General features: G+C 42.4%; 2 protein-coding genes and 1 long non-coding RNA gene across 3 annotated transcripts; 1 reads left to right on the top strand and 2 right to left on the bottom strand.

Annotated features, from left to right (window-relative positions):
* Positions 1 to 29615: 29615 nt before the first annotated feature.
* On the bottom strand, positions 29616 to 46315 carry LOC135096013 (uncharacterized). The gene is made up of 4 exons (XR_010264558.1): positions 46249 to 46315; positions 36709 to 36943; positions 36043 to 36212; positions 29616 to 31727 (listed from the first exon to the last, which is right to left on the bottom strand). It is a non-coding gene; the product is annotated as an uncharacterized LOC135096013 (long non-coding RNA).
* An 18923-nt stretch (positions 46316 to 65238) lies between these two features.
* LOC135095942 (protein O-linked-mannose beta-1,4-N-acetylglucosaminyltransferase 2-like) lies at positions 65239 to 67101 on the bottom strand. The gene is made up of 2 exons (XM_063997089.1): positions 66504 to 67101; positions 65239 to 65261 (listed from the first exon to the last, which is right to left on the bottom strand). The coding sequence occupies exons 1-2, from the start codon at positions 67099 to 67101 to the stop codon at positions 65239 to 65241; spliced, it is 621 nt and encodes a 206-aa protein (XP_063853159.1).
* A 1550-nt stretch (positions 67102 to 68651) lies between these two features.
* On the top strand, positions 68652 to 69865 carry LOC135095943 (zinc finger protein 33B-like). Its single transcript, XM_063997090.1, has one exon. The coding sequence runs from the start codon at positions 68652 to 68654 to the stop codon at positions 69711 to 69713; it is 1062 nt and encodes a 353-aa protein (XP_063853160.1). The 3' UTR covers positions 69714 to 69865.
* The last annotated feature ends 2224 nt before the right edge of the window (positions 69866 to 72089 follow it).

Genomic DNA, 72089 nt, shown 5'->3' on the forward strand with positions numbered 1-72089 from the left:
AATAATAAAAAAATGAAGGACAAAGAAGCAAATATGTTAAACATAACACATTTATAATTCAAACGAAGGAAGGAAGGAAGGAAGGATGGAGGGAAAAAAAGGAAGGAACCCTGTAAATAAGGAAACAAAGACAATACAATACGTACTTAAATAATAATAATAATAATAATAATAATAATAATAATAATAATAATAATAATAACAACAACAACAACAACATTAACAACAACCACATAACGGAATTAAACAAAAGAAGTAAAAAGAAAGGAAGGAGAGAAGGTGTGCAGTGAACTAACTAGAAAAGAAGAGGAAGAGGAGAAGAAAAAGAAAAGTAGGAGGAGGAGAAAAGGAAGAAAAAGGAAGCAAAACAATTGAGAAAGAAGTAAGACAGCTTTCTACACGTCATTAATTTTCTTTTCTCTTTTTTTTCTCTCTCTTTTCTTATTAATGTCAGAAGCAAAGGAAGAAGAAGAAGAAGAAAAAGAAGAAAAAGAAGAAGAATAAGAATAATAAGAATAAGAAGAAGAAGAAGGAAAGGAGGAGAATGACAAGAGGAGGAGGAGGAGGAGCAGGGGGAGAAAGAGGAGGAAGAGGAGAAAAAAAGAGGAAGAGGAGGAAGAAGAGGAAGAAGGGGTGGAGGGAAGCTGAAATGAGATCAAGTTTGAAGCATAAATTGTGAGTTTTGGATCTATGACATTAGCGTGGAATGACATCATCAACAATAATAATAATAATAATAATAATAATAATAATAATAACAATAATAATAATAACAATAATAATAATAACAATAATAATAATAACAATAATAATAATAATATAGAGAAACTAGTTTTAATATTTTACATGGGCACTGTTTCAAAGTTCTTTCCTTCATCTTCTTTTCCTTCACCTTTTCGTTTTCCTCTTCCCGCACAGATGCAAATAAAAAAAAAAGTTGATTAGTCGTTTTCTATTCAAGACATAAAAAAAGAATGTATGTGTGTTTTTTTCTTTATATATATATATATATATATATATATATATATATATATATATATATATATATATATATATATATATATATATATATATATATATATATATATATATATATATATATATATATATATATATATATATATATATATATATATATATTGTTTGCCTTCCTTTTCGTCCTCCCCTCAGATACAATAAATAAATAAATAAATAAATAAATAGATGAAAAGGAAGAAAGTGCTTGATTTTATTTTCGAGTTAAAAAATTGTACGCATTTCTTTTTCTTTTTTTTTTAGTGTTCGTATCTATTTATTTATTTCTTTATCCGATTGTTCACAAGAAAAGAATGAATCACGAATGCCTTTATCTCTCTCTCTCTCTCTCTCTCTCTCTCTCTCTCTCTCTCTCTCTCTCTCTCTCTCTCTCTCTCTCTCTCTCTCTGGTTCCTCCCAAAAAGTGTGGCTTAGTTTTATTTCAACCAAAAAGCAAAGGAAAAAAAGAAAGAAAAGTGCATAAAAGAAAAACCTAAAAGTTGTGTTTGGATGTAGTCTATACTGACTCTTCCTTTTTCTCTTCTGACTATTCCACATTTATCTGGGGAAAAAATATATGAAAAAGATTAAAAACAAGAAATAAAGAGAAATACATTTGTCTCTTTTGCGAGCACACTCACTCTTACGAAGACACCCCAAGCAAGATAAAGTTAACACACACACACACACACACACACACACACACACACACACACACACGTACACATTAGTTTTGACATGCTAATGAAAAATAGCCATGATTATTTGAAAAGGTTACTGTGGCATTTCTAGTTCATCGTAACTTTAAAGTAAATAAATAAATATAAGAATTAAGTATATATGTATTGGTATTAGTATTAATATACAAGGATAGGAAATGAAGGTGAAAGCTGTTATAAAAAAAAAAGTTTATTTTGTATTCATAAGCTAATGTGCATGCTTGAAAAATAATAGAGAAATGGAGCAATACGAGATATTAATAATAAGAAGAACAAGAACAAAACAAGAAGAACAAGAAGAACAAGAACAAGAAAAGAAGAAGAAGAAGAACAACAACAACAACAACATTAATCACAATACCACCACCATCACCACCACTACATCCACACCAAAACACGAAATGAAGAATGAATACAGTGATCTTTTTAAAACCACCAAACACATCATTGCAATAACAAGTACAGTGCGTAGCCACATACCTTATCTTTAAACCCAATGCACCAAAACCACTGGGAACACATTAAAACAAAACAAAAGAAGAAAAAAAAATTAAATAAATAAAACGAAACGGACAATAATTAATTTCACCTCCTTTCTTTCTCTTCGTCTTTCTCATCATCATCACCTTCCCCCTCTTCCCTTCCTCCATCTTCCTCACACTTCTACGAAACTGAGAGCAAAATGAAGCAGAGACGAAAAAAAAGAAGTAAAGGAAGGGAGAAGTGAAATGGAATAATAGAGAAGAAAGTGGAGGGAGGAGGAAGAGGCGAGAGGGAAAAGTAAGCGGGGAAATGAAGTAGAGGGAATAAAGTAAGAAAGATGGAAGAGGGAGTGTTGGAGAAGAGAGGTAAGAGAGAGGAGGAAGAGGGAAGAGAAGACTTGTGAGATGAAAGAGGAGGGAAAATTAGGGATAGGAGGCCAGAGAGAGAGAGAGAGAGAGAGAGAGAGAGAGAGAGAGAGAGAGAGAGAGAGAGAGAGAGAGAGAGATCAACAAGAGGTCATAAGGCGTCGTAAGAAGGACGAGAAAGAGAAAAAAGAGAAGAGAAGAGACTTTAAAAGAAGGAAGAGGAGTGTAAAAGACAAAGAATGAGAACTAGAAGAAGTGAGAAAAGAAATGACAAATAAAGGAGGAAGGGGAGAAGAACAGAGAAGGAGCAGGGAAATACAGACAGACAGACAGACAAACAAATAAAAATAACCAGTTCAAACAAAAGAAGGGAAGTAAGTAAAGGAAGAGAAAAAGCAAATAAGAAATAAGAAGGAAGTAAAAAAGAAGACAAAAAGAAACAAAAGAAAGGAAGTAAGCAAAGGAAGAGAAGAAGCAAATAAGAAATAAGAAGAAGGAAGTAAAAAAAGAAGACAAAGAAAGAAATAGACACACATAAAAACATAATGAAAATAGATAAATAAATAAATAAACAAATAAATAAATAAATAAATAAACAAAATGAAATAAAATACAGTAAAAATAAAATATAACAAATAAATAGATAAAATAACCAAACCAAACAAGGCCAAACTATCGAATTACCACACTCGTTAACTAACCCAACTTAAGTCACTACCAATCTCACTGAAATGAACATAAATCAACTGAAAAGGGAGGGAGGGAGGGAGGGAGGGAGGCAAGGTTACGCTAGGACAGAGAAAGACCGACCCAATTTTAAACAAGGCGAGGTGGGGCGCGGTCAGGGTAGGTCACGACGTGCTTAGCGAGGCTGGGGTGCGTGCGGTCAGAATCGGGTATTGAGGAGTTGGTAAATGAAGACAAGGCACGGAGAGGCGAAGGTGAAGGTGACGCCAGTTGTGTTATAGCAGGCTGCAGCACGCCACGGGGAAAGGTCAGGCCGTCACAGGTCACTGCACAAGAGGTTACAGGTCAAGTAGGGTCAGATGAGTCACGGGGGTGTTATATGTGTGCTATATACGTGTTATCTGGTGTTATGGTGGGTTATGTAAGGTTAGGTGGGGATCAGGTGAGGTTAGGTGGAGTTAGGTGGGGTTAGATAAGGTTGTGTGAGCTCAGGTGAGGTTCCTCGGGGTTAGGTAGGGTTAGCTAAAAGAAGAAGAAGAAGAAGAAGAAGAAGAAGAAGACAAATACAAAAGAAGCAGAAAAAATATAATTCACAGCGCAAGAGGTCAAAAGTTCAAAAAAGGTCACATGACTCAAAACACGATATAAGAGAAGAGGTAAGGTCAGGTAAGGATAATTCTTCTTACACCTACAGACGTCCTTTGTTGACATTCACTGTAAATAAAAAAAAAAAAATTGCATTAACAGAGGAAAATGAAAAAAAAAGATAAAAATATAAGAGTAATATTATCTTTCCTAAGCTGCCAGACGATTTCAAAGACCGCAGAACAAAAAAATAAATAAATACAAATAATATAAAAATAAATACTGAAAAAACTTGCGGGATTATCAGAAAAAAAAAATGTATTGACACAGAAGAGAGTAAGAGGAAAATGGAAGTTCATTTTGTGTTTTCTAAGCTACAAGATAATTTAAAAGACTGCAAAACAAAACAAAAAATGTCTGAAAAAAGAAAAGCTTTATCTGGTTATGAGAAAAAAAATATTGACAACGAGGAGAATAAGAAGGAAAAGGAAATTAAATTTGTTTTGTCTAAGCTACAACACAGCTCAAGAGACTTTTATTTTTTTTTATGTAGGAAGGACACTGACCAAGGGCAACAAAAATCTAATAAAAAAAAATCCCCCACTGAAATGCCAGTCCCATAAAAGGGTCAAAGCAGTGGTCAAAAATTTGTGGATAAGTGTCTTGAAACGTCCCTCTTGAAGGAATTCAAGTCATAGGAAGGTGGAAATACAGAAGCAGGCAGAGAGTTCCAAAGTTTACCAGAGAAAGGGATGAATGATTGAGAATACTGCTTAACTCTTGCGTTAGAGAGGTGGACTGAATAGGGGTGAGAGAAAGAAGTAAGTCTTGTGCAGCGAGGCCACGGAAGGAGGGGAGGCATGCAGTTAGCAAGATCAGAAGAGCAGTTAGCATGAAAATAGCGGTAGAGGACAGCTAGATATGCAACATTGCGGCGGTGAGAGAGAGGCTGAAGACAGTCAGTTAGAGGAGAGGTGTTGATGAGATGAAAAGCTTTTGATTCCACCCTGTCTAGAAGAGCAGTATGAGTGGAACCCCCCCAGACATGTGAAACATACTCCATACATGGACGGATAAGGCCCTTGCACAGAGTTAGCAGCTGGGGGGGAGAGAAAAACTGGCGGAGACGTCTCAGAACACCTAACTTCATAGAAGCTGTTTTAGCTAGAGATGAGATGTGAAGTTTCCAGTTCAGATTATAAGTAAAGGACAGACCGAGGATGTTCAGTGTAGAAGAGGGGGACAGTTGAGTGTCATTGAAGAAGAGGGGATAGTTGTCTGGAAGGTTGTGTCGAGTTGATAGATGGAGGAATTGAGTTTTTGAGGCATTGAACAATACCAAGTTTGCTCTGCCCCAATCAGAAATTTTAGAATGATCAGAAGTCAGGCGTTCTGTGGCTTCCCTGCGTGAAATGTTTACCTCCTGAAGGGTTGGACTTCTATGAAAAGACGTGGAAAAGTGCAGGTATCATCAGCGTAGGAGTGGATAGGACAAGAAGTTTGGTTTAGAAGATCATTAATGAATAATAAGAAGAGAATGGGTGACAGGACAGAACCCTGAGGAACACCACTGTTAATAGATTTAGGAGAAGAACAGTGACCGTCTACCACAGCAGCAATAGAACGGTCAGAAAGGAAACTTGAGATGAAGTTACAGAGAGAAGGATAGAAACCGTAGGAGGGTAGTTTGGAAATCAAAGCTTTGTGCCAGACTCTATCAAAAGCTTTTGATATGTCCAAGGCAACAGCAAAAGTTTCACCAAAATCTCTAAAAGAGGATGACCAAGACTCAGTAAGGAAACCCAGATCACCAGTAGAGCGGCCTTGACGGAACCCATACTGGCGATCAGATAGAAGGTTGTGAAGTGATAGATGTTTAAGAATCTTCCTGTTGAGGATAGATTCAAAAACTTTAGATAGGCAGGAAATTAAAACAATAGGACGGTAGTTTGAGGGATTAGAACGGTCACCCTTTTTAGGAACAGGTTGAATGTAGGCAAACTTCCAGCAAGAAGGAAAGGTAGATGTTGACAGACAGAGCTGAAAGAGTTTGACTGGGCGAGGTGCAAGCACGGAGGCACAGTTTCGGAGAACAATAGGAGGGACCCCATCAGGTCCATAAGCCTTCCGAGGGTTTAGGCCAGCGAGGGCATGGAAAACATCATTGCGAAGAATTTTAATACGTGGCATGAAGTAGTCAGAGGGTGGAGGAGAGGGAGGAACAAGCCCAGAATCGTCCAAGGTAGTGTTTTTAGCAAAGGTTTGAGCAAAGAGTTCAGCTTTAGAAATAAATGTGATAGCAGTGGTGCCATCTGGTTGAAGTAGAGGAGGGAAAGAAGAAGAAGCAAAGTTATTGGAGATATTTTTGGCTAGATGCCAGAAATCACGAGGGGAGTTAGATCTTGAAAGGTTTTGACATTTTCTGTTAATGAAGGAGTTTTTGGCTAGTTGGAGAACAGACTTGGCATGGTTCCGGGCAGAAATATAAAGTGCATGAGATTCTGGTGATGGAAGGCTTAAGTACCTTTTGTGGGCCACCTCTCTATCATGTATAGCACGAGAACAAGCTGTGTTAAACCAAGGTTTAGAAGGTTTAGGACGAGAAAAAGAGTGAGGAATGTACGCCTCCATGCCAGACACTATCACCTCTGTTATGCGCTCAGCACACAAAGACGGGTCTCTGACACGGAAGCAGTAGTCATTCCAAGGAAAATCAGCAAAATACCTCCTCAGGTCCCCCAAACTAGCAGAGGCAAAACGCCAGAGGCACCTTCGCTTAGGGGGATCCTGAGGAGGGATTGGAGTGACAGGACAAGATAAAGATATGAGATTGTGATCGGAGGAGCCCAACGGAGAAGAAAGGGTGACAGCATAAGCAGAAGGATTAGAGGTCAGGAAAAGGTCAAGAATGTTGGGCGTATCTCCAAGACGGTCAGGAATACGAGTAGGGTGTTGCACCAATTGCTCTAGGTCATGGAGGATAGCAAAGTTGTAGGCTAGTTCACCAGGATGGTCAGTGAAGGGAGAGGAAAGCCAAAGCTGGTGGTGAACATTGAAATCTCCAAGAATGGAGATCTCTGCAAAAGGGAAGAGGGTCAGAATGTGCTCCACTTTGGAAGTTAAGTAGTCAAAGAATTTCTTATAGTCAGAGGAGTTAGATGAGAGGTATACAGCACAGATAAATTTAGTATGAGAGTGACTCTGTAGTCGTAGCCAGATGGTGGAAAACTCGGAAGATTCAAGAGCGTGGGCACGAGAGCAGGTTAAGTCATTGCGCACATAAACGCAGCATCCAGCTTTGGATCGAAAATGAGGATAAAGAAAGTAGGGGGGAACAAAAAAGGGGCTACTGTCAGTTGCCTCAGACACCTGAGTTTCAGTGAGGAAAAGAAGATGAGGTTTAGAAGAGGAGAGGTGGTGTTCTACTCGTACAGATTGAAAATTAGATCTTAGACCGCGAATATTGCAGAAGTTAATGAAGAAAAAGTTGAGGGGGGTGTCAAGACACTTAGGGTCGTCGAGAGAAAGGCAGTCCGACCTGGGGACATTTATGGTCCCCTCCCCAGATGGGGACTCCAAGGCTGGTGTAGGAGTCACCATGATGATTAAAAACATTTTGAGTGAAGGGTGTGTGTGTTATTAGGTGCTTGTAGTTTTGTGTGGAGGAAGAGAGTTGTCTTTAGAGGGCAGGCAGTGACTGCCCCCTTGTGTTGTGAGACACAAAGGGAAACGTTCAGTGAGATCACAGCTGGGTTTAATGATAAGTTCACAGCACCCCCTGAACAGTGCTTTAGACCTCACTGGGAGTAATTATCGTTTCGGCAGGTGTCTACTGCCTCCTCCTCCTAGGTGTATACTGCCTCCTCCTCCTAAAAGTGTCTAAAAAAAGCTCTATATTGTTATGAAAGAAGAAATGTAATGACAGAACAGAAAACAAGAAAGTAATGAAGGTAAACGCTACAACTCCGTGCCTGCTTCTGTTTGTCCTCCTTCCTATGACTTGAACTCTTTGAAGATGGAGGTTTCAAGACACCTATCATTTAATTTTTGACGATCGTTTCTGACTCTTTGGGGACTGGCACCTCAGTAGGCCTTTATCTATTTTTTTTCTTTTAATTTTGTTGGCCTTTGCCGGTCCCCCTCTTGCATAAAAAAAGTCTTTTCTAAGCTATTCAATAATTCATTACAGCGCGGTACAAAACTGTCTAAGAAAAAGAAAAAACCTCTAGGTAATTATGAGAACAGGAAAAAAGTATACTGAGAGAAAAAAAATAAGAAAAGAAAAGAAAGTCAATATTGTCTTTCCTATGCTACAAAAAAAAAATTAAGAAAGTGTAGTACAAAAATAATAATAAAAAAAAATCCCTAGATAAGTGAGAAAAAATGCAATAATCTCCCCCTCCAAAAAAAAAAGGAAAAGAAAAAAAGAAACAAAAGAAAGCTGATCTCGACTTTTCTAACTTACGAAACAATGAAAAGACTAGCACCAAAATTGTCTAAAGAAAACCCATAGGTAATTACGGGAAGAAAAGAGAGAGAGAAAAAAAAAACAATCTAGGAGTAAAAACTGCAGTGCATCAAGAAAAAAAAAAAAAACAGATAAGTTTAATCAGTACAGGTAGAATTGGTCTTCCTAGGGATCATGAACAGAGCAAGCCAGGTAAGAGGGGGACGGGAGGTCAAGGTCAGGTCAAAAAAGCCGTCCCCTCCTCCCACACAGGTACTAATTACAGGTAGCGAGGGGGGCTGAGGTGGGGGATGAGGGGGAATGAGAGGAGGTGAGGGGAGGTGAGGGGAGGTGAGAGGGGGAGGGAGTGAGTTGCAAGTAAACATGTGTGCCTTTGCTGATTGCTGCTCTCTTTGTCCTCTCTCTCTCTCTCTCTCTCTCTCTCTCTCTCTCTCTCTCTCTCTCTCTCTCTCTTACTTATTTTTCCATTCTATTTTTTTCGGTTTTTCTTTTATTCGTCTAGATTATTTTGAGTTCTTGTTTTTTTTTATCTCCTTCATTTTTCTGTTTGTCACATTTTTTTCCGTACTGCTATTTATGTATATTTTCTTTATCATTACAACACCAAACATTCCTTGTCTCCCGCTGAAGTTATAGCGTCAAAAGTATTCCTAGTGACACCGCCTGAACCTTCACATTAGCACACTTAACTATTAGACGTAAAGGAGAGAGCAGCGGTATAGTCAGGCAGGCATTACTTCACCAAACACTCCCCGTCCGTCGCTCAATTCCTGGGGAGACGATAAACTAACACCTTGGAGCCAGACCCCGGCAAATCTGCACACTTCACTGTACGTGGAGGAAAACACACGGCAAAGTTGGACCCAATCATTACAACATCCAACACTCCCCGCCTCTCACAAGTTCAGGAGTGAGGATAAACTGTGACCTTGCAAGCCAGAACCGTCACATTTCTCCCAGTGACGCCTGAACGACTGAGGCAATGGGGCGCGCGCTGAATGCCAAGACACCCATCCCCCCTTCCCTTCCCCATCCCCAGCCCCTGCCGCCCACCTCCCCCCCTCCCGCCACCTGCCCGCCCCTCTGCTCCCCGCTGCCTCCGCGGTCCTCAGGTGTGACGCGGCTAGGAACGACCTGCGGCTCTATGACCACGTGACGGTAACTGGTTATGTCGCTGGTGTGTGTGTGTGTGTGTGTGTGTGTGTGTGTGTTGGGGAAGAGGGAGACTGAGGGTGAGGTTGGAGGAAAGTAGTACTAGGGGTAGTGTATAGACCACCGACCAGTACAGAGGAAATGAACACCTCACTGTGGCAGGAATTAAATAGAGCAGGCAGGTACAGTCAGGTATGTGTGGAAGGAGATTTTAATTTTAGGAATATCGACTGGAGTCTGATTGTGGGTAACAAGGAAGCAAAGGAATTTCTTAAGGTAATTCAGGATAATTTTCTTAAAACAGGTAGTCGTAGAACCCACAAGGGGGAATAACATTCTAGATTTAATTCTTACTAAGAGGGAGGAAGCAGTCACGCAGGTAGAGGTTGGAGGACAGCTAGGTAACAGTGACCATAGGGAAATTAGGTACAATTTAGAATGTGAAGAAACTGTTAGAAACAAAAACACTAGTAAAATACCTGACTTTAGGAGAGCAGATTTTGAAGAATTAAAAAGGTACCTCCAAGGAGTGGACTGGCAAAGGATGCAGGGGGAGGTCAGGTCAGGGACGGAGTTCAGAGAGATAAGGCAGGATGAGAGAGGTGAGGTGAGGCGTGAGGGTGAAGGACAAGAGGAGGGAAGATGTGTCCGGAAGGGAGGAGGAAACAGGAAGGGGGGAGACAGGTGTGAGTATGTTGGAATGTCAGGTCATGCTGGAATGAGAGAGGTGAGGTCGAGGCGAGTAGATGAGGGAGTGGAGAGGATGGTAGGGGACGAGATGAGGGGACTAGGTGAAGTAAATGTGGATGAATTGTATAAATATTTCGTAGATAAAGTTCATACAGGTCAGTTAGCAAATATCCCGTATGGAGCAATAAGATCACAAAAAAAAAAAAAAAGACTCTAAATGGATGACTGCTAGGTTAAAGCATTATATAGGGCGTAAGAGAAGTATATATAAGAGATTAAGGGCAGGTGAAGAAGTTTTAAGGACACAATATAATGAATTAGTTAGAACAGTCAGGAAGTTAACGAGGAAAGCTAAGGACAATTATGAATTAAAGGCGAAGACGGACCCCAAGGGATTTTATCAGGTATACAGGACGAAGAATAAGGATACTGTAGGTCCATTAGAGACAGCAGATGGGGAGCTGGTTAGTTCTGGGGAGGAGATAAGTAAACTTCTGAATGATTATTTTTTAACTGTCTTCACCCAGGAAAACATGCAGGATATGCCAGATAGTGAACAGGTGTTTAGAGCAGATGAGAATGAGAAGCTGACAGATATTTCCATAACTAGGGAGATAGTGGAACAGGAGATAGATAGGCAAAAAAAGTTCAAGACACCAGGACCTGATGAAATATATCTCAAAGTACTTAAGGAATGTCAAGAGGTTATTAGTGAGCCGTTAGTTTCTGTCTTTAGGAAATCACTGGAGTCGGGTGAGGTACCAGTAATGTGGAGGCAGGCTAATGTAGTACCCATCTTTAAGAAAGGAGATAAAACTTTAGCGTCTAATTATAGACCTGTCAGCTTAACTTCAGTTGTAGGTAAAATGTTAGAGTCAATAATAGCGAGGAACATTAGGGAACATTTAGACAAACATAACTTGATAAATCAGTCACAGCATGGCTTCACGAAGGGGAAGTCTTGCCTGACAAACTTGTTAAGTTTTTACAGTAAGGTGTACGAGGCAGTAGATAATGGTGATAGTTATGATATCTTATATCTGGACTTTAGTAAAGCATTTGACAAGGTACCCCATCAAAGGCTCCTGAGAAAGGTTAGGGCACACGGGATAGATGGGAAGGTGTTAGGCTGGATAGGGTCATGGCTTGGTAACAGGCGACAGAGAGTGGTAATAAACGGCTCGAAATCCGAGTGGGGTCATGTAATTAGTGGGGTGCCACAGGGATCAGTATTAGGGCCATTGTTATTTCTAATGTATATCAATGACTTGGATAGTGTAATTAGTAGTGATGTTAGTAAATTTGCGGATGACACAAAGATAGGTAGATTAATTAGGTCAGAATCGGATGCCATCGCCTTGCAGGCAGACTTAGATAGAATGAATGAATGGACGGATAGATGGCAAATGCAGTTTAATATCAATAAATGCAAAGTGCTTAGCGTAGGTAGAGGAAACCCACACAATAGGTACACATTAGACAACAAAACTCTGATAGGTACAGGGTACGAGAAAGATTTAGGAGTTATAGTTAGCTTTGAACTCCGTCTGGGGAAACAATGCATAGAAGCCAGAAACAAGGCAAATAGGGTACTAGGATTAATTTTTGCGAGTGTTAAAAGTAGAAGGCCGGGAGTAATATTATATACTTGGCGCTGGTCAAACCTCATCTAGACTACGCGGTGCAGTTCTGGTCCCCACATTACAGGAAAGATATAGGTCTATTAGAATCAGTACAGAGGAGAATGACTAAAAGGATACAGGGGATGAGGAGTATTCCTTACGAGGCGAGGTTGAAGCTGTTAAATTTACATTCTTTAGAGAGACGTAGGTTAAGAGGGGACCTGATAGAAGTCTTTAAGTGGTATAAGGGTTGTAACAAGGGAGATGTAGGCGAGATTCTTAGGATCAGCAACCAGGGTAGAACAAGAAATAACGGGTTCAAGCTTGAAAAATTTAGGTTTAGGAAGGAGATAGGAAAAAATTGGTTCTCAAATAGAGAAGTAGATGAGTGGGACGGACTCAGTAATCATGTAGTTAGTGCTAGGACACTAGAGAGCTTTAAGAGAAGATTAGACAAAGTTATGGATGGGGATAACAGATGGAAATAGGTAGGTGTGTTTCATACAGGGACTGCCACGTGTAAGCCTGGTCGCTTCTTGCAGCTTCCCTTATTTCTTATGTTCTTATGTTCTTATGTTCTCTCTCTCTCTCTCTCTCTCTCTCTCTCTCTCTCTCTCTCTCTCTCTCTCTCTCTCTCTCTCTTTAGCTGCAGTACTCTCTGAACTTATGCTTATATTGATGACTTATTTTTTATATTCCTTTCTCGTACTACCAAGCTCCATAAGTCTCTCTCTCTCTCTCTCTCTCTCTCTCTCTCTCTGGGAAAAGCACAACTGGAATTTGCTTAAGACAAAATAAAACAGCGTCTCCTTCACACGTGTGCAAAAATATTCGCTTATTGAAAACGCTTCGAGAAGAAGAATAATAGAAAAAAAAGAAAACACGGTACAGTTTTGGTTCACGATCCTGCTTACGTTCTTCTTTCTGCCCAGAGAGAGAGAGAGAGAGAGAGAGAGAGCGAGCTGCACCTGCTTATCCTTTCCTTTCACATTCATGATATCCCCTCCCTATCTCTGCGTGCGTCTGAGTATCTGTGTGTCTGATGCGGGGCTGAGTATCGTGAACCCTGAGTTATGAGTGTAATTTCCTCTGCAATTTCCGTCACTTTACGCTTTTTCCCTTCTTTATTGTCCCATCATTGAGCGAGTGAGAGGCGAGGTGGCGATAGCGCTCAGCTTGGCGATAGCGTCACGTGTTGTTTGTACCTTCTTTATGTAAACGGAGAGGGAAGGTATGGATGGATTAGTGAATGAGTGAGTGAGTGTATGAGTGAGTGAGGGAAGGGATGGATGGACTGGCGAGTGAGTGAGTGACTAAGTAAGGGAAGGGATGGATGGACGGGCGAGTGAGTGAGTGAGTGAGGGAACGAGTGAGGGAAGAGATGGATGGACTGGCGAGTGAATGAGTGAGTCAATCAGTGAGTTAGGGAAAGAATGGATGGATTAATGAATGAATGAATGAGTGAGGGACGGGATGGATGGGTTGGTGTATGAGTGAGTGAGTGAGTGAGTGAGTTTTCCTCCTTCAGCACATGTTTGAATGGAGATGTGCTTGAATTGTGCATTGGTTTGTAAGCTTCCTTCCTCTTCGTTAGTTAATATTGAATCAGGATTGAAAGGTGATGTGTTTCTTTTCTTTATTCACGTCAGTCTCTCGTAAAAAAAAAAAAAGTAGGAATACACAAAGGAACGTTAAGGAAGAATAAACTTCAACATGTAGATTTGCTGGCTCTAACGAGAGTATTTGTGACAAGCTGCACAGATCTAAAGGCAAAAGATGTAGTACAGGATAATAAAGGTGAAGGGTTGTGTACGAGTGTGAAAATGCACTCTGCCTCTCTTTCTGTATGTCTAATTCTGTCTGTCTGCTTGTCTGTATTTATGTGTGTGTCTTTCTGGTCTGTGTGTCTTTCTGTCTGTACTTTTTGGTCTGTTTGTGTCTGTGTCTGTGTGTCTCCGTGTTTGCCTGTTTCTCTCTCTCTCTCTCTCTCTCTCTCTCTCTCTCTCTCTCTCTCTCTCTCTCTCTCTCTCTCTCTCTCTCCTCTATCACACACACACACACAACGAAAAAAAAATGTCTTATACATAAACGCAAACCTGATTTATTTTTCCGTTGTATCTCATGTTGTTATCTTGTTAACATATCTTTACTTTGTCCAGCTTGGCTCACTTCTCATCCCTTCCCTCCTGGAGGCAGCGGTGTAGGGCAGGGCAGGCGGACACCAGGCAAGGGCGGGGTAACAAGGCAACTTGTTGTATTGTCCCTCATTGTGTGTCCCTTGCAGTGCCATATATATATATATATATATATATATATATATATATATATATATATATATATATATATATATATATATATATATATATATATATATATATATATATATATATATATATATATATATATATATATATATAATCTGCTTTATGTCAACGGGTATTCATTTACATCATCATTGAGTGTCGCTCTTGTATGGTGTTCAACATTAACATACAAATGAGTTTAAGTGTTGGAGGCACCGCATTGTTGGTGTGTTTCCTGATGACTCGCTCAGACTAGGCCAAGTTTGTTGTCGTTGCTGCACCGAAGAGGACCATCTCTTGAGAACATCACTGATATTTGATCGTCTCTCATTTCTATTACAGCGCATTTGATGGCAAATTATGGACAGACTACACCAAGCTGTTTTTCGTTGCTGCTGCAGAGACCACCATCTCTTTGGATATTACAATAATGTTTAGTTTCCTCTCATATTTCTCTCTGTCACAGCGTGTTAGATGGCAAGTTTTGAACAACGCAGTAATATTCAGCGTACTCGTATTTATTCCCACCGCATTGTGTCCGGCAGCAAATTTCGTCATGTAGGGAAGTCTGGCTATCATGATAATACATCTCTAATGTCTTTCTTCATCACAGCATGTCAGAGAGAAAACTTTTGGATATTACAATAATAATTCACGTTCCTATTTCAGTACGTTAGGCAGCAAATGTTCCCAGTGACAATATCTCCCTTTTCAAGTGTTTATCACTGCACGTCAGATAACAAGTTTTGGACGAAAGATCTGGTAGGAGACAGGAAAATTTGGACGAAAAATCAGATAATAGGGAGATTTAGCACAACCCTTGTATTGGTGATGAAACTGAGGCACCGAACAGATGTATCTCATTTGTCTTTCAGATTTGACTTACCTGTGCCTTGGAAACTGCGAAGACTGCATGGTATTCGTGGGGTTTGTAATTTATTGATATTCTTGATCCACACTCGTGAAAACAGATATGGTTTGCTTTACCCTTGAGCCACGTGTATAATTATGTTAACGTAATAACATACAGGATTGAACTGAACAGCGTTGAGTCCAGTTTAAGAAGCTCGTACACTCCTTTTTTTCCCCTAACTGAATGTGGCGAGTGAAATTCATGAACCACTTCTCAGATGGCAGATATAGTTTACCCTTGCACCACATGGGTAAAAAATTCCTAATTCGATAATGTACAGTCCAGTATAAGATCATACTTTCTCCTTTCCTATTTAAGTGTGCTTATTGACATTCATGAACCGGAGCTCAGGAAGGCAAGCCAATATCGTGTGCTTTACCTTTGTACCGCTCGAAACATACCAGGATAAGATGCAACATTTACTGTGATGACGTGTGTAAACAACACTAAACTTTCTTTTTGCTGAGTTAAGGAGTGTGTATAACGACATTCGTGAGCCACACCTCAGAAGGCCAAGCCAGTGCAGTGTGCTTTACCCTTGAAAACGTAATAAAAGATGCAGCATTTGGTTAGATAGCTCCCGGTGTGAGAGCATTCCACTTCCTTCTTTTCCTACTTAAGGATCTTGACATTCATGAAGTTCACCTCACAAATTCAAGCAAATATTGTATATTGTACCCTCACAACACTTGAAAATATAGAATAATTCGTAGCTTTCAGTGTGATAGCGTCCAATGTAAGAATATCCGATTTTTTGCCCATGTTTATTGGTGGATATATTGACAATCATGAACGCACCTCAGAAATCTTAATTAATATAGAATTCTTTACTCTTGTATCATAAAAAGAAAAAAAAACATAGCAGAATAATATATATCAAACTCCATATTAGTCGCTGCAAGAATACCCGACTTTGGCTTTCTACGTCAGGGTTGAAGTTATGCTGATTGGCATTTATGAACGCCCCTTAGAAAAACAACACAGTATGCTTCACCTTAGCGCCACATTAAAAAAAAAAAAAACCTGAATGATGTGCAAATCTTGGGTGTAGCGTCCACTGTAAGAACTTCACTTTTTTTTTTTTTCGTTAGAGTTGAGTTGATTTTTATCACTCGATTTTTTTTTTTTCTAGGAGGGACACTGGCCAAGGGAAACAAAAAAAAAAAAAAAAATGCCCACTGAGATGCCAGCCCCATAAGAGGGTCCAAAGCGATAGTCAAAAATTCAAGGATAAGTGTCTTGAAACCTCCCTCTTGAAGGAATTCAAGTTATAGAAAGGCGGAAATACAGAAGCAGGCAGGGAGTTCCAGAGTTTACCAGAGAAAGGGGTGAATGACTGAGAATACTGGTTAACTCTTGCATTAGAGAGGTGGACAGAATAGGGATGAAAGAAAAAAGAAAGTCTTGTGCAGCGAGGCCGCGGGAGGAGGGGAGGCATGCAATTAGCAAGATCAGAAGAGCAGTTAGCATGAAAATAACGGTAGAAGACAGCTAGAGATGCAGCATTGCGGCGGTGAGAGAGAGGCTGAAGACAGTCAGTTAGAGGAGAGGAGTTGATGAGACGAAAAGTTTTTGATTCCACCCCTTCTAGAAGAGCAGTATGAATGGAACCCCCCAGACATGCAAAGCATACTCCATACTCTAGAGGAGGAGGCAGTAGACACCTGCCGAAACGATAATTACTCCCAGTGAGGTCTAAAGCACTGTTCAGGGGGTGCTGTGAACTTATCATTAAACCCAGCTGTGACCTCACTGAACTTTGTGTCTCACAACACAAAGGGGTAGTCACAGCCTGCCCTCTAAAGACAACTCTCTTCCTCCACACAAAACTACAAGCACCTAATAACACACACACCCTTCACTCAAAAATTTTAAAATCATGGCGACTCCTACACCAGCCTCGGAGTCCCCATCTGGGGAGGGGACCATAAATGTCCCCAGGTCGGACTGCCTTTCCGTCGACGACCCTAAGTGTCTTGACACCCCCCTCAACTTTTTCTTCATTAACTTCTGCAACATTCGCGGTCTAAGATCTAATTTTCAATCTGTAGAACACCACCTCTCCTCTTCTAAACCTCATCTTCTTTTCCTCACTGAAACTCAGGTGTCTGAGGCAACTGACAGTAGCCCCTTTTCTGTTCCCTCCTACTTTCTCTATCCTCATTTTCGATCCAAAGCTGGATGCTGCGTTTATGTGCGCAATGACTTAACCTGCTCTCGTGCCCACGCTCTTGAATCTTCCGAGTTTTCCACCATCTGGCTACGACTACAGAGTCATTCTCATACTAAATTTACCTGTGCTGTATACCTCTCTCCTAACTCCTCTGACTATAAGAAATTCTTTGACTACTTAACTTCCAAAGTGGAGCACATTCTGACCCTCTTCCCTTTTGCAGAGATCTCCATTCTTGGAGACTTCAATGTTCACCACCAGCTTTGGCTTTCCTCTCCCTTCACTGACCATCCTGGTGAACTAGCCTACAACTTTGCTATCCTCCATGACCTAGAGCAATTGGTGCAACACCCTACTCGTATTCCTGACCGTCTTGGAGATACGCCCAACATTCTTGACCTTTTCCTGACCTCTAATCCTTCTGCTTATGCTGTCACCCTTTCTTCTCCGTTGGGCTCCTCCGATCACAATCCCATATCTTTATCTTGTCCTATCACTCCAATCCCTCCTCAGGATCCCCCTAAGCGAAGGTGCCTCTGGCGTTTTGCCTCTGCTAGTGGGGGGGACCTGAGGAGGTATTTTGCTGATTTTCCTTGGAATGACTACTGCTTCCGTGTCAGAGACCCGTCTTTGTGTGCTGAGCGCATAACAGAGGTGATAGTGTCTGGCATGGAGGCGTACATTCCTCACTCTTTTTCTCGTCCTAAACCTTTTAAACCTTGGTTTAACACAGCTTGTTCTCGTGCTAATACATGATAGAGAGGTGGCCCACAAAAGGTACTTAAGCCTTCCATCACCAGAATCTCATGCACTTTATATTTCTGCCCGGAACCATGCCAAGTCTGTTCTCCAACTAGCCAAAAACTCCTTCATTAACAGAAAATGTCAAAACCTTTCAAGATCTAACTCCCCTCGTGATTTCTGGCATCTAGCCAAAAATATCTCCAATAACTTTGCTTCTTCTTCTTTCCCTCCTCTACTTCAACCAGATGGCACCACTGCTATCACGTCTATTTCTAAAGCTGAACTCTTTGCTCAAACCTTTGCTAAAAACGCTACCTTGGACGATTCTGGGCTTGTTCCTCCCTCTCCTTCACCCTCTGACTACTTCATGCCACGTATTAAAATTCTTCGTAATGATGTTTTCCATGCCCTCGCTGGTCTAAACCCTCGGAAGGCTTATGGACCTGATGGGGTCCCTCCTATTGTTCTCCGAAACTGTGCCTCCGTGCATGCACCTTGCCTAGTCAAACTCTTTCAGCTCTGTCTGTCAACATCTACCTTTCCTTCTTGCTGGAAGTTTGCCTACATTCAACCTGTTCCTAAAAAGGGTGACCGCTCTAATCCCTCAAACTACCGTCCTATTGCTTTAATTTCCTGCTTATCTAAAGTTTTTGAATCTATCCTCAACAGGAAGATTCTTAAACATCTATCACTTCACAACCTTCTATCTGATCGCCAGTATGGGTTCCGTCAAGGCCGTTCTACTGGTGATCTTCTGGCTTTCCTTACTGAGTCTTGGTCATCCTCTTTTAGAGACTTTGGTGAAACTTTTGCTGTTGCCTTGGACATATCAAAAGCCTTTGATAGAGTCTGGCACAAAGCTTTGATTTCTAAACTACCCTCCTACGGTTTCTATCCTTCTCTCTGTAACTTCATCTCAAGTTTCCTTTCTGACCGTTCTATTGCTGCTGTGGTAGACGGTCACTGTTCTTCTCCTAAATCTATTAACAGTGGTGTTCCTCAGAAAAACTGGCGAAAACGTCTCAGAACGCCTAACTTAATAAAAGCTGTTTTAGCTGGAGACGAGATACGAAGTTTCCAGTTCAGATTATAAGTAAAGAACAGACCGAGGATGTTCAGTGTAGAAGAGGGGGACAGTTAAGTGTCATTGAAGAAGAGAGGATAGTTGTCTGGAAGGTTGTGTCGAGTTGATAGATGGAGGAATTGAGTTTTTGAGACATTGAACAAAACCAAGTTTGCTTTGCCCCAGTCAGGTATTTTAGAAAGATCAGAAATCAAGCGTTCTGCGGCTTCCCTGCGTGAAATGTTTACTTCCTGAAGAGTTGGACGTCTATGAAAAGACGTGGAAAAGTGCAGGGTGGTATCATCAGCGTAGGAGTGGATAGAACAAGAAATTTAGTTTAGAAGGTCATTAATGAATAATAAGAAGATAATGGGTGACTGGACAGAACCCTGAGGAACACCATTGCTGATAGATTTAGGAGAAGAACAGTGACCGTCTACCACAGCAGCAATAGAACGGTCAGAAAGGAAACTTGAGATGAAGTTACAGAGAGAAGAATGGAAGCCGTAGGAGGATAATTTGGAAATCAAAGCTTTGTGCCAGACTCTATCAAAAGCTTTTGATATATCCAAGACAACAGCAAAAGTTTCACCAAAATCTCTAAAAGAGGATGACCAAGACTCAGTAAGGAAAGCCAGATCACCAGTAGAGCGGTCTTGACGGAACCACATAATGGCGATCAGATAGAAGGTTGTGAAGTGATAGATGTTTAAGAATCTTCCTGTTGAGGATAGATTCAAAAACTTTAGATTGGCAGGAAATTGAAACAATAGGACGGTAGTTTGAGGGATTAGAATGGTCGCCCTTTTTAGGGAACAGGCTGAATGTAGGCGAACTTCCAGCAAGAAGGAAAGGTAGATGTTGATAGACAGAGCTGAAAGAGTTTGACTAGGCAAGGTGCAAGCAGGGAGGCACAGTTTCGGAGAACAATAGGAGCGATCCCATCAGGTCCATAAGCCTTCCGAGAGTTTAGGCCAGCAAGGGCATGGAAAACATCATTGCGAAGAATTTTAATAGGTAGCATGAAGTAATCAGAGGGTAGAGGAGAGAGAGGAACAAGCCCAGAATCGTCCAAGGTATAGTTTTTATCAAAGGTTTGAGCGAAGAGTTCAGCTTTAGAAATAGATGTGATAGCAGTGGTGTCATATGGTTGAAATAAAGGAGGGAAAGAAGAAGTAAAGTTATTGGAGATATATTGGGCTAGATGCCAGAAGTCACGAGGGGAGTTAGATCTTAAAAGATTTTGACATTTTCTGTTTATGAAGGAGTTTTTGGCTAGTTGGAGAACAGACTTGGCATGGTTCCGGGAAGAAATATAAAGTGCATGAGATTCTGGTGATGGAAGGCTTAAGTACCTTTTGTGGGTTATCTCTCTATCATGTATAGCATGAGAACAAGCTGTGTTAAACCAAGGTTTTGGACGGTTTAGGTCGAGAAAAAGAGTGAGGAATGTACGCCTCCATGCCAGACACAATCATCTGAATATTATGATCGTTCAGGAGTTAGTCATGTTTCCCCTTAACTGTTTGTGGCCAGGATGAGAACCAGTTTTCCTTAGGTCAGTGTATCACCATCATTATTATTCATGGTGCCTGCCAAGGAAAGAGCCATGAGTGTGCGTGTGACTTTCTTTTCCTGACTCCATCGCCTTTCCCTTCCCCTGCAGGTGGCCACTCGCTCTTCAGGAACCCGCCACGCTGTTTGCCTTTTTTGGGTGAGTAAACTTTTTTGGAGAACGATCCATGCCTTCGTCCTCCGAACTTTAATTTAATTCTTTTACTGTAATCTTTTCCAAATCCCATTTCACAGCAATGGTCAGTCTTATCCATTTATGTCCCACCCGCTCATTTGGTGCCACGCGAGTTCTTCTACGACTTTACTTTTGCAAGCTGTCTTAGAATTTGTGAGGTAAGTTGAGAATGACGGCCAGCAGAGGTCACCATGAATATCTTATATCTCAATGTAGATGGACTTGTTCTGATGTGTGTATGTAATTGAACTTTTTTTTAACATAGCTAAACTATAAAAAAAATATGATACATCTCTTTGTGGCCGATTTTATTTACGACTGGCGCCAGCATGAGTGTGTTTATCTAGCAAAACAGGTCTTAGATGAACCTCTTTTCTGGATGTACCATTTATAGCGTATTTTTTTATTCATTTATATATTTTCATACCTTTTCGTCGTCGGGATTCCTTGGGCTTATCAGATAACTTGAGTCTAGCGCCAAGCAGAGGTGAGCATGAGTGAGTATCCAGTTGTGGGGCTTGTCTCTCCAAGCTGCCAGTGAGAAATAATGTTCTTTGGAATGCTGAGGCTTTGCATTGTGGTGCTTGTGATTGATGATGCAAGATTACTGCTGCCTAATAACAACAAGCAACAAGTCGAAGAATGTCACCAGTTTCATTAATTAACTGATAGATTTTTTTTTTTTTCATGAAAATTATTTTGCTCAGGCTTAATATCGTTTTACATTTTATTTGATTTGGCTGCTAATGACAACGTGGCTTCTTTTACCTGAGTATCTTTTCTCTTTTCAATTAGCTTTCCACGTCTCCTTCTTACTACCTTTTCCATCTCTCCTATAGGACTGTTTTATTTGTTTCTTCCCACGTGATCTCAAAGAACGCCCAAAAAGAGAGAAAAGGAATGAAGGAAAGAAATAATAACAACAGTGTAGCTTGAAACACGAAGGTTTAAACTACTCGGTCTCTTCTTTTGCTGGCGGTAGTACCTTTGCAAATAACAACATAGATGTGATTTCAACATTGCGTAAAGTTTCAGAGATACCACAGCGGTTCAAGGGTTAAAAACATCAACTACTTGCCTTTGGAATTGTTGTGACTGGATTCCTATCAGTTGCTAACAAGAAAACTTCAAATGGTTTTTCCTGCCATTGAAGGAAGTGATTTTACCTTAAGTAATCACCGTGATGTTCTTTTAGTTATTAATTATTAGGTTATGTAAATTTATTATCTGCTAACAAGTAGAGTAATTGGGGGAGGTGGGAAAATTTTGCCATACAGAAATATATCATCATTTTTATATTATTATTATTATTATTATCAATAATTAGTTTATTGACTTGTGAAACTCTGTCCCCCACTTGCAAAAAAATAGATTAAATGGAGGACGTGAAAATTTTGACATGGAAAAAGAGTTGCAATAGTCATAAACACCGTCGCAATATAAAGTTTTATTACTATAAGTTTTATGGAGCAACCATATTTTTTGTTTACCGTAATCAGATTATTAGTTTGTGCAGTTGTATCACCTCCTAACAAGACAGAGATTACCTGGAGGTGGCGGGTGACGAGCCCCAGTGGTCAGTGCTCCTCCAGGGTCTCGTCAGTCTCCTGTTTATTTATTTAATCAGATAATACCCGGGACTAAACCACAACATTTACACTCCCATGCAGTCACCGTAAAAGCAAGACCTCAGTATTTTATCGTGTGTGGATCTCAGCAAATACTAATGCTGCCTTCGCTACAAGATGGAAATGGATTTATATTTTTAATTCACAAAAAAAACCTTAAGACTGATGTGATGCTAAACAACAACAACAAGAGCAATATCAACAACAAAACAACTGCAGCAGCAACAAACAGTAACAACAACAACCAACAACAATAACAAACAACGATATGAGCACCACTACCACCACCACCACCACCACCACCACCACCACCACCACCACCACCACCACTACCACCACCACCACCATCACTACTACTACCATCACCATCACCACCACCACCACTACCGCCACCACTACCACCACCAGCATCATTACTACCACCACCATCATCACCACCACCACCACCACCACCACCGCCAACAACAACAACAGCAACAACAACAACAACAACAACAAGCAGGGTCATGGCAGTGTTCCAAGCAGGGAGTACACCTGGCTCTTGTGTTGCAGTGCGGCCATCACCACGTTACTCAGGCCATGCAAGACAACAGTGGCGTGGGGCATTACTGTGAGTGAGGAAGTCATAGGGAAGGCAACATGCATGTACACTCAGCCTACCCGACGCGCTGGGCTAATGTGCTTCCTCCTCCTTTCATGCACTCGCTGTCAGGATGCTCACTTGATGCTTGGCTCTTTTACCATCTCTCATATCCCGAGGGTTTTAGATTTTTATTATTTTTTTTTATTGTTTTCTTTAGTCGTAAAGCTCCATGTAACTTCAAACAACGTGCGCTAAAATGCCAATAATTTTGTGATGCTTATCTTTTGAAATTCTAGTAAAATCTCGTAAAAGATTTAAAAAACATGGGGTATTCTCAGTGTCAATTTAACTTATAAAGTTTTTATTTATTAATCTGACTTCTTTTCATTCCTTCATTTCTAATATTTCAGGTTGTACATTAATTCCACCTCTGAAGATTCCTACTCTGCATTTCACTCAAAAATATTCCCTCCCTTACCTAACAAAGCGTTGTGTTGCATCATTCCTCGCGGGGGAATTACTTTTAAAGAAATCCTCAGGATGCAATGATCGAGGGAAAATTTTACTCAGGAGAAGTTTGTGGTTAAGTATTATAGATGTATTTTTTTTCTTATTGTTATTCTTTTTTCTATTTATTTTATGTTGATTTTATGTTGGCAATGAAGGTGATGCCGATACTTTTGACCTTATAAAATTAAAGGATTATGTTACTATAGAACATATCAATGCACAAAGCATACTAGGTAACAAGGTAGAGATGGAACTGTTAATGAAGGAAAGAGATCCAGACGTTTTGTGTGTCAGTGAGACATGGCTCCTCCCCGAGACTCCTGATAAGTTCGTTGATTTTGAAAATTATGCTATTTTTAGATGTGACAAAGGACGTGGTGGTGGATCATGCATATTTGTAAAGAATACTTTTACTGTGACTCCTTTCCAGACACATATTGACAAGCCTGTAGGTGTGGAAGATGTATGGTTAACATTACAATGTAGAAAGCTGCCATCTATTGTTATAGGATGTTTATATCGTCATCCGAAGGCACCCACTGATACTTTTGACTACATAGGAGAAGTTTTTAAGCAGTTGCTGTTAACCAAGAAGAATTTTTATGTACTAGGCGATTTTAATGATGACTTTTTATCCTCTAATAGTAATCTTAAGAAAATCTTAGCCAATACCAAACTGTGTCAAGTTATTGATAAAGCTACTAGAACAACTAGTCATTGTGCCACTTTACTTGATATGATTATTACTAACAATCGTGAAACAATTATTTCCTTTGATGTTGAACCTTGTCCAATAGCTGATCACGACTTGATAACCGTCACTGTAAACTTGCGTAAACCCAAACGTGCCCCTGCTGTTACAAAGACTACTCGCTGTATGGCTGACTACTCTCCTGATATTTTTTGTAATATTTTAAGTCAAGAAAGTAATACATTTAGAGAAGTATTTGATACTGATGATGTAGATAAACAAGTGGACATTTTTACAGACACCTTTCGTTGTTGCTTAAACGCATGTGCTCCATTTAAAACTAGAAAAATCAGAAGACCACACGCACCATGGATGACTGATGACATCAAGTCAGCGATGAGAGAGAGAAATAATACACAAATATTGCTAAAAAAAGATCGTACCAATGCCACTTTACTAACTAAATATAAAGATCTCAAAACAAAGGTTAAAAGGATGATACATGCAGCGAGGACTGAGTTTCATAATAATGAATTTATCGAGAATAATGGGGACACAGCAGCCACATGGCGAGTAATACACAAATTGGGTTTGAGCAAGTCCATGAACAGTAAGTCTTTACCTATGGCCAGCAAAGTGGATGAACTAAATGAATATTTTGTAAATGTTGGAAAGAAAGCTTTTGAAAAGTCACAACAGGGTATGGGTGAGGACATGAATAATGAATATCTCCAAACTCCAACCATATCGCATAATGTTGAGTTTTTCAGACCGCAGCCCGTGGATGCTGCCACAGTAATCCTTACAATGAAGCAATTAAAGAAAACTAATTCTTGTGGATCAGACGAGATCTCTTTTAGATTTTTAAGAGATGCATTACCTGTCGTGACACCATACCTTACATGTATTATAAACACTTGCATTGTCACTGGTGTTTTCCCCACTGCATGGAAGCATTCTCTCGTTACGCCTCTCTATAAAAGCGGAGCATCTGATGATCCGGGCAATTATCGACCTATTTCATTACTATCAATTCTGTCCAAGATTCTTGAAAAGGTAATAGCCACGCAGTTAACAAACTTCTTGGAGTCAAATAACTTGATTAACTGTACACAACATGGATTTAGACATAACTTATCAACCATCACGGCTCTAACTAAAGTTACAAATACTATTTACGAAAACATGGACAGTAAGAAGATATCCTTACTTGCTTTGTGTGACTTGTCGAAAGCTTTCGATAGTGTCAGCCACAACATTTTATTGGATAAGATGTACGAAATGGGAATTGACTCATTCTTGTTTAGTCATTATTTAAGCAATAGAACGCAATCAGTTCGTGTTGGAGACAATGTATCCTTAAAGCTGAACGTAAGTTTTGGCGTTCCTCAGGGATCTATTTTAGGCCCTATATTATTTACTATATATGTCAATGACCTCAGCACACAAGTAAAAGACTGCTCCCTAGTGCAATATGCAGACGACACACAAATTATACTTTCAAACTCAGTTGAAAACTTGCCTGATCTCATAAGAAAAACTGAAGAAACTTTAGAAAAAATTAAAAGATACTTTAATAGAAATGGTTTATTACTTAACATGAATAAAACTCAGTGCATGTTCATTGGTAGCAGGAATTTACTTTCTAGAATACCCAATGATACTGTGATACACGCTGGTGACACATGCATCCAACCCTGTGACTCCTTGAAAAATTTGGGTGTATTCTTTGATAAACATATGCTCTTCGACACACACATAACTGAGATGACTAAAAAAGCCTTCGGAGTACTGATGTTCATCAATAGAATAAAAGAGCTTTTTAGCAGTAAGGCCAGAAAAATTGTTATTCAAACACTTGTCCTTAGCGTTATTAACTATGGCATGATGATATGGGGCTCTGCCAATAAAACTCAGCAAAAGAGAGTGCAAAAACAGTATAATTTTTCGGCAAAAGTGGCTGTAGGAGGAAGATCAAGGTATGATCATGCTTCTCCAATACTAGATGAATTAAGATGGCTAAATGTTAACAAAAGGATTCAATATGAACAGTGCATATTTATGTATAATATTATCTATAATAAGTTCCCTAATTGGTTATTCACCATCCCAGCCGTGAGTCAGGTCAGTCAAAGAAGCACGAGGCAACAACACAATTTCCATATACCAAGAACCAACACGAACTACGGCCAAAGATTAATGTCTGTTAAAGGACCACGAGTGTGGAATGCCTTGCCCCCAGATATTAAAATTACGACAAATGCTCAAACATTTAAGACAAGCCTCAAACGTCACATGTTGCACCATGATCTTCCTCTTGGATTTTAATTACAATATAGAATAGATACATAGCTTTTAATTTACTTAGTTTATGTTACTTTTAGAAATTTTAACTGCTTGATAATTCTATTTTATGTGTTATTTTTATATTCTTATTGTTTGATTTTTTGCTGCCAGTTGTATGACTTGCATCTTATTGGAAGAATTAGTAGGTATGATTTTCTTTTATATGTATATACACTCTTTATGGTAGAACAACCATTGTAATAATGGAAAATGACAATAAATACTAAATACTATTATTATTTATCATTATTATTATTATTGTTATTTTTTTAAATTATTTTATTTATTTTCTATTTATTTGTTTTTTATTATTACTAAATAAAGTTTGACGCAAAATATACGTTTGACATATGAAAGCATCTGTTCAGTTGACAGCTTCCAAAACGCCGAAGAGCGTGTGATAAAACAAAAAGCAGCATGAGATAATTCAGCCATTGCACCGTCACTCAGGAATTATTTACCCTGCCGATCGCTCACCCGGACAGTGGCATTCCTTCCTTTACAGCTGCGACACTCCAGCACACTCACCACACTTGTGTCTTCAGGAGAATGAAATACTCGAGAGATCATGCATGCGATAATTCCTTTTGCGTGTCGCCGGATTAAATGGCGAGGGAAGAACCGCTGTGGCCAAATTACCGAGAGGGGAGAGGGGGTGATTTCCTCGTCAGTCAGCCAGTACCATGAGTTTGCCAGACGTGCTTCCTTGTTTACGTTGAGGACGAGTTTTGTGGCGGTGCCGCGGGGTGGAGGAGTGGTGAAGGCAGAGGTGACGCAGGAACTGCACTAATTCTTTATATAACAAACACCACAAGGTTTAAATCCAGGTAACCGAGAGTTAAGGCCGGGGTTCTCACAGTGGGGTAAGCCACAAACGCAGTTCAGAAACGTTAACACTATTTATTAACCAGTAGTTAACACATTTCACGATACTCGCAAGCAACGAAAGACCAGAATTCCAACACATATTAAAACATAGAATGACCTTTCGATAAATCTTGACGTCACTGTTCACTTTACTTTAGCAAGATTTTATCGACCAACTCAGGTCATTCAGTAACACATAACACATTAACATTTAAGGACACACATAACATAATCACATAAAAGAATAATCAAATGTAACATTAAAATATTAGCACTACATGCGAAGTGCCACAAAAGATATTAAAATCACTCTTCAAGATTCAGCATTATATCAACACATGGAAAATGACATAAAATATGTGGGGACCGCAGAATACTGAAACAACATTTTAAATCGAGACACACAAGGCACTTAGGAAAAATCTTCTAAGTATTACTTACGACCAAGACGAGGCAGAGAACGACTAGGAGCTTCATGGTGCTGTCGAGTGGGAGCACCTTCCAGGAACTTGTAACACTCCACTCTTGGAGTCTAGTTAGGTCTGAGAGAATCGTTCGCTACTTCGCCTTATATTCCATTTTGATGACGGCAACGTCGACCTACGTACATTGCTATCTACTACTACATAAGGAGTTATCCTTAAGGTTCAAAATCTAACTAGTTAGTACACTCATCTCTTCCTTCACTCCACACGATCACCAGGATACTTACACTTCACTGTAGGTGCGTAAGAAACATGTCTCATAGGGAGTCTATGGTTAACCACCTTTACACGCGAACATGTATGGTTTTTCTATGTCCTTCTAGTTCGTGCATTACTGAAGTGTTTTGTGAAGTCAGCGACTGTAAGGTAACTTGATCACCAGATTGATTGCGAATAGGCTAGGTCCATTAACTACACGGCCTTAGTCACCTTTACTCACCGCTCGGGTGCCTCGTCATCAAGGCAGGCACTGTTCTGTTCGTGTGACCAGGGATGTCGTAAGCCTCACAAGGGGTCACGGCGATAACCAGTGACCTCTGGGGCAATGGGTGGCCAAGGCCTGGGTGCTTTGGCGACAACACACCCTCGGCTTGGCTACGACAATAGTAGTAGTGGTAGTAGTCGTAGTTGCTGTCCTAACAGTAACGGTAATGGCAACAGTAGCAAAAGTTAGATGTAGAAGATGGAGGAGTTATGAAAATAAAGAATAAACGAACAAATAGAAAAAAAATACAGAAAGAAGACAAAACATCGTAGAACAACAACAATGAAAATAATACAAAAAAATAATACAACTTCAAAAATCTGTCCACCTTGCCAGCAGAGATCACCGCCCCCGTGACCGCCGCGAGCAGGGAAGGGAAGTACAAAGACAGTCTGAGAGCGCCCCCGAAAAGCTCGACGCGGCGCTGAGGGTAATGGCGTCCCTCTTCCCGCCGCGACGATTGTGGAGCCGACGAGAGAACGCTGCAAGAATTTCCAGTACTGCAAAAATGTCCTTAGTTGGTTACCGAAGACAGGCTCGACCTTTTCGGGAATGGCGAGGCGGTGGTGGAGGGTGTGCTCGTAGTGTAGGTGCTGGTGGTGGTGGTGGTGTACGTTGTGTTGGTTTCTCCCTTTGTTGTTCTCTTCTCTCTCCCTCTCGTTATTGATTCGTTCCAAGCTCTGCATTTAATTCCAGTCAATTCTTTTTCATGCTTTTTTCAATGTTCCAGCCGCCTGTCTCCTCCACCTACTCGTATGGAAACTCAGAAAAAAAAAAAGCAAGTAACAAGGCAGTATAAATAAATAAAAAAAGTTGCCTACAATACCCTGAGACTCGCCCGCCACGGAATCCCATTTTCTCCGCTTGTTCTCCTTTTTCTTTCAAGTGAGGCAGGGCACGCACTAACGAGTCCCGCGCTTTTTCCACTCCGTGCCGGATCACGAAGCGTCTCCTGAAATAATCGGATGTAATTACCTCATGGCCAGCAAAGCTCCGCCAGTTGTCGGAAGGAGCGCCGCTTTGACATCGTGAGGTTCATCTGGTAACGAACTTGATGTACTTCTTTTTTTTTTTCCATATTACGGTAACATTATATTATTATTCTTTCTTGCGTAGTTCTCATGATCCTTTGCAGTAAACGAGATTTTGGAATAGATGCGGTGCGCTCTCTCTCTCTCTCTCTCTCTCTCTCTCTCTCTCTCACTCTCACTCTCACTCTCACTCTCTCTCTCTCTCTCTCTCTCTCTCTCTCTCTCTCTGCCTGTACCCTTGAGAATGATGTAACCCGCTTCCAGGCGAATGGTTTCTATGTACATGAGCGGCAGGAAGAAATTAATTGACCTCTTGCTTGCTTTGCAGTGCGTTTGTACCTAAAATAACCGCTCTAAAAATAAAATAGAATAAAAAGAATAAATAAGATGAGTAAATAAACAAAAAGCAAGTACTCGGGAATTTCCTGCTTGTGGCTTGTATAAAATTGATGGAAATGTCAAGATACAAAATATTCTTACAATAATTGTAGTAAGTTTATCCGTTAGTATTTTTTTTTTTTTTTTGTTCTTGTATGTGTATATTATTTCAATACAATTTTGCTGAACGAGACCAGGTAAAATTATAAATAGACAGCATAAACGAGCATTGGCATGTGTCTTTCACTGGGACCGCAACATGTAGGTCTCATGGCTTCCCGGATCCTCCCTTCCTTATGATCTTATGATGTCAAATGTCGGGAGGAGGAAATGTGAGGCTGGGAAAGTAGATATAGGTATTTGCGTTTCACTGAGACTGCAACGTGTAGATCTGATGTCTTCTTGTATCCTCCCTTATCAAGTCAGGAAGAGAAAATGGCAGGATGGATAAGTGGGTGAGAGGGGGGAATTGACAAATATGGCCGCACTCCATCGTGGAGGGCGCGGGAAGCAGTTACTCCTTCAGCTCTCCTCCAAGTCACAAGTCACCCCTGAACCATTAAGTCTGCTGGATTATATGTACATTTAAATTTCAGATTGATTCATGCCATATACATGATTCTTCTACTGTGACTCTTATCGATGCCGTGATGCCCCGTAATGGATTCTGGAAGCGTTACTGATGTGCCTGTGAGCTCCGCGAAGTGTTAGTCTTCCGCACCATGGACCGGCAGTGCTCGTACACTTGGAGGCTGTAAAGTTTGTGCAGTTAAGGAGAAAGATTTTATGCAGTTAGATAGCACTGTGTATTCGCTGCTCTTTGGATATTTACACACACACACACACACACACACACACACACACACATATTCTGAACGGTTACTGATAAGTTGCTGTTACATTATTTTCCATATTCTTTCTGTACACCTATTTGTTAGTCCATCCAAGCATTTAATATACATTTAACCTCTGTATTTTTCTTTAATTCTTCCGCGTATGTTTAATTTTGTCTTAATTTACAAGAACGACGAAGAATGCACATTATGAAATCAATATAAACAAGATATAAGAGAACAATGTGTCACTTCCTTAACAGCAGACGATAGTGATGGTCGGCCGTGAATGGTCAAGTATCGCTGGTGGTGTGTACAGAGTTTCTACGCTTCTTCTCACTCCTCTGTGCAAGGAATCTGAAGTCTTTGCCACAGGTACTTGATGGAGAGTCGCTGATGTCACACGAATCAAGGTCATGTATGAGTAACAAGTAATTCATATACTGCCCATTACTTTGACTCATTACGTATGCAGGACTATTTTTAGCCGCAAATGTCCCCTCTACTTTTTGTCAGAACATTGATTTGCCCTTGCTGGGACTGTGGCGAATTTAATGCTTTAAGTTAGAGAGAGAGAGAGAGAGAGAGAGAGAGAGAGTGAGTGAGTGAGAGTGAGAAGGAAATCAAGGTAATAATGGAGGCAGTAACTCGCGGTCAACACTCCCTCAGTGGACGACAGTAATGGCTTCCTGTCCCTTGTACTTGTCTTCTGTTTATCGAGCGTCTCCATCTGCCTTCAACATCCCATTTCAAGCACCATTCCTTTAGATTCATGGCACTAGAAACACTTACGTCCTAGATAGTCATGTGAAATACAAAAACTGATAAATATGAAAAATTAAGAAAATGTTAGTTATTAATGGTCTGGCAACTGTGATTCCTCAACCGCTTGCTTCCTACTAGCCTAGCGAGGAACGACACACCAGTTTCACTAACAGTATATGTCCAAATACACTCATTACCAAGTTAACATACCTGCTGGCCACTGTGGACATGCTTTGAGAGAGTTTTGGTTCACCTGAAGCCCAAATAAGCGTTCAAGAAAACACAAAACCCACGCGTACACCACAACGAAGCTGACGCTACTGACCACTGACTGGCTGAAGTGAACCGCGTAGCTTCTCTTCCTTGTCTCGAGGCCCCTCGGGACTTCGGCGGCACTGTCAAATATAAAACAACACGGTAAGATGTACAGAATGCTTTAAAAGTTTCAAAATTTATATGAATAATGCATTTCGGTACAATATTAGTAACATTCTATACTACATCTGCATTTTTTCATAATCTGGCACCTTTTTTATATCCTTTTCATATTGCAATGAACTCACTTTCTGCTTGTAAGAAGGAAGAGCGAGAGTACAGAGCAAGGTTAGGGAACTGAGCCTGGAGGACCCGAAGACCCTTTGCAACATCATATAACCGAGACCACAGTTCGGATTTGGTGTTCTATAAGTACTTTCTATACGCTTTTCACACAGAGAGGACAATAATGGGGGTCCTGAAGAGTGTGTGCATAATGGTGATGCTGCAGCTCACGTCATGCATTAACATTAAAAAAAAAAAAGAAAGAAAGAAAAAATAAAGAAAAAAATAAAGAAAGAGACCAAATTAATCATCATTGCGCCCTTATGAGAGAACCATTTTATTTCAGTAACCCGCGGTGGTTTTAATAAGTAAACATCAAACTGCCTACACTTAGAGGAGGAGGCAGTAGACACCTGCCGAAATGATAATTACTCCCAGTGAGGTCTAAAGCACTGTTCAGGGGGTGCTGTGAACTTATCATTAAACCCAGCTGTGACCTCACTGAACGTTTCCCTTTGTGTCTCACAAAACAAGGGGGCAGTCACTGCCTGCCCTCTAAAGACAACTCTCTTCCTCCACACAAAACTACAAGCACCTAATAACACACACACCCTTCACTCAAAAATTTTAAAATCATCATGGCGACTCCTACACCAGCCTTGGAGTCCCCATCTGGGGAGGGGACCATAAATGTCCCCAGGTCGGACTGCCCTTCTGTCGACGACCCTAAGTGTCTTGACACCCCCCTCAACTTTTTCTTCACTAACTTCTGCAATATTCGCGGTCTAAGATCTAATTTTCAATCTGTAGAACACCACCTCTCCTCTTCTAAAGATCATCTTCTTTTCCTCACTGAAACTCAGGTGTCTGAGGCAACTGACAGTAGCCTCTTTTTTGTTCCCTCCTACTTTCTCTATCCTCATTTTCGATCCAAAGCTGGATGCTGCGTTTATGTGCGCAATGACTTAACCTGCTCTCGTGCCCACGCTCTTGAATCTTCCGAGTTTTCCACCATCTGGCTACGACTACAGAGTCACTCTCATATTAAATTTATCTGTGCTGTATACCTCTCATCTAACTCCTCTGACTATAAGAAATTCTTTGACTACTTAACTTCCAAAGTGGAGCACATTCTGACCCTCTTCCCTTTTGCAGAGATCTCCATTCTTGGAGCCTTCAATGTTCACCACCAGCTTTGGCTTTCCTCTCTCTCCACTGACCATCCTGGTGAACTAGCCTACAACTTTGCTATCCTCCATGACCTAGAGCAATTTGTGCAACACCCTACTCGTATTCCTGACCGTCTTGGAGATACGCCCAACATTCTTGACCTCTTCCTGACCTCTAATCCTTCTGCTTATGCTGTCACCCTTTCTTCTCCGTTGGGCTCCTCCGATCACAATCTCGTATCTTTATCTTGTCTTATCACTCCAATCCCTCCTCAGGATCGCCCTAAGCGAAGGTGCCTCTGGCGTTTTGCCTCTGCTAGTTTGGGGGACCTGAGGAGGTATTTTGCTGATTTTCCTTGGAATGACTACTGCTTCCGTGTCAGAGACCCGTCTTTGTGTGCTGAGCGCATAACAGAGGTGATAGTGTCTGGCATGGAGGCGTACATTCCTCACTCTTTTTCTCGTCGTAAACCTTCTAAACCTTGGTTTAACACAGCTTGTTCTCGTGCTATACATGATAGAGAGGTGGCCCACAAAAGGTACTTAAGCCTTCCATCACCAGAATCTCATGCACTTTATATTTCTGCCCGGAACCATGCCAAGTCTGTTCTCCAACTAGCCAATAACTCCTTCATTAACAGAAAATGTCAAAACCTTTCAAGATCTAACTCCCCTCGTGATTTCTGGCATCTAGCCAAAAATATCTCCAATAACTTTGCTTCTTCTTCTTTCCCTCCTCTATTTCAACCAGATGGCACCACTGCTATCACATCTATTTCTAAAGCTGAACTCTTTGCTCAAACCTTTGCTAAAAACACTACCTTGGACGATTCTGGGCTTGTTCCTCCCTCTCCTCCACCCTCTGACTACTTCATGCCACCTATTAAAATCCTTCGCAATGATGTTTTCCATGCCCTCGCTGGCCTAAACCCTCGGAAGGCTTATGGACCTGATAAGGTCCCTCCTATTGTTCTCCGAAACTGTGCCTCCGTGCTTGCACCTTGCCTTGTCAAACTCTTTCAGCTCTGTCTGTCAACATCTACCTTTCCTTCTTGCTGGAAGTTTGCCTACATTCAACCTGTTCCTAAAAAGGGTGACCGTTCTAATCCCTCAAACTACCGTCCTATTGCGTAAATTTCCTGCCTATCTAAAGTTTTTGAATCTATCCTCAAAAGGAAGATTCTTAAACATCTATCACTTCACAACCTTCTATCTGATCGCCAGTATGGGTTCCGTCAAGGCCGCTGTACTGGTGATCTTCTGGCTTTCCTTACTGAGTCTTGGTCATCCTCTTTTAAAGATTTTGGTGAAACTTTTGCTGTTGCCGTGGACATATCAAAAGCTTTTGATAGAGTCTGGCACAAAGCTTTGATTTCCAAACTACCCTCCTACGGTTTCTATCCTTCTCTCTGTAACTTCATCTCAAGTTTCCTTTCTGACCGTTCTATTGCTGCTGTGGTAGACGGTCACTGTTCTTCTCCTAAATCTATTAACAGTGGTGTTCCTCAGGGTTCTGTCCTGTCACCCACTTTCTTCTTATTATTCATTAATGATCTTCTAAACCAAACTTCTTGTCCTATCCACTCCTACGCTGATGATACCACCCTGCACTTTTCCAAATCTTTTCATAGACGTCCAACCCTTCAGGAGGTAAACATGTCACGCAGGGAAGCCACAGAACGCCTGACTTCTGATCTTTCTAAAATTTCTGATTGGGGCAGAGCAAACTTGGTATTTTCCAATGCCTCAAAAACTCAATTCCTCCATCTATCAACTCGACACAACCTTACAGACAACTATCCCCTCTTCTTCAATAACACTCAACTGTCCCCCTCTTCTACACTGAACATCCTCGGTCTGTCCTTTACTTATAATCTGAACTGGAAACTTCACATCTCATCTCTAGCTAAAACAGCTTCTATGAAGTTAGGTGTTCTGAGACGTCTCCGCCAGTTTTTTTCACCACCCCAGCTGCTATCTCTGTACAAGGGCCTTATCCGTCCATGTATGGAGTATGCTTCACATATCTGGGGGGGTTCCACTCGTACTGCTCTTCTAGACAGGGTGGAATCAAAAGCTTTTCGTCTCATCAACTCCTCTCCTCTAACTGACTGTCTTCAGCCTCTCTCTCACCGCCGCAATGTTGCATATCTAGCTGTCTTCTACCGCTATTTTCATGGTAACTGCTCTTCTGATCCTGCTAACTGCATGCCTCCCCTCCTTCCACGGCCTCGCTGCACAAGACTTTCTTCTTTCTCTCACCCCTATTCTGTCCACCTCTCTAACGCAAGAGTTAACCAGTATTCTCAATCATTCATCCCTTTCTCTGATAAACTCTGGAACTCCCTGCCTGCTTCTGTATTTCCACCTTCCTGTGACTTGAATTCCTTCAAGAGGGAGGTTTCAAGACACTTATCCATCAATTTTTGACCACTGCTTTGACCCTTTTAAGGGACTGGCATTTCAGTGGGCATTTTTTTTTATTAGATTTTTGTTGCCCTTGGCCAGTGTCCTTCCTACATAAAAAAAAAAAAAAACTGGGGAAGCTTTACTAAACGTTTTCCCCACTCTGGTGAGCATTGCTTGAACAATGATAGTGTAAATCTTTGGGAAGCTTTACTAAATATTCAGTGCCCATTTATGTGAGTATTGCTTCAAAGATTATAGAGTAAATCTCAGAAAGAAGACAAGCAGACCCTACACCTTGCACAAATGCACACCACAAAAATAAGTAAATAAATAAAATGAATAAATAAATAAACAGATAAATGAATGAATAAATAAATAAATAAATAAAAAGACAAAGAATCTTCACACTCATCCTTCATAACTCTCCAGTCGCTTCGTTCCAGTCTCCGGCACTTTCCTCCTCACGTAGTCTGGCTGAAATTAATGGAGGTGAAGAACGAGAGCTTGTGTAATGTGGAGCGTGTCTGGTGTGCTCAATTTTCCTGACCCTTAAGTAAGTATTGGATTATTCTGACACACACCGGATACGCACCTATTTACGTCCCCCGGGCGTAAATCACCTTACGACCCAGAAAGGTTCCGCTGCGTCTGATGGCCTCGGGTCCTCTACTGACCAGCGCGATGGGGCCACTGAGTGCTGGGTGGTGTTAACTCTATACTGTTTAGACTTGCGTTTGTACTGCATCCCTTGTATCACGGAGCCTAAAGAGGACAAAATTATTCTCTTAATCTCTCTCTTCCTCTGTTTCAAGGCAGGAAAAGTCCCTACAATGCTGCACAATTTTTACAATATATTTCTTTTAGACTTGCAGTCCCTTTAATATCTCTGTAGCCTAAAGAGAAACAATATTAACATCCTATTTATTTTATACCCCTTTAATTCTAGACACTTTTCTTATGACTGCCTACTTTTCATATAGATGCATTTGTACTCCAGTCTCCTGAATAATTCAGCAGCCTAAAAAGGACAAAGGCAATCTATTCTCTCCTTCTGTGTGTGACAAGAAGTCCATTCTTAACCAGTAAGGCTTACTCACTTCAATTGTACACCCTTTTTTTTTTCCCATGACTCCCTATTTGTGGATTTTTTTGGTATTGCAGTCTTTTGGTTAGTGTAGCACAGAGAGAGAGAGAGAGAGAGAGAGAGAGAGAGAGAGAGAGAGAGAGAGAGAGAGAGAGAGAGAGTTACGTCTCCTACCTGGACACTGCCATGAGGTACAGACTGAGTCAAGGCCCGGCGCAGCAACAAGGTCCGGTGGAGCGGACGCGTTATGACGGAAACCAACTTCACAGCAGAGAAACTACCGTGAGGAGGGATCGAAGTCAGCCTTTAGACCAGCAGCCCACCACTGCATTATTTACAGGCAGAGGAGAACGAGTAGCGTCGGGACTGTCATTCTAACTCTCAGGGAGGGTATGCAGACTTGGAAAGACTGAAACAATACAATATTTGGGTTTTCGTCAGCGATTTAAAAATTTGGCGCTGCGACATCTTGGTCATGTGGCGCCGCTACAAAATGATAAAAAAAGCATAAGAACTGTGCTTGAGTAAAATGTTAAAAGTAACTAAAACTGTTAAAGTCAACTAAAATTGAGATACAGTAAAATAATAATAATAATAAATATATATATATATATATATATATATATATATATATATATATATATATATATATATATATATATATATATATATATATATATATATATATATATATATATATATATATATGTGTATAGAATCATATATACCTCAACACGTCTAACTACATTAATATTCGATATACATAAATCTTTATTATATATGGAAGGAACAATTATGATGAATGATAATGATGAAACTTATGACGAAGGAAAAAAAAGAAGAGAAGGAATAACTGTAAATGAAAAGATTAAAACACGAAAATCATAATATTAATGTTCCTCGTTCTCTTATACAATCCTACGGCTGAATTTTTTTCTGTTTTTGTTTTTTTCCCTATGCACACAAACTACACGCTACACACACACACACACACACACACAGAGACACACACACACTTATTATTATTATTATTATTATTATTATTATTATTATTATTATACACACACACACACACACACACACACACACACACACACACACGCATATCTTGCACGCAATCCTATCCCCCACTGACTGATTCCCACACACACGTACACTCAGACTTATTCCTCCCAACACACACACACACACACACACACACACACACACACACACACACACACACAAACACACACACACACACACACACACACACACACACACACACACACACTAACCCCCACCTCTCCCCCATCACACCTACACCCAGGCCCCAACGCGGACACAGCAGAAGCAAGATTTCAGAACTGCTAAAAGTGACTGAACAGCTCGTCAGAACCGTCAGGAGGGAGTTGATTTCTTCTGACTACGATTGTGAAAGTGCTGCCGAGAGGAAACATCATTCTCGACGATCGGACACCGCCAGGGACGCCGAATTTGTCACACAATTGCGAGCCATGGTTGATGGACCCCAGCCGGTCCATGAGGTCCATTGCCAGAGAGCTGCAAGTGTCTGAGGGCACCGTAAGGAAGTGATTGCATGAATATATCAGATACAAGTAATACAAGATGCGTAAGGGTCAACTCCTCTCCGCAAAGATGCAGGAGGACCGCTTCAAGTAGAGCAAGATGCTCAACAAACTGAAGTTCCCTCTTGAGAACGACATGCTCTAGTTCTTTTCAGACGAAAAAAAAAAATAAAAATTACACTTTTTTAACATCTTCACAGTTCCACTCGTCGTAATACCATTTCCTTTTTTTGTTTTGTCAGGTTTTTACCATAAACCTTGATTCTACAGTCACTGCTGAGTCTGATGGTGTCAACCAAGACTGGCTATCCCGTATACGAAGGAAGCTATGGCAAATAATTTGCGCATTTTGTGCGTTCGAGCTCGATCGACAGTGATGAGGCGATAGTTGCGCGAGTTGTGAGGCACAAGAAACCTTCGCTCACATGCAGATAAATCGAAATATGCAAAACGGCGAGTCATAAAATAAGAAAGATGCGCCGTCAAAAGTTACATACTAAATAGTGTTTTTGAGACTGAAATCAGAATTCTTATATGCGATGGACACCAAAAGGTGCTCCTGGGCAAATCATCGCAGTACCTTCCAGGGGCCAGGCGGAGCGGTGGGTTGTAGAGATGTGCGTAAAAAAAATTAGAAGCCCCTCGCTCCGGTCGGGAAATTGGAAGCTACTCACTCCGCTCGGGGGAATAAGTTAAATTAGAAATATGCTGTAAACTCGTATTTCCATATCATTCTGATACGGTGTTATTTCAACGTTATATTTTATTTTCTCGTGTCTAGTTTTTGAGGGAATATTTTCATAGAAGCACACACACACACACACACACACACACACACACAACGGACAAACCGTACTTTATTTTCACATACCCACACACAAACCATGGATGAACAGGAACAGTATTAATTTCACTTCACAACCATTTAACTGACGTCACTAGGTAGACAACGAGACGCTCACGCCACCAGCTCCACATCAGTTCACAGCTGGCCTCCACGCAGTCCAGACCTCTCCTGCTCCAGTTAGTTTTTCACCTTTCACCGACTTTTTCCACGTAGCCTGGTAAGCCTTCACCTTCCGACGAGCCGTCCCTTCTTGGTGGAAGTAACATATATGATCCATGGACATATATTGTTCGCCTTGTGTGTTTAAAAGGCTTTTATGTGACACGGTACTGTTTCTTTTTGTTCAGACCGATGTCGGACCAGAACGAGGCTCGCGGAACGCCAAGGCGTTCGTCATCGTCGTCCTCTGAGAAGAAGAGACGTGAGAAAGACTCTGTGCCTTTACCGGCCAGTAAAAGGAGGGCCACCCAGGACACGGGAGTGAAGGACGGCCCGAGTCAACCACGGCCCGAGTGTGGTTCACCACCAGCTGTGGCCGGCCCAAGTCGCGCCAACACAACAACTGAGTGCTCGTCTGGCGGTCAAACTATCAACCGGCTATCTGCATTGTTGAGTGATTTAATTAAAAAACTCGACAATAACCCAGTACGGGAAGATGAGCCTTACGATAACTGAAAATATTCGTGGCCTTCATGACATTTCCTCGTCTGAGGAAGACGCCACAGTAAATTCAGTGGGTTTGCTTGACCCTTTGGATGAACTGGACACGTTCCACTCCATGCCTGCGTCCCAAGACTGTGATGAGGTTGATTTTCTTAAGGCATTAGGGGAATTCTCAGGTCTTTTCCATAGTGAGGAACAGAAAGGAGAGCCCCTCTCTGAGCGTTTGGCCTCCATCCTGAACTTGAGTTTGAGACGTCGACCCTCCGCTGAAGGTATAAAATCTACTTGTGAAAAAATCAAGCTCCCAAGCAATGTGCCAAAACCTAAAAGTTCCGGTGACCAACGCTGCTGTTTCCAAAGCGATGAGTTTTGGTGGAAAATTGATTGACGCCAAGCTTACTCAAACTAATGGCCTGATCTCAAAAGCTTTAGTTCCTATTGCACTGTGCATAAGCGATATCGGGGAAAAGAAAGGAAAAAATATAAATTCATACTTAGATGGACTAAATATGAGTCTTAGACTGCTTTCCTCTGTTATTAATTACATTAATCAACTACGGAAAGAAGTTGCACGGCTCCTTGTTCACGACTCTGCCTTGGCCGAGCTTTGCAAGTGGGAGTATGAGGTTGGACAAGATGCTCTTTTTCCGTTTGATGTGACTAAGAAATGCGAGGAAATACATAAAACAAAGAAACTGGGAAGGCCTACATACCGTCCTTACAAGTCTTCTGGGAGGAGGTATGCTTCAAACAAGCAAACTAGGCGGCCCTATCAGGTTTCCTCGCATTCTCGGCTACATAACCAGCCAAGGCCTTTTTTAGGCCAGAAGCATCCCCAGGGGAGAGGGATGCATTTACCAAAACTCCACCAATAAGCCACCCCAGGGTGAGTACTGTTTTACCCCCAATGATTAATACTCCAGATAATTTTAAGGGAGGTAAAATTTTTTATGCCAGTTCAGTATGGGGATCACTCACAAAGGACATTTTTATTCACAATGTGGTACATGGTAAATTTCTGGATTTTGCCAGTCTACCCAGCCAGAATAATCCACCTAGCCCTTTGAAATTGTCAACAGCTGATAGCCATGCCCTGGATATTGCTCTTTCATTGTTCCTTAAACAACAAATAATTGAACGATGTGAGCCAGAGAAGCATGGGTTCTTTTCTAATGTGTTCCCTATTACTAAAATTGACGGTACTACTACAGTCATCCTCAACCTCAAGGAACTTAATAATCATATTACTCATATCCATTTTAAATTAGATACTCTAAAGGATGTGATACAGTTAATTCATCCACACTGTTTTTTCATTACCATGGATCTTAAAGATGCTTATTTTTCAGTTTTTGTTAAGCCAGAGGATAGAAAATGGTTACAGTTTATGTGGAAAGATCAGTTCTTTCGTTTCACTTGTCTACCACAAGGTTTGACGTCAGCCCCTCGTATTTTTACGAAATTACTGAAGCCTGCCCTATCGCATCTTAGAAAACGTGGAATATTGGTTGTATGCTATCTGGATGACTGTATTTTCATTGCAGAGTCAGAAGAGGAATTTACAAGGGATGCACACTATGCCATGCAGTTTTTTGACTCTTTGGGGCTCACGATAAATGTAAAGAAATCAGTTCTGGAACCCACACAGGAAATTACTTTTCTTGGGGTTGTGCTGAACTCTGTTGCTATGACGGCCGCTTTGCCTCCTGTTAAGAAAGACCGCATAAAGACGCAAGGTCGGCTTCTATTGAAGGGGGAAGTTACCTTGCTTGACTTGTCCTCTTTCATTGGTTTGGCCGTGGCCTCGGATCCTGCTATAGAATTGGCCCCACTTAGATACAAATATCTCGAAATTTTTCGTAACAGAGAACTTGCCAGATACCATGGAAATTATAATTCAAAAATTATTCTGGATGATCATGCCCGAGAATTAATCCAATGGTGGATTGAAAGTGTAAATTATCAGGTTAAATCATTACGATCCTCTTCCCCCCAACTGGTTATGTTCTCGGATGCTTCCCTGACAGGTTGGGGTGCAGTCATGGGAGACGTTAAGACAGGTGGTCACTGGGCGTATAGGGAGTTGGATCATATCAACTGCTTAGAATTAAAAGCCATTCTCTTGGGTTTAAAGTCCCTTTGTAAAGATATCAGGGGAACACATATCCGCCTTCGCTCGGATAATTCCACTACAGTTGCCTGTATTGAACGTTGTGGTAGTAGTAAACCTTACCTTAATTCATTAATTGAACAAATTTTTGCATGGGCTGAGTCAAGGGGGATTACCCTATCGGCACAGTATGTAAAAGGGTTACGTAATGTTGAAGCAGACAGAGTCCAGAGTTACGAATTTGGATGGTGAATGGATGTTACACCCTCGTGTTTTCAATAGACTTTGCCAACTTTTTTATACACCGGATGTGGATCTCTTTGCTACACGAATTAATGCACAAGTGCCTGCCTACGTCTCCTGGAAACCAGATCCATCTGCCACACACATTAATGCCTTCACACTGCCCTGGTCAAATGGAAATTTTTACGCTTTCCCGCCTTTCAGGATCATCTCAAGAGTCTTGAAGAAACTCCAAGAAGACGAGGCACCAATACTGATGATATTCCCGCTGTGGCCGACCCAGTTTTGGTTCCCCAAAGCTCTCCAGCTAATGGCAGCAGTTCCCGTTCTTCTCCCCAAAAATTCCCTAGTTCTTCCACAACATCCTACTCAACGCCATCCACAGGCTCAGAGGTTGGTGTTAACGGCAGCGATTTTATCAGGGAATCGTACGAAAATCAAGGCTTTTCGGCATAGGTTGCCTAATTTCTCCTTACGTCATGGAGAGATAGCACAAAATCACAATATGGGCCACCTCTCAGACGCTGGATGTCTTTTTGCATCTGCGGGGAAATTGATCCATTTCATCCACCTTTGAATATATTTCTCCAATATTTGTTGTCAGAATTTAGGAGTGCAAAAGGGCGAAGCTACAGCTCAATGAACACCATAAGATCAGCCATCTCTACCGTAGCCAGTATTAATGACCGGCCGGCAGGACAGCATCCCTTAGTGACCAGATTTATGAAGGCAGTTTTTAGGGAAAGACCAGCTTTTCCCCGATGCCGTATTACCTGGGACCCTAAATTAGTCTTGGATCACTTGACAAGTTTAGGGCAAAATAAGGATTTATCACTCATTCAACTTTCCAGAAAACTGGCAATTCTTATGCTATTATTGACTGGTCAACGAGGACAAACGTTACACTTACTTGACACTAGAAACATGAGTGTCTCAGAGTCCAGAGTTGTCTTTAGGATAGGGGATCCACTTAAAACTTCGAGGCCAGGTGACCATTTGTCCGAGTGAGTTTTAATACCTATCCCCATGATGAAAAGTTATGTGTTGTTGCAACAATAGTGAATTACCTTAGTAGAACAAAATCCATACGCGGGGAAATCACGGGGTTTTTTATAACAACAAAACCTCCAATAAAATTAGCTGCGAGGGATACGTTACGTCGGTGGACGAAAAACATTATGCAAGCTACTGGGATTGACCTGACTATTTTTTCCCCTCATTCTACTAGGTCGGCCTCATCCAGTAAGGCAGCCCTGAAACTGCCGCTGTCCACTATTATATCAACCATTGGATGGGCCAAGGAGTCAACTTTCACTAAGCATTATCAAAAACCTATCAACAAAGGTGGTCAGTTTGCCAGGGCAGTTTTGTCATAAGTTATGTATGACCCTGCCTTGTGAAAATGTTTATTTTTGTATGCAATTTTACGTTTGCTACTGTTGTTAACATTGAGTACACATTAGGATAATACTTGTTATTATACCGTTATAATAGGTATAATTTTTATTTGATTGTTTTCAACTTTTGTACACGCCAGGGAGGCGCATCACACATTGTTAATGAATTGGGTTATATCATTGGTCTCTAATATCCCTATTATAGAAGTCTAATACGCCTAAACTGAAAAACAAAAAGTAGGTTTGAGGAACCTCTCTAAAGCTCTCGTTGTCTACCTTGTGACGTCAGTTAAATGGTTGTGAAGTGAAATTGTAGATTAAACGAGTACTTACCAAGTATGAAGTTTGATCGTAATTTCACGAACATTTAACTGAGTCACTGAGGTAGGAAACGCCCTCCCTACCCAACCCAGACACTCATGGAACATACTTGGAATCTGCTCAATGAGGTGTTTGTTTGCTTCCTCAAACCTACTCTCTAAAGGACTGATGTGGAGCTGGTGGCGTGAGCGTCTCGTTTCCTACCTCAGTGACTCAGTTAAATGTTCGTGAAATTACGATCAAACTTCATACTTGGTAAGTACTCGTTTAATCTACAATTTTATGGTTCTCTCTCTCTCTCTCTCTCTCTCTCTCTCTCTCTCTCTCTCTCTCTCTCTCTTTTGAGGCATTAAAGTTGTTACAAACACACACACACACACACAAATCCACAAACTTACCACTGCTCCACCTCAGTTTCACAGCAGCAGGAGGGCCCAATGCGTAAGAAATGCAGGTTTGTGGCAACCTTTCTTTATGTAGCAACAATTATGTCTATTTAAGGAGCTGGTGTCGAGGCTGGCAGTTGTTAGTGGTCAGCTCGTACATTAGTGGTGTCACTGATACTGTGCGTGATTGAGAAAGTTACCGCTAAGAACTGCCATTAAATTTGAAAGTCAAGGGGACACGGAACTGCAGGTTAAGTTTGGGACAAAGGTAGAGAGACGAGACTGAGGTGGTTTAGATAGAGAAGGAAAGGCGAGATGGATGTGGTTTGGCGATGTGCTGAGGAGAGATACTGGAGATGAACCTAACAGGCAAGGGGGAGAGAAGAAAACCAAAGCAAAGGGATGACTTGAAGGAAAACATGGGAGTGATGGGTATAAATTCAAATCAGTTTATTTTCCCACAATGTGATCGTTATGACACTTTTGTTGGTAGACGTAAGACTGAAGTTACAAGTATAACATTAAAAACTAATAATAAAACGCTAATAAATATTCAAACAATACCAATAATGAAACTTTACTGAAATCAAATCAAGACCCAGGCATAAAAGGGAACAGAAAAGATAGACACACGTGATCCGCTCTGGTGGCTCCTAAAAGAAATGGCCCAAAGAAGAAGGTACGAATGATTTCTATGTTGTCTTCTGCAATGTGAGGAAGGAAGAGTTATGTGAGGCAAGTGCATGTATTAATGGTAACGTGTTTTTTTTTTTTTATCGCTTATGTGCAAAGAAGGCTGTCCACAAGAAAAAAAAAAAATCTGAGAACATAATAGAGGCTGCAGGAAGCAATAAGGATAATCAAGGAGAGCAAATAAAAGAGAAGATCCTGTTAATTGCTGACAAAAAAAAAAGTACAAACGGGTTGCTCAGTTTTAGCTCCACAGGAATTAGTGATAATCCTTAAGCTTATGACTACTGCCACTCCTCAGACTTAGTGAAATGGTTTGGTGGAAGTTTAAAATATAAATTCGAAAGGGACCGCTGACAGAAAAAGAAGTAACAGTAGTTCAAGTCTTTAAATCCATCTTGATGTATGTCTCAATAAAACCGTGCACGTTTCTTTCTGTAAAATAACGTCGTTGAGAGAGAGAGAGAGAGAGAGAGAGAGAGAGAGAGAGGCAATAACTGATATATCGGGTGTTAGACAGGGGAATAAAAACAGATGTCGTAATGAGACAGATGTGGCAGATGCGTTAATGGAAAGGTGAACAGATGAGGTTACTTAAGGGGACTACAGGATGAGCGGATTACGGCACACGTAGTCAGGATTGGGTCTTTATTGGGTGTGCTGGTGAGACTCAGGGATAAAGGGAGCATGTTGGTAAGATTGAGGCACTGAGGGGCTGGTGGTAGTGGCGGCACTGTTTATGTCCTCGTGACTTCCAGGTGTCGATGGCTGGTGATGGTGAAGAGTGCTGTTGAGTTACACTGCGATTTTTCTTTATAACCTTTTTTTTTCTGTATTTTTTTTTTTTATTGTTTCGTGTTTTAGAAATTTGCTACGTATTTATAATGGTAACGATAAAAATACAGTGAAATAAAACATCACGTGTAGTCTACGGGTAGCACAATGAATAGGTAAATAATCTTCCAGGGATAACTGTAGATGAATGCTATGGACTTTGTAATCATGTTGTTAGTGCCGAGTCATTAATGAATATTAAAAGAAGATTAGACATGTTCATAAATGAGGGTGATAGGTGGAGACAAGGTGGTAAGTTTCATGCAGGGTGTTACGCCATCACTCCTCCAGCAAGGCAGGAGGCGAGGGTGGACTGTAAATGGCGCACAGACACAAAACTGAATGAAAAGAGTTTCAGGAGAGAAGACAACTAACGTGATTTTTAGTATAGTTGAATGTATAAAAAATACTTACACCTTATTGTTAACCTAATACATGAGTAAAGCACGATCACATTATTCGTGATTCACGCAGTCACGCTTAAATTCGATATCACTAGCTCCATAAATTCAACTTAAAATAAATTTCAGCCAATATCTATAATCCAATCACAATACGTACATAATATAATATCCTAAATAGCTAAAATAAATAAATAAATAAATAAATAAAAAATTGCCAGACACTACACTTGAGCAAACTTAGCATACGATACCTGTGAAGAAGTCCCGTCCTCGGTGTGTGGAGCACGACCCACATCACCACTTTCCACCAGTCCCGATCTGCTTCTGCCAGTCATCACCGTCAAGTGTACCAATTAAATATCAGAGTTACCAATTCCCATATTAAATCCACAAAATTATTTCCACAACGGCATTTACCTAGTTCACACAACTATCGTTACACACACAATTGATTGTTACGTCTCTGTAAGGGCAGTTACCTAGTACAGCCACTATCATAATTATAGTAACAATAAGTCATAAGGTAGTTCTTTATCACACAGACGGCCGTAGTACCGACACCGACGTTTGCCTAATCTTGCAGGTTTGCCAGATCAAAATCTTTCGGTGAACGGAATTCGGCGTCCCTAACATTTTGTATATGCTGTAATCTGAGCCTTTCGTTATCAACATGTACATCATAGTAAATTCTATGATGTTTTTTATTAATTTATTTGAATGCATAAACACATAAGTAAACACATGACTAGCTGAATCCTTTGTTGTGGTAACAGAGTAGTCGTATGTGTGCCCTCTGCACGCATGCGCGAGTTTTGAAGGGGTGAAGGCCTCCACACTCCTTGTAAGACCCTTCAGTGAAGATGAGAGAGTGGCTTTCCTCTCTCTCTAATATTAAAGGGAGGCACGGACCTTGCCTGGCACACTGAACAACGCAATACCACGGTAGTTGTTGCAGTCCTGGCGGTCCCCTTTCCCTTTCCAGATAGAGACGACCTCTTCCACTCAGGAGAAATGGTACCGGACTGCCATACGGCAATCAAGACCGCATACAACCCGTGGTCATGGCAATAGGCGAAAAAGCATGCGAAATATACCAGTGGCTTGGCAGCTTCAGGAAGCTCGCCCGTAAACATGCTGTAAGCAACCTCTGTCCTTTGTAAGCAAGAAATCTGAGTAACTTCCCTGCATAAAGCTTCCTACACAGCACAGGAGATGAATATTAATTTACTACTTACCTCATATACGAAATAAGGACGACAGAAGGCGAGTTGATGAGGGGGTGGACCAGGCATCAGCTGACGACATTGCTGGAACACGCGGTGGTGCCGCTTCTTCCGTATGAAGAGCGAATAGCTTGTGGTACCGAATATTTCGCAGTTCCTCTACTTCCACTTGTAAATAAACAAAATGTAATTCTCACTCTAATCACAAAATTCTCGCTCATACGTTTTCTTTAACTGAACATACTTTACGCTGTAAAGAAACGTGATACCCTTTAGGAAAACCACCTTATTTCTTCAATTCTATACTAAAGTCTTGTAAATATATCTGTATCCTTAAATATTTCCTCATATACGGGTCAAGAGGGACTGAAATTCAGGTATTATACGCCAATGAGAATATACTAGCACTTCATTATGCATAAATGACGATGTAATCCCTATTTATGTTCCAAGGGATAGGTCCAAGGGAAGTCTCGAGGTACCTTGGATCTGCTAAGTTTTTTGATGTTGTGAGACGGGAATACCACCAAGAGACTACCACATGTACGTAGGCCTGACGGCTTCTTGCAGCTTCCTCTGTTTTCTTGTATTCTTAAGTGTACATGGAATAGTTAAGGGGTTATAATTAAAGTAAAGTTAAGAGGGTAATAGTAAGAACAAAAATACTCAAAAAATCAGGCAGTAATGATGATACTAAAAAGTAATAAAATAGTAATATAACGACTATTCGGCAACCAGTAATCTAAGAAAATAATGAAATGGCGATACGTATAAAAAAAAAAAAAGTTGACAATAGTAAGAGAGAGGAATAATGTTAAATGGTAATAAGATCATAGGAATAAGAAAATAAGGACACTGCAAAATGCCAGTTGTTCAAACGGTGCGGAAAAATATTGGTGCAAAAGAAAAAAAAATAAAAGAAAAATAAATAAATAAATAAAAATATGGAAAAGACAACAAAAAAAAAAAAAAGTGAGGGAAGTACAATCCATGAATTAGCAGCACGCAAACACACACACACACACACACACACACACACACACGCACCATTAATTAAGCAAGCAACAATTACAACCCACGGCGAAGACTACACACGGTTCAAAGCACGATTCAGCAAATTGCGCTGCACAGACAAAACTTTACCCAACAAACTTTTTTTTTTTTTTACGAAAGTCACAAAAGCCGCAGCCGACCCATAACACGTGACCAAGTAATTAATATGGGAAAGGGCTACTGGTACGGCTGCTTTCATTTTTTTTTTTTTTTTTGCTCTATAGCCGCGAGCATGTGGGTACGCGCGGCCATCACACGGGGAGCTGCAGTGCTGAGTAGCGGCTTTGTTGCGGGTATTACTGCGGTAACTGTGGTTGTCTTATTAATGGCTGTGATTTGTGTAAACGGCAGCGATCATAGTACTCGTAACTATCCTGCACTTCATAGCCCTGTTTGTTTGTTTTCCTTCTGCACGGTGGCGATCTCACTGACGCGAGTCCTCCCGGAAGCTGGCTATTTTTTGAAGCTATTGCCGAGTGGTTCAAGGATACACATGTGCTTCCTGTCAATCATGTCCTCACCGGCGACTATACTAGAGAGGCTTGAGGGGAAGGGGAACTGTATGAACCTTTGCAAAGGCATCACTCATACTGAAAAAAAAAAAAAAAATTTGCCTACGCCACCGCGAGCAGGAACTGACCACACAGATCTCCAAAAACAGAAGGGTGGCTATCATCTGAACTTCCAAAAGACCAAATGGCAGAAAAATTACTAACTGGTGCCGTAGACCGCACAGACGCACGCACGCATCACGCACGCTCTCACGCAGACACGCACACACGCACGCACGCGCACAAAAAAAAAAAAAAAAACATTGCTAATGACATCTCTATTTTCAAATTACAGATCGCGATTTTCGTACGCCACGATAATGATACATCACTGCTTTACACTTTTATTCTTAGAGTACATGGTAAAAAAAAAAAAAAAAAAAAGCACCGTGGCATGGTGACCTAGTTTCCTACGGATACACTTCCGTCCCCAGACCGCGTAACTCTGAACCGTGTACTGGCGTCCCTCCTTCACCAATAAAACACATGCCAACACAAAACAATATTGGTGAAACAGTTAATCGCATCCCATCTGTCATAAGCGCTCTGCTGCTCTCCCTCTCCCCTCTCTCGTGACGTCATCCCTCTCGGTGCGCGATATTAATGGCGAGTGAGTTTGATGCTGTTATACAATCGTCTTGCACAACCATTAATCCCACAGCAATCACTCAACTCTCCATCAGCACACTTGTATAACATTCATTACGGGAGGCCCTCATTGCAGTCAGGGGTCACAAAACACGGATGGACGAGAATGTGTCCCTTATGGTTTTGCACTACAACTAAAAAACTGATCGCATTCAGACAACTGAAAGTGCGTATGTGCTTTAGACACACTGCACTGCGGTGCCACTTGAAGCAAAATAATGATCAAGTGCAAGAAATGGGAACTTCACCATTACTGATGAGTATCGCTGAGAATTTCGCTAGTATCGATTTTAAAGAAAAGTAGCCTACACTACTACTACTGATGCTGATACATTAATACATCCATACTGTGTGTGTCTCCACTGACATGTAACAGAGTAATAACCACATTACCTTCACCAAGTTTTCTGCAATTCTATTTCCGGCAACTCGTCCAGAACTTCGAAAACTGCACTGTTCAACTAGAAAATAAAATATAACAAATATATGACTGGGCGGTACTGTACAGATTCCATTTAGTAAAATATATTTCCTTCCCTCTAGTTTTTTTTTTTTCACCCTCCTTTTTTTTTTTTTTTTTCATTCCGATGTAAAAGCGGAAACCATACACGGAAACAAAAACAGCAGATATGGAGTACAGTTTGTAAGTAGTATATGTGTATGTAAAAGTCGCGGTGCCAATATGGAGAAGACACTAACACCTCAGCTGTCCACTTATTCACATTTCCCTCTCAGTGATGGCATTTCCCAGCCATCACACGGGAAACACTTCAGGTCTGGACGAGTCACGCGCACTATTATCTTTAATTCAGAATTTTAATTTACAAAAAATATGCTTATTAGTAGATTTACTTATAAATCAAATAAATACAATACAATTCCGCTACGAGATACACACAGATTTACAAATATTTCATGTGTGTTTTATTTATGCCAACCATTTTTTTTTTCACTGGCAGTTGGAGGATTACAAACTTTCACCCAACAAACGATTTTTTTTTTATCATATTGTATAAATCAAGAGCAGTAAAAATATTTCCATAGTGGGTAAAAATAAATGTAAACAAAACAACTCCACAAACATTTAGCGCTGCCTCTGAGTTTGCATCAGAAGGAAGGTGTTGTCTGAAGTGTGAATAATGAGTGTGCTAAATGGTTATATGAGTACATCATTAAAGCTAATACTGTGGCAGAATGTTGTTGTTGTTGTTGTTGTTGTTGTTGTTGTTGTTGTTGTTTTTGTTGTTGTTGTTGTCGTGCTGCTACCACTATCAGTACTACAACTGCTGCTACTACTCCTGCTACTGCTATTACCACTCTTACTATACTGTCCTTATTTGTATGCTCATTTGTCTGTCTGTCTATCTATCTGTCTTTCTATCTGTTTGTCTGTCGGTCTGTCCTCAACACTGAAAACAATTACAACTACAATTTTCATTTAGGGTGTGAGGCAAGACTTTACGTAAGGGTGATAACAAGTCCTACTTTACGACCATCAGGGGAACACCTCAGACAGATTCACGAGGCCTCAAGTAAAGCAATATGTATCTAACTAATTGAATTCTCAAGTCGACTTCCTCCAGTGGCTGTATAAGATGTGTTAATCCCAAAATTCTGCCCATCTTAAAGGGAGGAGGTCACGATAACCTTACAAAATTAAGACGTGTATACTAATCAGAGAGAGAGAGAGAGAGAGAGAGAGAGAGAGAGAGAGAGAGAGAGAGAGAGAGAGAGAGAGAGAGAGAGAGAGAGAGAGAGAGAGAGAGAGAGATGAAAATTAATGTACGGGGAGAACACAGCATTTCACATTAAAACATTCAGATCTACACAGAACTACACGAAACTTCACACATTATGCAATGATAAGAATAATAAGAAAAAAATATTGAAAGTAAAGTTGCCACACTGACAAATTAGAATTGCGTGATGATAAATAAGACTCAGAGCTGTTGTGGCTCAGAGTCAGTGTGATAAATTACTCCTTGTTTCGGTGTACATGCCTAATGATGATAACTGTGATCGGAGTTCTTAAATTTTTGGTGATGTCTTAAATGAATTGTCAGCTATGATAAATTTATATGATGGTTATGATATCATAATTGGGGGGGATTTTAATGTGGATTTCTATAGACAATCTCGTAATGCTGATCTTTTAAAACTGTTTTTGAATGAGTAAAATTTATTGTGTCCACCATTATCTTGTACTCACGCAACCTATACCTATGAGTCGGCACGAGGTAATAGATCTTGTATTGGTCATTTCATTGTTAATGAATCTGCCATTAGAGCTGGTGAATGTGTGTCAACTTTTATGGATGGCAACAATTTAACTGAACATTTACCTATATCTATAACGTCTACTTTAACAGTAAATGTCTCTAATATAGAAAAATTCACACAGCCAAGCGTTGACTGGGAAAAAGCTTCGTCCCTAGATATTGAGAACTATAAGACACTGATTGATTTTCATTTAAGGCATTTAGATATGTCGGGTGTTCTGGCACCATGTCCTGATTACTCTTGTAAAACACACAGTAATATGATAATGAACACACTCGAAAAGATACTGGAAATATTAAAGAAATGTGCTTATGTTGCTATACCTAGACAGCGCGTAAACAGAAAGAAAGGAATACCAGGATGGAATGAATAGGTAAGACCATATAAGGACAAATCCATCTTCTGGCATGGAATTTGGAAAAATGCAGGTTGTCCGGCTAGTGGACAGCTCGCAGATTTAAGAAGGTTTAGTAGATCGAAATATCACTGGGCAATTAAACAAGCTGAAAGGAATGCCGATGAGATCTTGAAGAAAAATACAGCTGTCACTCTTAGAAATAAATCATTCAAAGATTTCTGGAAGATCATTAAAAAAATGAAAGGAAGAAATATGTGGTCATCTGGTATAATTGATGGCCGATGTACTGACGAGGATATTGGTGATAGGCTTCGTGACTTATATGAGGAGCTCTATAGTAGTGTTACGGATGATGACTTACAAGAGGTGGGCAGTAAGGTGAACCACCTTGTTAATGAGCGATGTAATGCTGCCCATTGTATTTCTTCCCAATGTCATTCTGTATCTGCAGTGATAATTGAAAAGGCCGTCAGAAGCCTCGTACCCAATAAAAAGGACGAAACATATAACATTAGTAGCAATCATTTTATAAATGGTACTAAACTATTATATACACAGCTAAGTCATATAATAACAACAGTGTTGCAATATTGTAGCACAGATGCTCTTTTTAACAAAGCAGTTATCAAGCCCATTCCCAAAAATTCTCTTAAATCTCGTGCTAACTCTTCTGATTATCGTGCTATCTCATTAAATTCAATTGTAAGTAAAATCATAGATCATTTTACTTATAAAAGATAATATGGTGACATCTCATCTGCAATTTGCCTATAAGGAGTGTTACTCTACCTCGCTGTGTTCTTATCTAGTTACAGAAACTATTCATTATTATCAAATGCGTGGATCTAATGTGTATATGCTGTTACTTGATGCCACTAAGGCATTTGATAAAGTGAAATATAGCAAGTTGTTTAACCTACTTATAGAAAGAGATATTTGTCCTCCAATAGTTGGTTTGCTTCTCAATATGTATTTGATTAGTACTGGTGTTGTAAGTTGGAATGGTGTTAACTCTGATCAGTTTAAGCTTTGTAATGGTGTGAAGCAGGGGGGTGTAATGAGTCCTCTACTTTTCTCTATCTACATAAATCCTTAATGAAGAATCTAAACAATAGTAAGGTTGGCTGTTATATGGGTGACATTTGCTGCAACGCGTTTGCTTATGCTGACGATATAGTTATTCTTAGCCCAACGTGTGAAGCTTTGAGGATGATGGTCAAGATTTGTCAACAATATACTACCCAGTTCAGTTTAAGTTTTAATCCTAATAAATGTGTTTTAATTTTTTTTTTTTTTCGGATTCAAATGTTTTTATGGACAGTGTATGCATCAAGATGTACGGTCGCACTATACATAACGTTATGAGTGAAAAACACTTGGGTCACCTAATATCATCTCGTGGTAGTCTAGTCAATCTTGAACCGGTTATGAGGGACATGAAAGTGAGAACTAATGCCATTATCCATCAGTTTTACTCTACCTCATGGCAATCTAAGGTGTTGTTATTTAATAGCCATTGTACGTCGCTGTATGGTTGTCAGTTGTGGAATCTTGATGACCCAAGAATTGAGGAGTTGAGTGTGGCGTGGCGAGTGTGTTGCCGCAGACTGCTTGCTTTGCACCCTCGCACGCGCTCTCACTTACTGCCCCATATTATGAACTCTCTATCTGTTCGTCAGATTATTGAAAAAAAAACGCTGTTTTTTTATTTTTTTATTAGGGGTTTGAGACATCCTGAGCGACAAATATCACATTTTTTTAGAAATGTTCTGCTGTCGAATTCATCATACATGTTGTCCAACATGAATTCGATACTGCAGTCTTATAACATTAAATACTATGAAATTTTTTACTGTAATATTAACTATGTTATTGGCAAGGTATGTTGTTTAGAGGACTACCAATACTGGCAAACAGAAATAATAAAAGAATTTTTGAGTATCCGTGATGGTCAGACAGACTGCTGCCTTACATATAGTGATGTCTGTGAATTCCTTGATGAAATATGTTTAATATAGTATGTTTTGTACACACATACACAATATTTTTTTTACTTAATTTTATTTATCTTTGAAAGTTTTTAATATCTCTTTTAATTTATATTTTATTTTGTCTTTTGAGCCACGTTGTAAGTTTTTTTTTCTTTTTTCTCTCTTATAGCTTTAAATTTTTAGTGTAAGATGACTAAAGAATTGTACTTTGTACGAATAAACAATTGAATGATTGATTGATAGTAATTTTTCATCAAAATTATGTAATGATGAAAAATATAACGGTAATGAATAAAATAAATATTACAGATAAAATTTAACATATCAGATAAAAAAAAAAAAAAAGCACAACCTGAAAAAAAAGACTGGTAAAAATCTAAAATTAAGCCATCTGATAAAAGTATTTGACCGCCATGATGGATATAATGAGGGAGGGATATAGGAAAGAGTCTCGGGGTTAGTAATCTGGAAAGGCTTACGTACAAGTAATGAATGGACTGAAGCTTCATAAAAATAAAGATATATATATATATATATATATATATATATATATATATATATATATATATATATATATATATATATATATATATATATATATATATATATATATAAACATGTTTCTAAATAGAGTGGATGACTAGAATAGACTCCGAATATGTAGGGATACTTAAAAGGAAATTTGAAAGTACATTGGTAGAGATGATAGCCGGACAAGTTATACATGTTATATACAAAGACTAAGATGGGCATGCTTTTTTCCTTAACTTTGCTTATGTTTTCATGTTGTGCAATAATTGAACACCTGGATAAACAACACCTGCATAGGAAAGAGGTCAACACACGGGAGGTCAGCGTGAGGAGCAGCACACTGGACGAAGGGAAATCGATAAACGCCGACATGGGCGATGGAGAGCGTCAATAAATACATCTTAAGTGAGTGTTGGCGGGAGTGGGCGGTGCGCCTACTGTCTAGGCGTCTCTGCTCCCTCACCACGCACCTCGCCGCTGTCTCAATATTCCCCGGTATATTACACTTATTTCTTGAATGTTTACCGTAAAGTCTGCAATCAGGAATCATCGCAAACATTAACCATCGTTGTCTTTCTGATCACCACCACATCCTTTGCCGTTCCACCTTCTACCACTCCGATATTATCTTCCACTTCCTTGTCGCTGTTTGTTCCTCCATCACTTTCATAGCCGTCATCAACTGCCTTTCCCTCATCACCACATCCTCACCTCCACCACATCAACTCACTCCGTTTCATCATCAACTCATCCACACGAGGAATCATGTGAGGAGTCAAGAGTGAGAGAGCTGAGGTGAATAAACACTCGTTACTAGAATCACTGTTCATCTCATTAAATTGAGAGTGACTTACCTTATTGCCATGGGTTTATCTTTACCCCCACCAGCCCCACCCCAACCCAGCCGGCCCCCAGCCTTATCTCCCATAGTCTCACCTCCCCAGCGCCATCTTTCCACCTTCCTGTTCCTAGCTTCGCCTCCCCAGCCTCACCTTCCCAGCCTTCCCTAGCCTCACCTCCTCAGTCTAACCTCGACAACCCTGTCTTTCTAGCCTCAGCTTTAGCAGTAACGACCCCCGCACGCCCCGTAATTGCACAAGTCATTACTGTGTGCGTGTGTGTGTGTGTGTGTGTGTCTCCACGAGGCGGCCAGGAAGCAGCATTAGTATTGGCCTTTAGGTATTTACATTGACTTATTTTAAAGTGAATATCAGGCATCTCAGTTATACTTTGGGTGGGATTAGGTTAGCGGATGTTAACTGGTTGTTTGTCTGTCTGTTTGTCTATCTTTTGATTTGTCTTTGTGTTGATACATCAATGTCATTTTTTTTTTCTATTTACCTCAGTTTTATTTTATCTGTCTTTCTATCTATGTGTCTTTCTTTCTCTGCATTAGTCTATCTATCTATCTATCTATCTATCATTCTATCTATCTATCTATCTGCATCTGTTTGTCTAATTTCATCCATCTATTCATATATCTGTCTTATCTACCTATGTAACTTTCTCTCTCTCTCTCTCTCTCTCTCTCTCTCTGGTAGGCTCCGTGGTATGTGGTTTGTGTGGCAGTCTGAAGGTTCACGTTCGATCGTGGAAACCTCATTTTTCGTCACCTTCACCTGGATGTTGCGGCGTCATGACTCAGAATCAATGATGCAGTGAGGCGCTGGTCACTGCACCGCGGGAGCACTTCGATCATGAATACTGTTACGAAAGCACAAACCTCAGCACTCCCGTAGACGCCCACAATTCCCCGACAGTCAGGACAGCACTCGGGAACACCAGCAGGCTAGACAAGAGATGCTAAGGGTACCACGTCCCACGTGATTCACGCACAGCCAGACAGAGCGGGTAGACAAACAGTGGGCAACACTTTCTTCCTTTACTAGTTCCGTTAGTTACAGGCAGTTACAGACACAGGCAGGGACAGTCAAACTCTTCAGGCTCACGCAACAGGCACTCGGCACGGAGGACACGCAAAGACAAGTTATCCAGAGCGGGGCCAACAACACACTGCCCAGTCACTGCAGTCACGCGACTTCTCTCCCGCCATCCATGCACCACTGCCAGACACCAGGCACAGCTGACACACACACACGCACGTCACACACTCAATCCCACAGAAAGAAATAAAGGCAACTTAGACTAAACAACAATAATACCCGGGCGTTACATCACCCCCTCCTTTACAAAAAGGTCGACCCGACCTTGCCTCTCCTTATATCTCTCCCTCAGAGTCAATCAACACAAAATCATCATAACGCCGTGGGCGGCGTCTGTCCCTGCGCGGCCGAGTGGGCTGAGGTTCCTCTGCTGGCTCTGAGTCGCGGCCGTCGCCCACCCCTGACTCCTCAGCCTCGGCCTCCTCTGGCTCGCTGGGGGTGGTGACAGCTGTCTCCGGGGACTCGTCGATTTCCTCGGCAGCAGAATCGGCATCATCGCCGCCACCTCCCCCGAAGCCCCAAGTGTAGTGCCCAGGACCGTGATAGCGCCACAGACGGTCCACATGCACAATGGAAGGGCGACGGCGTCCACGCTGGATTTTGTACGTCACCCCCGAGATCACGGCGATGACAGTGTAAGGCCCCTCCCAGGGGCTCTGGAGTTTCGGAGAGAGGCCACGCCGGCGGCGAGGATTATGCAGCCACACTTTCTCGCCTACCGCGTAACTCGCCTCCCTCACTCGCCGGTCGTAAAGACCTTTCATGGCCTGACTCGCTGCCCTCAACTTGCCTCTCACCCGGTGGTGTACCTCCGCGAACCGCTCCTGCAGGGCGGCTGCGAACCCAGAGGTGACTGTGGGGAGGTCAACATCAGGAGGGCGCCCCGTGGCCAGGTCAATAGGAAGGCGGAGCTCCCGGCCAAACATCAGCTGGGAGGGCGAGTGATCGGTGGCTTCATGGACGGCGGAACGGTATGCCATCAGCATCGCCGGCAGCTTGACGTCCCAGTCCTCCTGCCCCGCCCCACAATACTTGGCCAACTGTTGAACTAGCGTCCTATTGAAACGTTCAACCATGCCGTCAGACTGTGGGTGGAGCGGGGTGGTACGCGTCTTATAAATCCCCATCAAGTCACAGCACTCGCTGAATACACGAGACTCAAATTCACGGCCCTGATCGGAGTGCAGCTCGACGGGCACGCCAAACCTAGAGAAGAACTGGTCGACTAGTACACTCGCCACAGTCTCTGCCTCATGATTGGGGATAGCATACGCCTCTGGCCACTTAGTGAAATAATCCATGGCTACACAAATGTACCGGTTCCCGCGGGGAGTGAGGGGAAACGGGCCGGCAATGTCCACTGCCACCCGCTCCATCGGTGCCCCTACATTGTACAACTGCAGTGGGGCCCGGTTACGGTGCGCTGGGCCCTTTTTAGCGCTGCACACGTCACAGGCCCGGCACCATTCCGTCACGTCACTGCGCATTCCTCCCCAATAGAACCGCTGGCGGAGGCGTTGAAGGGTACGCTTTTCGCCTACGTGGCCACTCGTCACACCCGCGTGCACTTCCTTCAATAGTTCCGGCCGCATAGTACGAGGCACTACCACAAGCCAGGCGTCTCTGCCCATCCCGCCTACCGCCTCCCACCTTTTCACTAACACCCCGCTCTCGTCAATTGATAGCGTCTCCCACTGGCTTACCAAACACTTAGCGGCGGGGCTTTCAGCCGCCACTACCTGCCAGCTGGGGCGCTCGTCGCTGGCTTCTAGCCAACGCACGACGGGGGCTAGATCGGGGTCACTGCGCTGCGCCACACGCCACCGCTCATTGCACTCGGCGGTGTTTGCAGGCACACGTAAACGGCGGCACACTGTGTCCAACACCCCAGGAGCGCCAGGTGAGGAGGCCTCACACGGGCTGGGCTCCCTGGCGGTGCAGTGTGAGCAACTAGCCTCACACGGGCGTCGGCTCAGGGCGTCAGCATTGTTGTGCACGCGTCCTGGGCGGTGAACGATCCGGTAGTTATACTGCTCCATGCGCCCCAACCACCTCGCCAACTGTCCCTCCGGCCCCTTAAGCGTCTTTAACCACTTCAGGGCGGCATGGTCAGTACGGACGGTAAACTCGGCGCCGTACAGGTAGGGGTGGAAGTGTTCGAACGCTTTCACTACGGCCAACAACTCTTTCCTGGTTACACAGTAGTTGCGCTCTGGTTTACTAAACTTGCAGCTGTAGTAAGCCACTACGTGTTCCTTGCCGTCCTTTACCTGCGACAGCACAGCCCCGACGCCCTCGGCACTGGCGTCGGTGTCAAGCAGGTAGGGCAGCTTCGGGTCAGGGTAAGGCAAGACGGGCGCCTCCACAAGCGCCGCCTTCAAGCTGTCAAAGGCCGCCTGACATGCCTCATCCCAGCGGAAGCTCGCCCCCTTCTTGGTGAGACGGTTAAGAGGAGCAGCTAAGGTGGCAAAGTTGGGCACGAAACGGCGGTAATACGTGCAGAGGCCCAAGTAGCTCCTCACTTCAGCTACGTTGGAGGGAGTGGGCCAGTCAGCCACCGCTGCCACCTTGCCAGGGTCGGTGCGCACGCCACCACTGCTGACGACATGTCCCAGGAACGGCACCTCATGCTGGAAGAGGAGGCACTTCTTGGGGCTAAGCTTGAGATTGGCCTTCCTCAGGCGCTGCAGAACCTCCTCCAGCCTCCCCAGCTCCTGCTCGAAGGTGCTCCCGAAGACTATCACGTCGTCCAGATATACGAGTGCCGTTTTCCACTGCAGGCCGTCTAGCACTCGCTCCATCAGCCGCTCAAAACAGCCCGGGGCGTTGCAGAGGCCAAATGGCATGACGTTAAACTGCCACAGGCCCTGCCCGAAAGAGAAGGCCGTCTTAGGCTTGTCCTCCTCCGCCATCTCCACCTGGTGGTACCCTGACTTCAGGTCAAGTGTACTGAACCAGCAGGCCCCGACCAGAGCGTCCAGCGTGTCGTCTATCCTCGGCAGGGGGTAAGAGTCCTTCACCGTCACGTCGTTCAGGGCCCGGTAGTCCACACAGAAGCGCTGCGTTCCATCTTTCTTCTTTACCAGGACTACCGCCGACGACCAAGGACTGTCTGATCGCTCGATTACCCCTTGCGTGGCCAGGTCGTTCACTGCACGCTGCATTTCTTCGCGCCTTGCTGGTGCGATGCGTCGGGGTGGGCTCTTGACCGGTGCGTGGGTGCCAGTGTTGATCGTGTGTTTCACCAGTGACGTGCGACCCAAGTCCGAGGCGCTCTGGCTGAACACATCGGCGTACCGGCCCAGGGTGTCACACACGAGCTCCGTCTGCGCCTCCGTCAGATTGACAGCGCTCCGGGTCGCTAGATCCTCCAGGAAGCTCGGCAGCGGGGCTCCCTCGGCCGCCCGCTCACCCTGCGGCGGTGCCTCGGCACGCTGCACCTCCACGCACTCGCCCACCGCTGTTCCGGCGGGTATGTTGCGAGCCTCGTCGGAGAAGTTAGCCAGTAAGACAGTGACTACCTTCTCCCCCGCTTGCACGAGGCTCCTTCCGACTGCCACTCCGTCAGCCAGTCGACAGTCGCTGGCTGGTTCCACTAGGCCCTCCGTGCTCTGCATCGGCCGTGCGAGTCGACACTGTACTCGATACTCAGAGCGCGGGGCCAACTGCATCCGCCGTGTCGTCACTACCTCCGACCGGCCGACCTCCGGAAGGAAAGGCACATCGTATCCACATACCTTTATCACCTTCCGTCCAAAGTCTACGCAGGCCCTGGTCTTCTTCAGGTAGTCGTAACCCAGCAGACACTCTTCCTCCAGCTCGGCAACATACACGGGCAGGTTCACCTCCGCGCTGCCGACACTTATTCGAACGTCTACTGGGCCTTGCAACGGCATGCAGTCCCCCGTTACTCCACACAGCCTGTCCACGGTGCACGGGAGCCACTCAGCACTTACCAGCCTCCGCTGCACGATGGTGCGCTCAGCCCCGCTGTCAATGGTCATGCAGCAAGGCCTTCCATCAACCGCACCTCGTACCTGCACTGCGCTGACGGTGAGGTGGCACTTTACACAGCACGGGGCATTGGCACCTTGGCAGGCTGTGAGGTCGCCCCCTCCTCCAGCCCGCTGCTGTTTCCCGCCTCAGCAACCTCCTTGGGCTTGGGGGAGGCGCTGGAGCGGTGGCCCGATTTGCCGCATGCGGCGCAGCACGTCTGGAAGGCTTTGGAGTTAGGCCGATCGAGGGAGCGCGTCCTTCGTCCCCTCGGACATTGGCTGCGTCTATGGCCTCTCTCACTGCAGCCCCAACAGCGGCCGGCGAACTCGGACGGGCTCGCCTCCCGTGACGCCGCCTTGTGCTCCACCTTCGCCTTCCGGCCCCGTACCTCACCGCGAGGCTGGGCAAGAGAAGAGAGGCTGGTCGTCGTCTGTAGGAAGGCCTCAAACTCCATAGCCCGTGCCAACGCCACCTGCACGTCAGCTGGGTGTGCCTGCTTCACATAGATTTGGAGCTGGTGGTCCTGGAGGGCGTCTACGAACGCGTCGCGCGCCAGAACAACGACCATGTCCTCGGCCGCGCTTGGATACGCCCTCCTCACCAGCCCTTCTACGTCCTGCGCCAGCTGGGAAAGGGTTTCGTCCTTCTCTCGCGTCCTCTTCTTAAGCTGGGCGCGGTATACCTCCGCCTGATGACGGTGTCCGAAACGTCGCCGCAAAGTTTCGGACACTGCTGCGTATGAGGTGCGCTGGCTGGCAGGGAGATGACCCAGCACTTCCAACGCCGGGCCTTGCAGCGCTGTCGCTAGTTGCAGGGCCTTCTCTGCCTCCCCCCAGCCCTGGGCCAAGGCCAGCATATCGAACTGGGCGACGTAAGACTCCCAGCTGACCTTACCATCGTACTCCGCTGGCTTGCGTCTCACGTGACGAGGTGACGAGCGGGCTGCCTTAGGGCTCGGGGGCGGGGAGGCGGCACGGGGAGGTGAGCCCGGCGGTGTAGGGGGCAGGCTAAGCCCTCCCCTCCTGTCCCGGGTGGGCGGCCAGCCCCCAACGGCCATCTCGGGTGCTTCCCAAGGACCTGCTTCCCCCACAGGGCCCCATCCAAGGCCCCCAACAGCAGGTGGGGCTGAGGCCACACTCCCTTCAGGTCCTGGGCTAGTCACGGGAGGCCAGGCGGGGGTTGCGGGCAGCTGTACACCTCCCGCCAAGACGCCACGTGGCGGCCACGCGCCCTGCCGCCAAACACTCGCGCCCTCACGCAGGTCTGCCACCTCTTCCCGCAAGGCTTGGAGTTCACTTTTTACCTCCTGTTTCACTGCCTCACACGAGCGATCAGTATACGCCTGCGTTTCAGCCCTCAGAGAACCTAGGCTGCTTTGCAGGGCTTCCATCAGTCGTTCAGTTTGGGCAGCTTGTGTTGCCACGGTTTGCTCGTGCCTTTCCTCCTGCTTCTGAGCCATACTCGCCAGTTGGGACATGAGGAGGTCCATCTGGGTGGGCTTCTCGTCACCAGCATCACTAGAGTCGTGACTAGACCCACTCAGTCCCTCACACTGGTCAGCAGCACCACTCTCGCCCGCCATTTTGTCTACCACCTTGTCTGCCATGGTTTCTCCACTCGAGTCACGTAGGTCTGTACGAGCACACACTTAGCATCCCACTCCTGACGCCATTGTTACGAAAGCACAAACCTCAGCACTCCCGTAGACGCCCACAATTCCCCGACAGTCAGGACAGCACTCGGGAACACCAGCAGGCTAGACAAGAGATGCTAAGGGTACCACGTCCCACGTGATTCACGCACAGCCAGACAGAGCGGGTAGACAAACAGTGGGCAACACTTTCTTCCTTTACTAGTTCCGTTAGTTACAGGCAGTTACAGACACAGGCAGGGACAGTCAAACTCTTCAGGCTCATGCAACAGGCACTCGGCACGGAGGACACGCAAAGACAAGTTATCCAGAGCGGGGCCAACAACACACTGCCCAGTCACTGCAGTCACGCGACTTCTCTCCCGCCATCCATGCACCACTGCCAGACACCAGGCACAGCTGACACACACACACGCACGTCACACACTCAATCCCACAGAAAGAAATAAAGGCAACTTAGACTAAACAACAATAATACCCGGGCGTTACAATACTATCGTGCGGGAAAATTAGTAACTTCCAATAAAGTGTCCACCTAGTGTTAAGAAAGTGAGAGGAAGAAATGTTTGCCAACGCCCTTCATGAGGAGACGAAACGAACTGGAATACACCAGAGAACCTCATGAGAATAAAAACTTTTGCTTCACATTTGGATTAAATTGTTGGACTTGCCTATGGACTCCCACACTCTGGAGTCTTGAGTGAGGTTTTTTTTTTTTTTTTTTCCACGGTTTTATTGCATGAATACAAAAATAAAGTGAACCTCTTCCCTCTCACTCACAGTCTTCAAGGAACATTGTAGTTTTTGTTGTCCTTGGCACGAGCTCTTAAATGATAATACTAATAAAAAAAAACAATAAAAAAAAATTATATATATATATATATATATATATATATATATATATATATATATATATATATATATATATATATATATATATATAATCCAGTAAAGATTTCCCTCCCACTTACATTGTTCGTTTTGTAAGGTCTCCACGACAGGACTTCACGCAGGTCGCAGGAAACTGAGGGCAGAGTCTTTTTTTTTGTATAGCCTTTGTTCTACTGTTGATATTCATTCTGCTTCGTGGGTTGGGAAGTGTTAAGTTGATATTTTCTTGTGTCTTAATTCTACACAATTCTAAAACATTTCTTTCTGGAAAGTGAGGAAATACGAGTCAATTCTTTACCTTCAGTTTTTGTTCCATTAATACGAATCCCTGTGCTATGTAAATATAGTAATGTTTAATAGATATTTATTTTCACTTTTTATATTGTTCAGCACATAATCTTAGCCACGTACCTTAACAGTGAGGAGGGATGGATAGTCTGTATCCCTAACCTTTGTTGTACTGATACCATTCCTTCTGCCGTAACTTTAGTGCTTTCCACGAAATATTTTTCTCACTTTGAAAGTTCTTTACGACATAAATCTCAAACATGTTCTTGGAAAGTGAGAAAACAGGATTATTTTTCTCTGTCCTTTGTTCTAGTTTAGTGCCCTCTAAGGGGTGTGATGTTCCCTTGTGGCAGACGATAATTAACAAATCCTATCACTGGTTTAAAAGTAATACAAATACTGACACTTTTATGATTTTTAATAGATAATGGAATAATCCGAAATAATAATAATAAGAAAGGAATTCAGAAATATAAAAATAAATGGTAGCGTACTCTTCAGTTACATAATTCAGAAATACAAAATAAATGATAGCGTATTCTTCAATTACATAAAAACTACGATGGAGATATTTTCGCGACTACTGAGTTGCGGGGGAGACCAGAGAATAAATAAATAAATAACAAATATATATACCCAAAAAGTATGTATAGACCTGAGGACAGTCTCACACGGTGATCTCGAACCAGGTGGTTTCACTAGTCCCGTGGAGAAAACCAACAAAAAAGAACAAAAAAAAATGCGAATATCTATCCACTCAGAAATAGTTTATCAACAGGAATGTCTGAGGAGAATCCAAGAGAGACTGAGGAGAATCCGAGAGAGACTGACTTTAGTAAAATTATTGTTAAATAAACACTTACTTAATATTACAGGAAATGGAGGAGGAGATTATCAGACTGCATGCTCACCTGAGGAGAATCCGAGAGAGACTGGCTTTGCTTGTGAGGAAATCGGCGGGAAACTAAGGATAAAGGTTTCCAATGGGGAAATTTATTAAGAGTTATAATTTTGTTTTTAGTGGGGGGGCGACTAGGTTGTGAGTTCAGGGATGAAAAATATGAATAATTAAGTTACTGTTTACTTTATAGTTGTTACTTTAAGAAGTTTAATTCAATGGACTTTTGAAATCAATTGGGGAATTAGTCAAAGTCTGGTATCTCTTCCCGGCTTGCGTAGCAACAGGGGTAACAGGGCAGCGAAGCAAAGAAGATTTATCAGATTCGTCAACCTCATTGGCGCGGCGTAATTATCTGGGATTTGTTTGAGCTGGTTTAAGACCTTACCATTATAGAATTAATTTTATTGTATTAAGGGCTCCCCATTCTCTGGGATTAGGTGAAAAATTCGCCTCTATAACCTGGCCAAGCAGGAGAAATTACGTTTATTCACGGGGTAAATTTGTTATAGAAGTGGTCAACACAGTGACGCTGAGAGGGGGGGGGGGGAAAGCAAGGACAAAAGGACACTGAGGAGAGGAGGGGAAGGGGGGAGGGTTAGTCACATGGTACTGAGATTCTGGTCATCCTCGCACATTACATGGGCCTTAGCCTAGGAAAAAAGTAGAAATATACATAATTAATTTCCCAGCACTACACTACTCCTACGATTCCTCTTGTTTCCTAGGTTCGATAATCTCAAACTGACATTTTCTCGTTTTTGTAATTCTTCAAGGGAGAAATTTCAAACACGTCCTTCAGAGTGGGGAGGCCTGTGTCTTCTTTACCTTTAAACTTTGTTCTGGTGATATGATTTCTTCTACGACGTAACTTTAATAGTCTTCAGTAAATATTTTCTACCTCGGTTAAGTAATACGATTCCATCTGGTATGCGTGTCTTAAGCTGATATTTTCTTGTGTTCTGAGTTTTTAGGAGAGGTTTTAATTACATTCAGAAAAGTGAGGAAAGGAACCTTCATTATCTTTAGCCTTTTTCTACTAATGTGATTCCTTCTCTTACGTCCGCTAGTAAGTATTAAGTTAAATTTTCTCGTTTATATATATATATATATATATATATATATATATATATATATATATATATATATATATATATATATATATATATATATATATATATATATATATATATATATATATATATATATATATATATATATATATATATATATATATATATATATATATATATATATATATATATATATATATATATATATATATATATATATATATGTACGAGTATGTATGTATATATATATGTATATATATATATATATATATATATATATATATATATATATATATATATATATATATATATATATATATATATATATATATATATATATATATATATATATATATATATATATATATATATATATATATATATATATATATATATATATGTATGTATATATATGTATGTATATAGATGTATGTATATATATGTATGTATGTATATATATATATATATATATATATATATATATATATATATATATATATATATATATATATATATATATATATATATATATATATATATATATATATATATATATATATATATATATATATATATATATATATATATATATATATATATATATATCCTTCTCTGATGTAGATTTTATTTATTTATTTTTTTTTTTTTTTTTTTTTTCAGAATTGTTCTGGGCAGATTTTAAACCATGTTCATTATTAAAAGTTTTATCAGTCTTTAATGAAATATTTGGTGTGGCCAGATTACATTTTTCCTTATTTGGTGTGGCCTGATTACATTTTTTCTCTATTTGGTGTGGCCAGATTACATTTTTCCTTATTTGGTGTGGCCAGATTACATTTTTTCTCTATTTTGTGTGGCCAGATTACATTTTTCCTTATTTGGTGTGGCCAGATTACATTTTTCCTTATTTGGTGTGGCCAGATTATATATATTTAGTGTGTGTGATGACCCAAGGGATGACTGAAGCAATGGTTGTGGTGATGACTGTAATGGTGGTGACTGTGGTGATGAGTGTAGTGATGACAGCCCCTCTCTCAACACCACACTGAAGGGAACACTTGAGAACACCCTCATGTGCATCTGTGTGTGCCTCTGGGTCTCTATGTGCGTCTGTGTGTGTGTCAGCCTCACGTGTGGCCCTGTGTGCGTCTCTGTGTGCGTTAACCTCAAGTGCATTGGTACGTGTGCGTCTGTGTGTGTTTGTGGGCGTGTGAGCCTCATGTGCGTCTCTGTCTGCGTTAACCTCAAGTGCACCTGTATGTGTGTCTGTGAGCGTGTGAGCCTCATGTGCACGCCCGTGTGCGTCGCCATGTGCGTGCAACCTGACCACCGTATCCTGGTAGATCCTGTAGAGCCAGTCAACGTCCATGCAACACGTCACATTCACCAGCTTGTCTCCGCGTAGCGACGACACAACACGCCTTCTCTCTTCCTGAGGTAGATGCTGAATACCCCCAAAGTGTTGCGGGTAGTGTGGGTGTGTGCGCGTGTTACCCACATCCTCGTTGACCCACGCCCTGTATGTGACCCCAAAGCCCCTTAGGCCACACATGGCCCTGTACACCCTTGCAGACGCCGGGTCCACACCAAACGGCCATATCTCGATCAGCAGGGTACCGCTGGACATCAACATTCTGAGCCCCAGGCCTGCCCCGTGCATCCCTACCAGCACTCGGGCTTGGCTAACAGCCCTAATAGCCTCGTCCAGCCCATCTTCCTCCAGTGACATGATTCTGACGACTCCTTCCTCGTAGGTCTTGTTCAGTTCGCGTTGGATTGTCTCCACCAGTTATTTTTCGTTCAGTATTTTTCGCGTCGTGCGTCGGGTGAGGAGGACGGCTAGGGGGGGTGACTGGCGGGTGCTGGGGCTCGGCTGACTGGCTGGGGTGTTAGTTGGGGTGGGTTCTGGGAGGTTTGCTAAGCCTGGGGTGTGTTCTGGGGCATTTGAGAAGCCTAGAGTATTTTCCAGTGTGTTTTCTGGGGTATTTTCTGCTGGTTCTATGATATTTTCTAGTGTGTTCTTGGGCTTGTTTGCTGATCCTGGGGTATTTTTTGTGCTTTCTAGGGCATTTCCACAGATGTCTAAACTATTACCTACATTTTCTAGGGTATTTCCTTGGCTTACTAAATAATTTTCTAGGTTTTCTTATGTCATTTTCACGGGTTTCTAAAGAATTTTTTGGGATATCTTTTATAGTATCAACACCCACACCCCATAGATTCTCCGCTGCAACACCATCAACACCCTTCACAGCATCAGTGGTAGCGTTTATACCCACACCAAACCTGGAAATCACAAACACAGCAAACTCTCTCAACTCTGTCCCACTCAGTCTCGTCTCCACTGGCCCCTGTGGTCGCCGGAAGCCGTACTGATACCAGACACTGTGGTGGGAGAGACCCACTGTGGCCTGGCTGAGTCTTAACCACACAATGTTCTGTAGGTCCCTTGCTAGCAGGAGCTGGTGGCCCAGTGCACTGTAGAGGGCGCTGTAGGGCGACTCGGTGTGTTCGTTGACTGCCAGCAGGGTGATGGGTGGGCAGGGTGAGCCTAGGGTGAAACAGAGAGGTTGGGGGTGTCAGTACTTTGTTTAGACTGGGTAAAGGTGCTGGTTGACTCTTGCACTAGTGAGGTGGACAGGGCAGAGTGTGCACCAGTGAAGTGAAGGAAGGAGTGAAGGTAGTGGTCAACTCTTGCACTAGTGAGGTGGACAGGGCAGAGTGTGCACCAGTGAAGTGAAGGAAGGAGTGAAGGTAGTGGTCAACTCTTGCACTAGTGAGTTGGACAGGGCAGAGTTTACAAGGATTGAAGATACTGGTTAACTCTTGCACTAGTGAGGTGGACACATCACCCCAAACAGCACCCACACGGCACAGGTATTCTGTACACAGCATTAATACTGTGATAACATTTTGAACAAGTATACCGGGGAAAAACTGTGTTTGTGTCCTTGATGACCCAGTGAAGTGTGGGTGGGTGACCCAACTTTTGGCTGTGACCCAAAGGTTAAGAACCACTGACCCAAGGTGATGCACTCTTCCAGGCACTTGCTGTGAGAGAGAGACGGGAGACCTGTGCACCGCTGTGCTGCACTGTGCTTGGATGTCCCTGGTTCACTCCTGAGGCTGTACCATTCTTGCCCCTATTGTGAGTATGTCTCTGTGTGTGTGTGTGTGTGTGCGTGTGTGTGTGTGTAGTTGACAATTACTGAAGGGTTTGTGACTTGACCCGTCCCACAAGTGACAAAGACGGCATCACGTTGGTCAGTGCTTGCAGAAATGGCTCTTTCTGAGACGTGGGTACAGTTTGTAATGGCCGCCACACTTCCCTGCTCCACAGACCAGGCCAGCATCCAGGTCGCCGCCCTGCCTGGCACTGACGGCTGTCTGGCCTCCCCGAGGGTCCCTGCAGGACTGGACGCGGCGTGTGCTGGCAGGAGTGGTGTTGCGGTGGAGGTCGTGAGGCCAGGCAGCAGCATGAGCGGCTGGCGGCGGCGGCAACAGCAGCAGCCAGCCTCAGGTGTGGGGAGGCACAGGTGTGGTGGCAAGAATCACCTGGAGGCAGGCAGCTCTGTCCACAGAGGAGAGAGCAAGTTTGAGTGCCAGCAGTGTGACAAAACTTTTGTATCCAGACAAGGCCTTAAGTACCACACCCTGACACACAGTGGTGTTAGAAATTATGAGTGTGGTGAGTGTGGGAAGAAATTTACCCACAGGGGTAACCTCACCAGACACACCCTGACACACAGTGGTGTTAGAAATTATGAGTGTGATGAGTGTGGGAAGAAATTTACCCACAAGTCTTACTTCACCAAACACACCCTGACACACAGTGGTGTTAGAAATTATGAGTGTGATGAGTGTGGGAAGAAATTTATCCGCAAGTCTTACCTCACCACACACACCCTGACACACAGTGGTGTTAGAAATTATGAGTGTGATGAGTGTGGGAAGAAATTTACCCAAAAGTCTTCCCTCAACACACACACCCTGACACACAGTGGTGTTAGAAATTATGAGTGTGATGAGTGTGGGAAGAAATTTACCCACAAGTCTTACTTCACCAAACACACCCTGACACACAGTGGTGTTAGAAATTATGAGTGTGATGAGTGTGGGAAGAAATTTACCCACAAGGGTAACCTCACCAGACACACCCTGACACACAGTGGTGTTAGAAATTATGAGTGTGATGAGTGTGGCAAAAGATTTACCACCATTTCTCATCTCAATCAACACGCCTTCAGACACACTGGGGTGAGGGAGTTCGAGTGTGATGTTTGTGGCAAGTGTTTCAAGACAAAGGGTGATATTGCCAAGCACGTGAAGATCCACTTCTGAGGTGGTGGTGTGTGGACACATGGGGCCACACCTGTACCTGTGGTGGTGGTGGTGGTGGCCGTGCCTGTGTGTGCTGTGAGGGAGTCATGACCACAGCAGTTTTGTGTGGTGGTGGTGGTGGTGGTGTGGGGGGAGTCATTGCCCCAGCAGTTTTGCGTGGTGGTGGTGGTGGTGGTAGTGGTGTGGGGGGAGTCATGGCCCCAGCAGTTTTGTGTGGTGGTGGTGGTGGTGGTGTGGGGGAGTCATGGCCCCAGCATTTGTTTTGTTGGCAGTGCAGGTGTGACTTTCAATAAATGTGTGTGTGCAGTAAACCTTTGTTTGTGTATTCACCAGGTGTAGTATACAGGGCCTCAGCTACAGGAATATATTGTAGTGAGGCAGCCCCTCTCTCTCCTTGCCTCAAGTGTTTGTGTATTCACCAGGTGTAGTATACAGGGCCTCAGCTACAGGAATATATTGTAGTGAGACAGCCCCTCTCTCTCCTTGCCTCAAGTGTTTGTGTATTCACCAGGTGTAGTATAAAGGGCCTCAGCTACAGGAATATATTGTAGTGAGGCAGCCCCTCTCTCTCCTTGCCTCAAGTGTTTGTGTATTCACCAGGTGTAGTATACAGGGCCTCAGCTACAGGAATATATTGTAGTGAGGCAGCCCCTCTCTCTCCTTGCCTCAAGTGCATTTCAGTCGGCAGTGTGGCGCAGCATTGAAGGCTGTTACAAAGATGCACAGCGTCCAAAGGGCGAGTGTAGTCGTGCACGTTTGGCCAGCCACTAACCCTTTGACTGCCACTTGGTACACCTTTCCCTCATCACCAATCACTGAGACACCTTTACTTGCTCCACAGGCACATCCAGTCTTTGAACTGGGAAGAAATTGCAAAATATATTCTTGCGCTGCTGATGGTGCTGCTGACTGTGTTGTGTTGCAGGGAAGGGGTCCAGGGACAGGCAGGTTGGTCACACTTAACCCTCCCTGTGTGAATGCATGTTGCTTCTCACCAAACACTTTTCTGGCCTGTAAATCTCGAGTGTTTCATCCCTGACCACTTCCCCCGTGGCTTGTGTGCTGTGCTTGTAAGGCTTGCTGGGGCACCACCACTGGCTGCCGTCCCAACACTGACACCTCTGCAGGTGAACACCACCACCAAGGTCTATACAGGGTGTCTCAAGAGGAAAGGAACACCAACACTAATAACACAGTCTTCTGATGCCTAACACAACACTGTCTTCTAGTGGTCAGTCTCTGTCATTTTTCTCTTTTCATTTCTTTTTTCTCTTTATACAAGTGTTGTCAATCAGTCTGTCTGTCTGTCATATTTCTCTGTTCATTTCTTTCTCCTCTTCTCTTCTCTTCATACAGGTGTTATCAATCAGTCTGTCTGTCATATTTCTCTGTTCATTTCTTTCTCCTCTTCTCTTCTCTTCATACAGGTGTTGTCAATCAGTCTGTCTGTCTGTCATATTTCTCTGTTCATTTCTTTCTCCTCTTCTCTTCTCTTCATACAGGTGTCGTCAATCAGTCTGTCTGTCATATTTCTCTGTTCATTTCTTTCTGCTCTTCTCTTCATACAAGTGTTATCAATTAATTTGTGTCATATTCCTCAATCCATTTCTTTCTTCTCTTCTCTTCTTTCCCTCATACAAGTGTTACCAGTTAATCACACATTCCTCTGTTCATTTCTTTCTTCTCTTCTCTTGTCTTCTCTTCACACAGGAGTTATGAACCAATCTGTGTCAGTTCCTCACTTTACTGGCCAAGAACACATTACATTGTAGTCTTGGTGCTGTAATGCTAACACACTCCAGGGCAAGAACAAGGACAAGAAACAAGAACAAGCCTGGGAAACAAAATGCATAAAGAAAAGGAGGAACAAAAACAAAGCTGGTGAACTAGGAAAACAAAACAAAGCAAAACAGTACTGGTTTACTAGGAACAACAACACAAACTGGTGAATTATTTTCACACACACACACACACACACACACACACACAGTTTAACAATTTCATAACCAAGACGTACAGTAGCAGGTTAAGGTTCCCTCATTAGCACTCTTGACCTAACAAAAGTGCAAACTACAGTATTGGTCCCTTCTCATTACAACAAATACTTAATATAAATGTTAGTGGTGTACATTCTCTCTCTCTCTCTCTCTCTCTCTCTCTCTCTCTCTCTCTCTCTCTCTCTCTCTCTCTCTCTCTCTCTCCTGACTATTTTCATTAACTTTTTTTTTTCATCTGTTTACATAATATTTCCTCTCTCTTTATACTTTTGACAATTAATTATTCTATTTTCTTAAGTTCTGTTCATCTTTTCCCTCTTTATACTTTTAAAAATTAATCATTTAATACTTCTTAATTTTTTCATCTCTTTCCTCTCTT

This window comes from Scylla paramamosain, unplaced genomic scaffold, assembly GCF_035594125.1.
Source record: "Scylla paramamosain isolate STU-SP2022 unplaced genomic scaffold, ASM3559412v1 Contig2, whole genome shotgun sequence".
Taxonomy (NCBI): Eukaryota; Metazoa; Arthropoda; class Malacostraca; order Decapoda; family Portunidae; genus Scylla; species Scylla paramamosain.

Excerpts from the sequence above, each read along its gene's own strand:
- LOC135095942 (XM_063997089.1), bottom strand. The coding sequence starts at position 67,101 with ATGTCACTGGAGGAAGATGGGCTGGACGAGGCTATTAGGGCTGTTAGC. Across the intron at positions 65,262-66,503 it reads AGACGCACACAGGGCCACAC|AACACAAGAAAATATCAGCT; the intron begins GTGAGGCTGACA and ends CTAAAAACTCAG.
- LOC135095943 (XM_063997090.1), top strand. The coding sequence starts at position 68,652 with ATGGCTCTTTCTGAGACGTGGGTACAGTTTGTAATGGCCGCCACACTT.